The 58,773-nt window shown below is 43.4% G+C and overlaps 8 protein-coding genes across 8 annotated transcripts in view; 1 reads left to right on the forward strand and 7 right to left on the reverse strand.

Annotated features, from left to right (window-relative positions):
* Window positions 1-20,534: 20,534 nt before the first annotated feature.
* LOC310870574 (histone H3.2) lies at window positions 20,535-20,945 on the reverse strand (the record flags this gene model as incomplete). Its single annotated transcript, XM_083781815.1, has 1 exon — window positions 20,535-20,945. The coding sequence occupies one exon, from the start codon at window positions 20,943-20,945 to the stop codon at window positions 20,535-20,537; it is 411 nt and encodes a 136-aa protein (XP_083637941.1).
* A 1,117-nt stretch (window positions 20,946-22,062) lies between these two features.
* Window positions 22,063-22,446, forward strand: LOC310870579 (histone H2A-like; the record flags this gene model as incomplete). Its single annotated transcript, XM_083781824.1, has 1 exon — window positions 22,063-22,446. One exon carries the CDS (start codon window positions 22,063-22,065, stop codon window positions 22,444-22,446), a length of 384 nt encoding a protein of 127 aa, XP_083637950.1.
* Window positions 22,447-23,141: 695 nt separating this feature from the next.
* Window positions 23,142-23,519, reverse strand: LOC310870580 (histone H2B 1/2-like; the record flags this gene model as incomplete). Its single annotated transcript, XM_083781825.1, has 1 exon — window positions 23,142-23,519. One exon carries the CDS (start codon window positions 23,517-23,519, stop codon window positions 23,142-23,144), a length of 378 nt encoding a protein of 125 aa, XP_083637951.1.
* Window positions 23,520-28,292: 4,773 nt separating this feature from the next.
* On the reverse strand, window positions 28,293-28,610 carry LOC310870688 (histone H4-like; the record flags this gene model as incomplete). The annotated part of the gene is made up of 1 exon (XM_083781960.1): window positions 28,293-28,610. A coding segment is annotated over one exon (318 nt), but the record flags the coding sequence as incomplete, so codon positions are not given.
* A 6,748-nt stretch (window positions 28,611-35,358) lies between these two features.
* Window positions 35,359-35,997, reverse strand: LOC310870571 (histone H1-like; the record flags this gene model as incomplete). The annotated part of the gene is made up of 1 exon (XM_083781812.1): window positions 35,359-35,997. The coding sequence occupies one exon, from the start codon at window positions 35,995-35,997 to the stop codon at window positions 35,392-35,394; it is 606 nt and encodes a 201-aa protein (XP_083637938.1). The 3' UTR covers window positions 35,359-35,391.
* A 4,445-nt stretch (window positions 35,998-40,442) lies between these two features.
* Window positions 40,443-40,820, reverse strand: LOC310870581 (histone H2B 1/2-like; the record flags this gene model as incomplete). The annotated part of the gene is made up of 1 exon (XM_083781826.1): window positions 40,443-40,820. The coding sequence occupies one exon, from the start codon at window positions 40,818-40,820 to the stop codon at window positions 40,443-40,445; it is 378 nt and encodes a 125-aa protein (XP_083637952.1).
* Window positions 40,821-42,600: 1,780 nt separating this feature from the next.
* On the reverse strand, window positions 42,601-42,939 carry LOC310870586 (histone H4; the record flags this gene model as incomplete). The annotated part of the gene is made up of 1 exon (XM_083781831.1): window positions 42,601-42,939. One exon carries the CDS (start codon window positions 42,937-42,939, stop codon window positions 42,628-42,630), a length of 312 nt encoding a protein of 103 aa, XP_083637957.1. The 3' UTR covers window positions 42,601-42,627.
* Window positions 42,940-49,735: 6,796 nt separating this feature from the next.
* The window catches only part of LOC310870689 (protein unc-13 homolog A-like), a gene marked incomplete at its 3' end in the record, with an annotated part of 68,087 nt that continues 59,049 nt past the window's right edge, over window positions 49,736-58,773 (reverse strand). The window contains 14 exon segments of the mRNA XM_083781961.1: window positions 49,736-50,021; window positions 50,865-51,021; window positions 51,545-51,628; window positions 51,995-52,054; window positions 52,680-52,827; window positions 52,921-53,001; window positions 53,288-53,344; window positions 54,669-54,792; window positions 55,724-55,867; window positions 56,963-56,975; window positions 56,978-57,050; window positions 57,499-57,576; window positions 58,683-58,718; window positions 58,720-58,761. Coding sequence (XP_083638087.1) covers window positions 49,736-50,021; window positions 50,865-51,021; window positions 51,545-51,628; window positions 51,995-52,054; window positions 52,680-52,827; window positions 52,921-53,001; window positions 53,288-53,344; window positions 54,669-54,792; window positions 55,724-55,867; window positions 56,963-56,975; window positions 56,978-57,050; window positions 57,499-57,576; window positions 58,683-58,718; window positions 58,720-58,761 — 1,383 coding nt within the window.

Genomic DNA, 58,773 nt, shown 5'->3' on the forward strand with positions numbered 1-58,773 from the left:
ACTGTATGTGGGAGCAGTCTTCTCATAGCACAGAGAGTAGTAACTTACTGTATGTGGGAGCAGTCTTCTGCACAGAGAGTAGTAACTTACTGTATGTGGGAGCAGTCTTCTGCACAGAGAGTAGTAACTTACTGTATGTGGGAGCAGTCTTCTCATAGCACAGAGAGTAGTAACTTACTGTATGTGGGAGCAGTCTTCTCATAGCACAGAGAGTAGTAACTTACTGTATGTGGGAGCAGTCTTCTGCACAGAGAGTAGTGACTTACTGTATGTGGGAGCAGTCTTCTCATAGCACAGAGAGTAGTGACTTACTGTATGTGGGAGCAGTCTTCTCATAGCACAGAGAGTAGTAACTTACTGTATGTGGGAGCAGTCTTCTCATAGCACAGAGAGTAGTGACTTACTGTATGTGGGAGCAGTCTTCTCATAGCACAGAGAGTAGTAACTTACTGTATGTGGGAGCAGTCTTCTGCACAGAGAGTAGTAACTTACTGTATGTGGGAGCAGTCTTCTCATAGCACAGAGAGTAGTAACTTACTGTATGTGGGAGCAGTCTTCTCATAGCTTAGAGAGTAGTAACTTACTGTATGTGGGAGCAGTCTTCTCATAGCACAGAGAGTAGTGACTTACTGTATGTGGGAGCAGTCTTCTCATAGCACAGAGAGTAGTAACTTACTGTATGTGGGAGCAGTCTTCTGCACAGAGAGTAGTAACTTACTGTATGTGGGAGCAGTCTTCTCATAGCACAGAGAGTAGTAACTTACTGTATGTGGGAGCAGTCTTCTCATAGCACAGAGAGTAGTAACTTACTGTATGTGGGAGCAGTCTTCTCATAGCACAGAGAGTAGTAACTTACTGTATGTGGGAGCAGTCTTCTCATAGCACAGAGAGTAGTAACTTACTGTATGTGGGAGCAGTCTTCTGCACAGAGAGTAGTGACTTACTGTATGTGGGAGCAGTCTTCTCATAGCACAGAGAGTAGTGACTTACTGTATGTGGGAGCAGTCTTCTCATAGCTTAGAGAGTAGTAACTTACTGTATGTGGGAGCAGTCTTCTCATAGCACAGAGAGTAGTAACTTACTGTATGTGGGAGCAGTCTTCTCATAGCACAGAGAGTAGTATCTTACTGTATGTGGGAGCAGTCTTCTCATAGCACAGAGAGTAGTAACTTACTGTATGTGGGAGCAGTCTTCTGCACAGAGAGTAGTAACTTACTGTATGTGGGAGCAGTCTTCTCATAGCACAGAGAGTAGTAACTTACTGTATGTGGGAGCAGTCTTCTGCACAGAGAGTAGTAACTTACTGTATGTGGGAGCAGTCTTCTCATAGCTTAGAGAGTAGTAACTTACTGTATGTGGGAGCAGTCTTCTCATAGCACAGAGAGTAGTAACTTACTGTATGTGGGAGCAGTCTTCTGCACAGAGAGTAGTAACTTACTGTGTGTGGGAGCAGTCTTCTCATAGCACAGAGAGTAGTGACTTACTGTATGTGGGAGCAGTCTTCTCATAGCTTAGAGAGTAGTAACTTACTGTATGTGGGAGCAGTCTTCTGCACAGAGAGTAGTAACTTACTGTATGTGGGAGCAGTCTTCTCATAGCACAGAGAGTAGTAACTTACTGTATGTGGGAGCAGTCTTCTCATAGCACAGAGAGTAGTAACTTACTGTATGTGGGAGCAGTCTTCTGCACAGAGAGTAGTAACTTACTGTATGTGGGAGCAGTCTTCTCATAGCACAGAGAGTAGTAACTTACTGTATGTGGGAGCAGTCTTCTCATAGCACAGAGAGTAGTAACTTACTGTATGTGGGAGCAGTCTTCTCATAGCACAGAGAGTAGTAACTTACTGTATGTGGGAGCAGTCTTCTGCACAGAGAGTAGTAACTTACTGTATGTGGGAGCAGTCTTCTCATAGCACAGAGAGTAGTAACTTACTGTATGTGGGAGCAGTCTTCTCATAGCACAGAGAGTAGTAACTTACTGTATGTGGGAGCAGTCTTCTCATAGCACAGAGAGTAGTATCTTACTGTATGTGGGAGCAGTCTTCTCATAGCACAGAGAGTAGTAACTTACTGTATGTGGGCGCAGTCTTCTCATAGCACAGAGAGTAGTAACTTACTGTATGTGGGAGCAGTCTTCTCATAGCAGAGAGTAGTAACTTACTGTATGTGGGAGCAGTCTTCTCATAGCACAGAGAGTAGTAACTTACTGTATGTGGGAGCAGTCTTCTCATAGCACAGAGAGTAGTAACTTACTGTGTGTGGGAGCAGTCTTCTCATAGCACAGAGAGTAGTAACTTACTGTATGTGGGAGCAGTCTTCTGCACAGAGAGTAGTAACTTACTGTATGTGGGAGCAGTCTTCTGCACAGAGAGTAGTAACTTACTGTATGTGGGAGCAGTCTTCTCATAGCACAGAGAGTAGTAACTTACTGTCTGTGGGAGCAGTCTTCTCATAGCACAGAGAGTAGTAACTTACTGTATGTGGGAGCAGTCTTCTCATAGCACAGAGAGTAGTAACTTACTGTGTGTGGGAGCAGTCTTCTGCACAGAGAGTAGTAACTTACTGTATGTGGGAGCAGTCTTCTGCACAGAGAGTAGTAACTTACTGTATGTGGGAGCAGTCTTCTCATAGCACAGAGAGTAGTAACTTACTGTATGTGGGAGCAGTCTTCTCATAGCACAGAGAGTAGTCATTTAACCCTGTGACCACAGGTTCTCCATCTGCATTGCACAGCACACCACGCTATGCGTTCTCGTTGTAGTGGAGAGCGGCAAGGAGCAATCTAAGCATAGTTATAAAGGAGTGAATTAGGTCAGTGGTATAATAGATAGTATAATCTTTATACTAGATTTACTAGATGAGTAAGACCCAAACTTGCCACAATGTCCTACAGTTAAAAAAATAAAGACAGTGTTTCATAGGTGTCCATTGACATATTCATTATTCATTCGTTAGATGAATGCATTTATGACCTGACAGATGCAAGATGTTTGCTGAATCACTTCAGTATATACACACACAGTATACTGTACACTGTAGTGTATATCGTGTGACATTTCTCCAAAATTACAGAATTTGTATCGTAGCCTGAATGTGGGATTGTAGACTGTCATATTGGCATATTTTAACTACTATTTTGAATTGTTAATCTGCTCATAATCACTTGTAGAAACCTGGTGAATCAGCTCTCATGTCACCACCTAAAGCAGGGGTGAATCAGCTCTCATGTCACCACCTAAAGCAGGGGTGAATCAGCTCTCATGGCACCACCTAAAGCAGGGGTGCCCAGAAGGTAGATCGCGATCTACCAGTAGATCACAAAGGCTTTGCAGGTAGACCACATGACATGCCCCAGAATATATATCATTAAAAAAAACGACTTGAATTAAGGTGACTGATTAAGCGAGCCTGTCAGCTCATATACAAATAACTACGAATTCCATTTTCCTCTCTCTATTTCCCATTCCAGTGCTGCTGTTTTCAGCAATGGGATAATAATGTTTTGGATGAGTAGATCTTGTTGAGCTGGTCATTGTGAAAGTAGCTCTCAAGTCAAAAAAGTGTGGGCACCTCCTGACCTAAAGTGATAGGCTTTCCGGACTGCTTTGCCCTCTCAATGACCTGCTGCTGCTCCACCCTCCAATGCCAGAGTATGGCTGGCTGTAGGAAAGCCTGCTGGTGGTTGTAGAAGGTACGGGGACACGCAGCGATGACAGTACCTGGAAAACACCACACAAAAATTATTTATGCAACCATAATATATATAAAACACACACACACACACACACACACACACACACACACACACACACACACACACACACACACACACACACACACACACACACACACACACACACACACACACACACACACACACACACACACACACACACACACACACACACACACACACACACACACACACACACACACACACACACACATATATATTAACCTTGTGAATCTGAACATAACATAGCACCGTTGAAGGCCACTGTATATTCCCAATGTAGGGCTGGCTGTTCCACTGTAGTTTGTTTGTGGTGGCAGTGAGAACACACCTGTGTATAATAATTCAAAACTATATATAAACAACAGCTGATGATACATTAATATACATGTACACCTGTTGTCTGTGGTAAGTTTTCAATTACCTGTGTGATGGATACAAGTGTCCCAACAACAAAAGGTGCTTTAATATCTGGCTCGTGCGGCTGCATGTTGGGCACGTCCTGAACAACTCCATCCGGTTGACAATTGGTACACAATAGGTGAATCCCAATTGGGAGTGTTCACCCTACAAGGTGCGGTACTAGGTAGGATAGGGTAGGGCACTGCACTGGCACTACCCTGTGGAGGTGGCATAGTGCACACGCAGAGGGCATGTCTGTGGATTGGGACGGCGTTCACTGGGCTCAGCTGGGCGGAGCCGAGTGGAGCTGGGCGGAGCCAAGCCGTGCCCAGCTTTCTCGACTGGCGGCCATTGCTGTTTACACGGACTGACTGCAGTGTTGTTAAAAGTAGTTAAAACTACCTTTTTAACCCACGGAATTTACTTTCAAGTAATTTTTGGGGAGTATTTAGTTGTTTAAACTTCATGTATGTGGTCAATTTATCATAAAAGGGCCTATTTAAAAATATCCCACAACGGCGTCGGAGAATTCAGAGAACCGTAGGTCTCGCTTTGGGGGCTGTCAGCAGGGAGCTGTACCCGTTTTTACCTCTCCTTTGTCGGCGTGGGCCGGGGCGATTTCCCCCCCGTTTCTCCTGCGGGGCGACGTGGTGCCCGTGTGTGATGCGGTTCGTTTCCAGTTGTTTTGTTTCCCCGGGTGTCGGGTGCAGTGTAAATAAAAGCTATTCTATAAAATATCTATTGTTATTACTACGTCGAATCTGATTTGGCTTGAGTCCTGACTCGTTGCAAAGAGTTTCTGAAAGGAAGGATATACCAAACTGCATATAGCCTGCCATACACTTCATAATGATAAATGTTTTTACATTTGGACAGAATACAGACTATCGTCGCATCTGCTGTTTGATTTGTATTAGCAGGCACCGATCAATCACTGATCATATAGGCTAAGTTTATTGCTATAATGTCATTTAATATAGGTATACTTTTACATTTAAACAACCACATATAGGCCTATAGCCTATACCTACTGTAAAGTGAGTATAAACTGTTAATTCAACTGAGGGAAATTAATTAATCAGAATGATACTCTTAATCAGTTAATTACATTTGCATTTACATGAATGAAAAGGTTAAACCAGGCCAACTCTCAGCTCCAAATGGATAGGCTACATTTATCACAATATTATTTTACTGTGTAATCTAACACAAATCTTACAAATGCTGTCACTCAGTTATTTAATTTAGGCAGAAAATATATCACTGAATAGTGTATGCAATTAATGCATTCAAAAGAGCTGAATAAATGTTTTATGGACCCATAGTAGTGATTATTATTTAATAATAATAATAAAACTTTATTTGTATAGCACCTTTCATGACATGAAATGCAGCTCAAAGTGCTTTACAGAGCAATGGAGCATTTAAAAACAAGCAGTAATGCAATGCAATACAGTGAGGACATGAATAACAAAAAATAAAAGATCAATTAAAAGCAATGTTGTAGAAGTGGGTCTTGAGTTGTGCTTTAAAAATGTCTACAGAGGCTGCCTGACGAAGGTACAGTGGGAGCATGCCGTCGGCCCGTAGAAGCAAAAAGCTGCTTCCCCGTATTTTTTAGTTGCCATTTCTTTAGGCAAAGCGAGCAGGCCAGCAGTGGAAGACCTTAGGGGGGGCGGTTTGGGACATATTTAGGCAGGCAGTCATGTAGGTAGGAAGGTGCGAGACCATTGAGAGCTTTATACACAAGTAAAATAATTTTAAAATCAATCCTAAAAACAACCGGAAGCCAGTGCAGTGAAGCCAAAACTGGAGTAATATGTTCTCTCATCTTAGTTCTAGTTAAAACTCTGGCTGCTGCATTTTGGACAAGTTGTAATCTGTCAGTTGTTTTCTTAGGCAGTCCTGAAAAAAGTGCATTGCAGTATAAATCAAGCCGAGAAAAAACAAAGGCGTGGATTAGCGTTTTTGCATCGTCCAAAGACAAATAGGCTCTGATTCGTGCAATATTTCTAAGGTGAAAAAAGGCAATCTTGGTAACATGATTAATGTGTGAATTAAAATTCAATTCAGAATCAATAATAACCCCCAGGTTCTTTACTGTGTGTGATTAATTTAAGTTGTTTTGCCATACCCATTTATTTTGCCATAAATCAGATAGCTTTAAGGTACGGCCATGACAGCAATGGTAGGAAAAAAGATATATAATATATTAATCATATTCGGATATTCGGTTTTCGGGGGGCCAACTGTTTCCTATATTCGGTATTCACTGCAGTTTCGGCCAATAATTTCCCTTTCGGTGCATCCCTAGTTGTATGACTGTATGTATGAGTATGTAAATAGTTTAATTCAACTTTGTAAATACAACATTTATTTATTGTTATTTTGTCTTCGGTATAAAAATGAATGAACATTGAACAAGGATACCGTATCGCAGACTCAATCATGTAATAAATAACGTCAAAATCAAGTAATTCCAGTAGAAAATCAACACAAATAAATACATAAAAAGTACATTCATTGCACATTGGGCCCTGGTGTTCCTGACCCTGCTCCAGACCCCAGTGCAGCTGTACCACTATGGTCTGGTATGGCCTCGGCTAGGCCTGGTGGTGCTGTAGGCCAGCAGTCCGGCTCCGCTCCAGAGACTTCCAGACATGGCAGTCTCACGTGATGGTGCTGCTGTAGGCCCGCCGCTGCAGGCCACCTCCTCACCCGTCTTTGGATACATGCACTCCTAAGGCAGTGGAGAATGAAGGTTTCAGAACCACTGGCTTAACAGGTTATTTGTATGGCAGTAGTGCTACAACTCAGAATTCCCTTATTGTTAAAAAAAAAAGATGGCTTTTGTGCTTGGGTAATAATTATGTTCTGTTGTGGTCCAATGATGACTTTACAACAGGTTGCCATGTCAAACATTAGAACTTGAAATCAATACACCACATTAACACAATACATAATTTAACACAGATGAAACCATAAGAAGGTTAAAGTATTAAGTGCATTATATTATACATGGAATAAAGCTAAATATAATCTCAATGTAATGATGTTTTAGGCAGACCAGCTGAAGAAATCATGGCATTTCTGAGACTGTTCATGTTTCTGGAATATGCTTCTAAACTTGTATTCTATTGCTAGTTTGATCACTTTCACCTTAAAATAACATGAATTAATAAATGACTGAAAATAGCCAATCTACAAGCTCACAAGTCACAACATGTCGCACTGCAACGTGTTGTGAGCTTGTATATCTTCTATTTTTGGTGTGGACTTTTCTAGTCCTCTATAGCAGTAGTTCTCAAACATTTGACTGAGTGTACCCCAAAATAACTTTCATTCACGGCACGTCTGAATTACAATTTGTGTCTTACACACACAGCCAGACAGACAGACACACATACACACAACGCATGTTTAGTTTAAGCACAACGTCAGTGGATATTTTTTTCTTTGCAAGGAAGCGGGACTCAGGTTGAATCAGATTCGACCATAGACTCGACGTGGTAATAATAATAATAACAATAATATAGTGGCTGTTATTTGTGGTGCACTTAGTTGACATTTGGGGGGGTGGAACGGTTGGGGGCGAGTTGCATGTGGGCTGTGGGTGTCCACAGTGGATTCATGTCATGCACGTGGATCGTTTCGTTCCGTGGGAGGGACGGGGGGGAATCGCTTCGGCCTGTGCCGACCGGGGAGAGGTGGTGGCGGGTGCATCAGCATCTCCTTGCTGGCAGCCCCCGGGGCGAGACCTGTGGCTCTCTGGATTCTCCGACATCGTTGTGGGATATTTTTGAATGGGCTGTTTTGTGATTGATTGACCGCATGTATGAAGTTTAAACAACTGAATACTCCGCTAAAATAACTTTAAAGTAAGTAATTAAGTTATTTCGTTCCGTGGGAGGGACGGGGGGAATCGCTTCGGCCTGTGCCGAGCGGGGAGAGGTGGTGGCGGGTGCATCTCCTTGCTGGCAGCCCCCGGGGCGAGAACTGCGGCTCTCTGGATTCTCCGACATCGTTGTGGGATATTTTTGAATGGGCTGTTTTGTGATTGATTGACCGCATGTATGAAGTTTAAACAACTGAATACTCCGCTAAAATAACTTTAAAGTAAGTAATTAAGTTATTTAACTTACTTCCGACATCTTTCTTTTCCTCTTGTTGCTGTCCTCTGCTCTGCTGCGGGCTGGTGGGGAAGGGGTAGAAATGCCGAGAGCCTGCGCAGTACGGCTGCGCCGTGGCGATGTACACTGCACCGAGAGGGTACATCCCCACTGGCCTTTGGAAGCGAGCGCGGGCGGGGAAAAATAGTGCGTGGCCCAGTGCAGTATCAACAGGACACTTTTTGCGCTCTGTGAAATGGGATGCACTGCGGCGCGGCGCTGTGACGTCATATACCACGAAATACGCACTTCTCAGTGTCTACACTCCCAATTGGGATTCACCTATAGTACTTGGTGGAGTCGTACAGTGGTAGGCAAGCACTGTACAGGAACATGACAGTACACACACACACAGACATTAATACATGGCATTCTTTCTACAAACAAACACACACCCTACCTTTGCTGTTCCTCTGGTGTAACATCAGGCACATAATGATGAATCCTGAGGTTCTATAGTCTACCAGGGGTGGGCAACTGGCGGCCCAGGGGCCACATGCGGCCCGCACCTTCACTTAATGCGGCCCTCAGGTTAATATCAGAATACTGATGGTTCCAGCTGTTTACAATTCCACAACATGCAAACATGACCAGCTTTAATTACTTCTGTCTAAATTAGTAGCTCAATGCTTCAACACAAGTATAATTAAAGGCATTTGAAATTACATAAAAATGTTAATTTTCAGGATTCCAATTCAAAAATTGCAAAAAATAATTCAAGATTTCAATTCGAATATAGCATAAAAGAATAGCCGATATGCAAGCTCAAAACGTGTCACAGTGCGACGCGTTTTGACCTTGTAGATCGGCTATTTTTTGCTACAACAGAAATATATGGCCCAATAGGGAGTGAGTGTGGAAATATAATGGCCCTCTCCATCGTCAAAGTTGCCCCACCCCCGGTCTATACTGTGCAGCAGGATTCACCTGAGGACTCCTGGCTGCTGTCGACATCAGCATCGGTGCCCCAACACTGTCCATGGAGCAGCCAACCGGGGCAGCGCTGGCCTAAGGGTTAGAGGAGCGCCCCCTAGTTGCCGAAAGGTTGCCGGTTCGATTCCCCGGACGGGCAGGAAACATCTGGGTGGGGAAATGATTGGTCATCACTCACCCAACACCACTGAAGTGCCCCTTGAGCAAGGCACTGACTGAACCCCCAACTGCTCCCCCTGGAGCTGCTTAGTAGCCAAGACTGTGGTTGTACTGGTCAGCTCCCAGGTTTTAATGTGTGTGTGTGTGTGTGTGTGTGTGTGTGTGTGTGTGTGTGTGTGTGTGTGTGTGTGTGTGTGTGTGTGTGTGTGTGTTGCTGAAAGTGAGCACCTGTGCTCAGCTACTTCCCTGGGTAAATAAAGAATAAAAATAAAATAAAATAAACGCTACAGAGTGCCCTGCTGGTTTTACTTGAACCCCTAAGAGGACATACAAATAAAACAATCAATATCCTTAAACATATTCACCATTGGTCACCATCAAATAACTTATAATGTAACATTACCTTTACTCCGTCTTTTTACCCTCGGAGCTGGGAAAGACCCTCTTCATACATGGTGTGTGTTGGCAACCTACATCTGTGTCTTCTTTTGGCTGTTGGATAATGTAAAGTCATAAAATATCACTTTTTAATCCCCCTGGGGGGTGATTCAAGCGATCACAGCAGCATTATAGGTAAAGCATAATAGTAAAAAGAGGCCTATACAGCAATAACCATACCAATACAGCAGTAGTCATGTTAGCATTTGTTTTACTTCTTGTTAGATTATGAACATTTAACCTGTCGAGACTCATTATTGACGAGGTTTCATAACATTTACTACTCAGATCTGGAACTTTGTATTTAAAGTCGCTCTGAAACAGAGCTTGTGAGGTCTAATAAATGCCTACTGTAATTTGTTGATGTACACTCACTCACATGCATGATGCACCGCGTAAGCACACCCACGCTAGGGTTAATAAGGTAACAAGCATTATTGAATTGGCATTCGTTTCCAAAAAAATAATGTTCCAAGATTTCTAATAGCCACATTCGCCAGTTTGACACAGGTTTGAGATGACACGTAATGCACAGGTGGGGCACACTGTATTTGTATATCCACAGGCAGAAACTGGACCACAGTACTCACAGACAGACTCCGAGTCGGCGATGATGATGGCAATGGAGTTTAGTGAAGGATATTGCAGTACAGGAAATGCATACAGAAACGAAATAAAATATAGTCCTTTGCTTGCACAAACACAGAATTGTCTTTCGTTATGTTGTCTGATGAAAACAGGTTCCAAATAACAAGAGAAAATAACGGTCAAAACTGTCGAGTTCCACGCGTCAAACTAGCGTCTCCAATCCACTTTTCCTATGTTGTATAACAACGCCAATTCCCCTCCTCAGCTGCGCATCATAAACATTAAATCAAACTTTAGGGGGCGCTCTTTACCAACTGCAAAACAGTTATGTCTAAGCATGGAAAGCTGAACACCAACATTAAACATAAATGCAATAATAAGGCAATGATGAAGTACAATAAAAATATGAATTACACATTATAACCACTTTGGCTCTTACAATTATGGCATTTGTATGAATTTAAGTGTCTGCTGTCAGATGACAAGCCAACATTGGACTTTACATCATTAAAGGGACACTTCACCCTTTTTGCAAAATAATATATGTTAATGACGTTTAGAGGATTTAGAACACTTTCCTGGGGGTCTTTATGTGTGTGAGTTCCATTTAGAAAACAATGTTCTTTGAATGTGCACATAATGCAGGAGGCAGCAGGAGGTTGCTTTACTGATAACGAGTACGTTCTTCCAAACTGACAATTAGGAATTTCTTGACAGGAAGTAGCTCATAACATGTCTTGGTCTATGGTGGATTTTTATGAAACAAACATGCAGATAGAAAGAGGATAATTCAAGGTTTCCGTACAGCTGCAATGTTGGTGAGTTTGACGTTATCTATCAGATTTTCTGTTTGGATGGGCCGTCTATGGGAAGATGCACCTAAGTAGCACCTTGCTGGCAAGATGGCAGCCATGTGCATATCATCAATTGTGAGCTTGTAGATCAGCCATTTTCAATTGGCCAACATATGGCTGTAGTGGTAAATGAACAATGTAGGCTAGTATGTTTTGTAAGAATACAAATCTACAAAGTATCTAGTAGTTAAGTTTCCAAAACAAATTAAGAGTATATTTTCCACAGCAGTGTTGTTTTCATCGACTAATATGACGAAAAGTGTTTGTTGAGTACCTTTTTTCACTGACAAACTACATAAAATCGAAATAAAAACTAAGCTGATGACTAAAAATACAGTTGATTTTGTAAAAAAAAAACTAAAATGTTAGGGACTATAGTGGACAAGAGATCCACGCTAAGTCATTTACATTTTACACTTGGTTGCATGCTGGAAATAGCAGATCTACAAGCTCACAACACATCGCAGCACAACATGTTGTGAGCCTGTAGATCATCTATACTCTATATAGGCCTATTTCAGCAAGTGTAAAAACAGCCATTATGACGGCATCAAGGTCAGCCAAAATACATTTGGACTAAATAAATGTTGGGTTGGGTATGTTGGGTTTGATTGATTGAGTTTTTTATTCAGTTTGTCATTCAGAAGTCCAAACAGGCTCAGCTCCATAAAGTATTTGGATTTTGTGAGACATCCACAAACAGAAACACAATGTTTATCCACAAACAGAAACACAACGTTTATCCACAAACAGAAACATAACGTTTATACACAAACAGAAACACAACGTTTATCCACAAACAGAAACATAACGTTTATCCACAAACAGAAACACAACGTTTATCCACAAACAGAAACACAACGTTTATCCACAAACAGAAACACAACGTTTATCCACAAACAGAAACACAACGGGCGGGCAGGCAGGCATGCAGGCAGGCATGCAGGCAGGCAGGCAGGCAGGCAGGCAGGCAGACAGACAGACAGACAGACAGACAGACAGACAGACAGACAGACAGACAGACAGACAGACAGACAGACAGACAGACAGACAGACAGACAGACAGACAGCATAGGTTCTTATGGGTTAAGAACCTATGTTTCTATGTCAGTGATTCTCAAGCCATTTCATGTCAAGGACCCCCAAATGTTAATGTGCACATGTGGGTTAGAGTCAGACACATGTGGGTTAGAGTCAGACACATGTGGGTTAGAGTCAGACACATGTGGGTTAGAGTCAGACACATGTGGGTTAGAGTCATACATGTGGGTTAGAGTCAGACACATGTGGGTTAGAGTCAGACATGTGGGTTAGAGTCATACATGTGGGTTAGAGTCAGACACATGTGGGTTAGAGTCAGACATGTGGGTTAGAGTCAGACACATGTGGGTTAGAGTCAGACATGTGGGTTAGAGTCATACATGTGGGTTAGAGTCAGACACATGTGGGTTAGAGTCAGACATGTGGGTTAGAGTCAGACATGTGGGTTAGAGTCATACATGTGGGTTAGAGTCAGACACATGTGGGTTAGAGTCAGACACATGTGGGTTAGAGTCAGACACATGTGGGTTAGAGTCAGACACATGTGGGTTAGAGTCAGACACATGTGGGTTAGAGTCAGACCCATGTGGGTTAGAGTCAGACACATGTGGGTTAGAGTCAGACACATGTGGGTTAGTCAGACATGTGGGTTAGAGTCAGACACATGTGGGTTAGAGTCAGACACATGTGGGTTAGAGTCAGACATGTGGGTTAGAGTCAGACACATGTGGGTTAGAGTCAGACATGTGGGTTAGAGTCATACACATGTGGGTTAGTCAGACATGTAGGTTAGAGTCAGACACATGTGGGTTAGAGTCAGACACATGTGGGTTAGAGTCATACATGTGGGTTAGAGTCAGACACATGTGGGTTAGAGTCAGACACATGTGGGTTAGAGTCAGACATGTGGGTTAGAGTCAGACACATGTGGGTTAGAGTCAGACATGTGGGTTAGAGTCAGACAGATGTGGGTTAGAGTCAGACACATGTGGTGATGGGTATTTTATCCCATCATGATAAAAAATGACAGGGGAGGACTGTAAAAACCCTGCAACTATAAATAATGAAATTAGCTTCATTAGCAGAAGGCTAGAAGCTGCGAGTGCTCTCCGGAACAGAACCAAAATGCCCCGGAAGCCTCAAACTACTTTAGGAGTAATCCCATTACACTACAAATACTTAACTTTAGCTTTTACCAAAATACTTTAAGTAAATAGCCAATATGAACAGGAAGGATTACCCCATAACCAAAATATTACCTTATTTCCCCCCAAGGAGAGAAGTCCAGGCAGAGCTAGGTTTTTAGTCGTTTTATATCATCGTCTCAGAGAGAAATAGAACAGGATTCACAAACACAGCTTAATTTACAATCCAATAAAGAGCCAGCTCCCGTGAGGGATCTGGTAGGTTGGGTTTCTCTCTACCGTCTCCCAAAATGGAATCCGGTATATATACTTTTACAATACAAAATGGAGGATCGTACAAAGCGACGTGGCACGACACGAGGAGTATCGGACACTTGATGGAATTTTACTGGGTAAATGGAAAATTACAAAACACAGAGGTCGATCTAGGCCTCAATGGATAAATGTCTGTGGCAGTGGATAAAGTTGTCTCGGAAGGGAGGTGCCTGGCTGATAAGACAGCTATGCAGCAAGGCCAAATTCATGCAGGGAGACAGTGATTCACACTAACAGCGCGAAGTCACTACACAGGGCCAAAAGGGTCAAAAGGTCAAAGGAAATGATCAATCAAGCATAAAATATAAACAGATAGAAATTATCTATCAAACCCATCGCATTTTATGCGCGAATGATCATATGACCTTTGACAAAATCAAAACCTCAGGGGAAACTTTACTTTATACTATGGATAAAATGGAACAGAATGGCAATGAAAAATAAAAAATAAAAAACACAATGATTTCAACTTTACTAGGCATAAAATCCTTAATTAGAGGGTACTGTGGGAAAGAGAAAAAATGGCTTTTCTCTTTTGATGATGATGATGGAGATGATCTTCGGGAGTGGCAACCACCCCAGCAAACCGTTGCAGCCTACCTGGCCGGCGAGATGTGTCATTTGACCACATGAATGTTCATTTTTAGAGCAGTTCTTCTTTTGGCTCGTCATCAGTTCGTTGTCAGAACTGAATCTGCGAGAGTTCTTTTGGCTCGTTTGTCGGAGCCGATTCTTCGCCCCTTCCACCCCCCTCCTAACGACAGGTTCACAGATACAATGGTTCATTCATCATTCTCTGCAAACAGCCATGTGGGCGATACTGATATGGCGTCACATGGTTCAAAAGCTTGGAGAGGGGAAACGGGGTATTCTGATGGTGATATTATTCATGCGCTCCAGCGCGATGTCGCAACAATGTCTTTGGGAGTCCCTTAGTACCGTATACAGATCAGATATAGAATCAAGTGATTCTGGGGAGATTAATGCCTAGTCAAATCAAACTCATGATGATAAAAAACCAAAATAATAAAATGTAGAAGGAAATGTTCCTATATTGACAATTCAGGGGAAATATGAAATGACTAAAACCTTTTTATAAAATCAAATGAAATCAACAATAATGTAATTCAATTGGAGGTGATTAAACGTAGCTTGGAAAGCGTAAATTAGCAAACAAATAACAACAACCACATAAACATGAAAACAAAAAATTAATAAATTTGTCCCCAATGGGAAATCTATGGGCAACTAGTTAGACTGTTCTGGGGTTGGGCCTAACCAGTGAATTTAGACAGATCTGCACTGGGGAGTCGGGTCTGGTGTCAAACCTTGTATACAAGAATGGAATTTCGAAGTCCACAATCAACCACAAACACTTTTCCGAGACCTCCCCGCAGAGAGGACTCTCCCTTCTAGTTGTGGGCTTTGAAATTCTCCGCTTGTCTCCCGACCAAGACTCCCACACAGCAGTCAGTCCGTTTCTGTAGATAAACAGAAAAAAAACAAAGTACAAACTGGTGAATGACATGAAAAAACACATTATATATCTATTCACCTCACTCTTAACCCGCCACAATCTATATCACTGAACTTTTATGGAGGGAGAGCATCTTTAGAACAACAAGTGTTGACCTTAATATACGTATATCACAGTTTATTATCAGGCGAGTGGCAGGAGAATAATAAATGAACAAAACTGGTTCTAAACAAAAATAACATGTATCAAATAGAGATCTAGATAGAGGAGAAAAGTATGCATATTTCAGATTTTCAACTTCGACAGACATGTGGGCCACTCGTTGGGCAACATCGCACATGGTACAGAGAGTTAGAGAGAGATTGTCTTCTTGTAGTCAGAGAGAGAGAGTGATAGCTAGATCATTATTTGTCGGTAGACCCCCAAGTTTCTCCGTATCTAAGAGATCTATTTTACCCACCAAACATGTGTCTGTCTTCTACTTCGATCAAGTCTCGTGATTTCAAAAAATAGGATAAGAGAGAGAGATGGAATTAGATAGAGAGGTCTGCGACCGTTGAATCCTAAACTACACATGTTATGTTTCAAACCACTGACGCCTCGAAACATTACGATGACTCGCTATGTGCACACCGGCTTGACTACTGCCGCACACAGACAAATCACCTTTACAACAAATAGCGGCAGTCACGTCCGCTCCAGAGGTCAAAGGTCTAAATTGTTGCATATACTAGAAAAATGGCGAAGAGACACCCGAAAAGTCTCCCGACCTTCATCGGAAACACAGATTATTATGATACTATGTATGGCCAAAAAGGGGAAATGCCAGATAAAAAATATGAACTAATTTGACTATCATCTTCACTAAGAATGTTCATGATTCAAAATCTACATCTCTCTCCTCGTGTCGACTCAAGGCAGAAACGAGATTTTGACAAGGAAAGAATCGATACCCTTATGTCATCTACTAATCCACTCCAAAGAGCTGAACCCGAGTATATTTCACAAGATATCGAAAACGTCCTATTTATAAACATTCATTAGCAAAAAAACAACATGAGAAAACAGAAACACAGAACAGACGTTCACAATGGAAACCTCGTAACAGACACATGTTCCCAGACAGACAGAGAGAGATGTTACACACGGAGGAACAGAGCGCTCACGCCCCCCCCCCCCCCCCCCTCCCCACACACACACACACACAGGCTCCAAACAGGAAACTTTTTTACACAGGCAGCGAGAGTACAGGCAGGGAGAGAGAGAGATAGGAAGAAATAGCTCCATGCGTTTACAGGAACAGTCCCCCCCCACGCCTCCCCCCCCTAATGACACACACAAATCACTGAATAATTATTTTTCAAAGAAATAAGATAAACGCTATGAAGGTGGCTTGGCCTCCTAAGCTATGCGCTGTCCTACCTCTTTTAAACAATAATAACAGTTTAAACATATTTTTTTTTTTCACACAGGCAGGGAGAGGGAGAGATAGCGAGAGGCAGGCAGTACATGCATTCACCGAAACAGCCTCTCCCCACGCCTCCCCCCCCTAATGACACACACAAATCACTGAATAATTATTTTTCAAAGAAATAAGATAAACGCTGAAGCTGTCCTACTTCTTTTAAACAATAACAACAGTTTAAACACAAAAACAAATAGATTACTTAACTCAAGAATAGCGCAGGAAACCGAAGAGAGAGCCTCGAAGCCGATGTCTGGTGCAGACCTATATGGACGCGGTCCACGGGTCCAGTTCGTGAAGGCATTCACGAACCCCATAGCTGGTAGTGTCCAAAAGGATAATCCGTGTTCCTGAAGCGATAATAACGACCAAAAACAACCCCGCTCTGAAGATAAATCAGCGGAGCTCTCTCTCTTCATTGGGGGAAAAAAGGAAGAAGGAACTTTTTCCTTATCTGATTATTTTGCCTTTTCGGTAACAGCTAATTAAATAAATTAGACTTACGCACTTCAAAGGAGGCTCGAACAGGACCAAGTCCCAAGAAATTTATCTACCATATGACTAAAATGCAAGGACTGAATTAGGACTGGTTGTTTCTTTTCGGAGCAGGCTAATAAACATTAGGCTTAAAACTCGTTAAAGGAGGCAAGATAGGACCAAGTTGATGGGTATTTTATCCCATCATGATAAAAAATGACAGGGGAGGACTGTAAAAACCCCTGCAACTATAAATAATGAAATTAGCTTCATTAGCAGAAGGCTAGAAGCTGCGAGTGCTCTCCGGAACAGAACCAAAATGCCCCGGAAGCCTCAAACTACTTTAGGAGTAATCCCATTACACTACAAATACTTAACTTTAGCTTTTACCAAAATACTTTAAGTAAATAGCCAATATGAACAGGAAGGATTACCCCATAACCAAAATATTACCTTATTTCACCCCAAAAGAGACGTCCATATCAGAGCGAGGTTTTTTGTCGTTTTATATCATCGTTTCAGAGAGAAATAGAACAGGATTCACAAACACAGCTTAATTTACAATCCAATAAAGAGCCAGCTCCCGTGAGGGATCTGGTAGGTTGGGTTTCTCTCTACCGTCTCCCAAAATGGAATCCGGTATATATACTTTTACAATACAAAATGGAGGATCGTACAAAGCGACGTGGCACGACACGAGGAGTATCGGACACTTGATGGAATTTTACTGGGTAAATGGAAAATTACAAAACACAGAGGTCGATCTAGGCCTCAATGGATAAATGTCTGTGGCAGTGGATAAAGTTGTCTCGGAAGGGAGGTGCCTGGCTGATAAGACAGCTATGCAGCAAGGCCAAATTCATGCAGGGAGACAGTGATTCACACTAACAGCGCGAAGTCACTACACAGGGCCAAAAGGGTCAAAAGGTCAAAGGAAATGATCAATCAAGCATAAAATATAAACAGATAGAAATTATCTATCATGTGGGTTAGAGTCATACATGTGGGTTAGAGTCAGACACATGTGGGTTAGAGTCAGACATGTGGGTTAGAGTCATACATGTGGGTTAGAGTCATACATGTGGGTTAGAGTCATACATGTGGGTTAGAGTCAGACACATGTGGGTTAGTCATACATGTGGGTTAGAGTCAGACATGTGGGTTAGAGTCATACATGTGGGTTAGAGTCAGACACATGTGGGTTAGAGTCAGACATGTGGGTTAGAGTCAGACACATGTGGGTTAGAGTCAGACATGTGGGTTAGAGTCATACATGTGGGTTAGAGTCAGACACATGTGGGTTAGAGTCAGACATGTGGGTTAGAGTCAGACATGTGGGTTAGAGTAATACATGTGGGTTAGAGTCAGACACATGTGGGTTAGAGTCAGACACATGTGGGTTAGAGTCAGACACATGTGGGTTAGAGTCAGACACATGTGGGTTAGAGTCAGACACATGTGGGTTAGAGTCAGACATGTGGGTTAGAGTCAGACACATGTGGGTTAGTCAGACATGTGGGTTAGAGTCAGACACATGTGGGTTAGAGTCAGACATGTGGGTTAGAGTCAGACACATGTGGGTTAGAGTCAGACATGTGGGTTAGAGTCATACACATGTGGGTTAGAGTCAGACATGTAGGTTAGAGTCAGACACATGTGGGTTAGAGTCAGACACATGTGGGTTAGAGTCATACATGTGGGTTAGAGTCATACACATGTGGGTTAGAGTCATACATGTGGGTTAGAGTCATACACATGTGGGTTAGAGTCAGACACATGTGGGTTAGAGTCAGACACATGTGGGTTAGAGTCAGACATGTGGGTTAGAGTCAGACACATGTGGGTTAGAGTCAGACATGTGGGTTAGAGTCATACATGTGGGTTAGAGTCAGACACATGTGGGTTAGAGTCATACATGTGGGTTAGAGTCAGACACATGTGGGTTAGAGTCAGACATGTGGGTTAGAGTCAGACACATGTGGGTTAGAGTCAGACTGTATGTTAAAACGATATATTCATAGTAGCCTACACCAGTTGAGATATTATAATATTCATAGTAGCCTACACCTGTTGAGATATTATAATATTCATAGCAGCAGCCTACACCTGTTGATATATTATCTCCTAAACTATTATGTTAGCCAGGTCCACTACTATAACAAAATACATACATAAATGGATGCACCTGGGACGTATCCTCAGTGATGTATCCCAAGGTCATCGGGGTTTCGGGTCTCGCAACACCATACCCCTCACTCAGGTGACCCAGCCGGGAGTGATCAAGTCCCGACTTAAATCCCAGTAGCTAGCCTCGATAAGTCCCATTAGGGAAAAACCAGGGCCACACAATCCGTTCCTCCTGAACTACTCTGCCGGGACTGGGAGGTACCATTCTGGCACATGGAAGGACTAGGCTCTGTGGGTTGACACCTGTCCGGGCCGCTCCTACGTCTCACCAGGTCCACTCCTGCTCTCACCAGGTCAGGCCCTGTGCGTTGCACCAGACTCCCAGCACCAGGCACTTTATTCAGGAATGGTGGATTCTCAAGCCTCAACGGTTCCGCAGGCTCCGTTTGAGGCTTGCATGGCCCTCCTAAAGGCCTCACCGTGGGTTTGTTGGGCTTCTTCCTCACGGAAGACACAGGCTGGGGCGCTAACCCATACTGCTCCCGGGTGCCGTCTAATTTCCGGATGCCACCCGTCTCTCCGGTGGTCACCAGACTATTCCTGGAGAGCTGACTGAATGAAATCTAACATTTGGGATTGAGATCATATTGAATACTTTTCTCCATTACAAACTAGTCATGTGAATGCATTAACGTGCAAGCCAAGGGTTTCTATAAGCAGGTTTTGACCTCTAGATAGGGTAGTGACATTACATGTTATTTCTGAATCAGGGAAAAAAAAACTAGCAGGATATAATTTAAGATTACCGGTATTTATAATTTAAGATGCATACAGAGTACAAGGCAACATAACAGCAGAAATTAGACAGAATCTCCACACACAATCTGATGTTTTGATAGTGGACAAAATAAATAAAATCAAGCTTTTACTGTGAAGTCTAGCTGTGTTCCATAGCGTTACTATGGAAATCTTAAATATCTGCAAAGTGAATGCTCAAATTATTAATTCAACGTATACCTACAAAACCTGCAAGCGCATTAGTTTTACTAGATAAAAATGGTTGTATGATATTTAGTTTATATAGAATGCTCATAGTAAATTCAGGGGTTTAGTTTAGTGTATTCAGTATGCAGGATATAATTTCTCTTCAAATGACACATTTGGTGGCTCTTAAAAGAGCCGTTTTAGGGAATGTGAAAGTGACAGATGAGTTTAAGCACGTTCTCCGCGGATACGACGGGCCAGCTGGATGTCTTTGGGCATGATTGTCACCCTCTTGGCGTGGATGGCGCACAGGTTGGTGTCTTCAAACAGACCGACCAGATAAGCCTCGGCCGACTCCTGGAGAGCCATGACGGCGGAGCTCTGGAAGCGCAGGTCGGTCTTGAAGTCCTGTGCGATCTCCCTCACCAGGCGCTGGAAGGGCAGCTTGCGGATCAGCAGCTCGGTGGATTTCTGGTAACGACGGATCTCCCTCAGAGCCACTGTACCGGGACGGTAACGGTGAGGCTTCTTCACTCCGCCGGTGGCCGGCGCGCTCTTACGAGCCGCCTTGGTGGCGAGCTGCTTCCTGGGCGCTTTGCCGCCGGTGGACTTACGAGCTGTCTGCTTGGTTCTTGCCATACTATCTTCTAAAGAAGTCGAGAATAGAATAGCCTAGCAGAGCAAACTGGTGCCTTTTATTAGCGCCTCGGAGACGCCGTAGACCTTACACTGATTGGTCAGTGTTCTGGAACCTCCTTGTTTTGGGAGGTACAATGCATCACTGGCGCCGATTGGAGGGGAACTCTTACACACGTCATACTGGGACTGCTGCTAATACGTACTAGTTTCCACTCACACTCACATTGGCTGCAATTTATTTTTAAATGCATTTTCTTTAATTATCCACAGTATCTGAAACAATGTCATGTCCCATACACAATTTAAGGCACACTGAGCATCCTTACTTTACAGTCCCCATAAGGATAAAAAAGGGAAAGTGGTCGCTGTGCTTTCACATGTAAAGCTCCATCTGACTACCAAGTCCACTGAGATCAATCACTTCCTTCAACCATGTATTTAAAGAATCAATCTTCATACACTTTATTTTTGATGAATTGAACAAGGGTGGACCCTCTTGTAAACAAGTGTAATGCTTAATTGGGTCGTCCACTCACAGTTAAGAGTTTTAGTTTTATTAACTGTTAATACATAAATCAAAACTAAAATGTGCCTTGCAGCTGAATATTATCGGCAGGCACTGAAACCCATGTAACGTGACACTAAAGTATATGTACATACAATGGCGTATGCTTACTTACAAGAATAAGGTAGTCAGATTATGCAGTCAGTCCACTGAGGTTTCTTAATCTTATGTAGGTGTGGTCTGTTTGGTCCTTAACATTTCTCTTTCTGTAAAACAGTTGTAACTTGTAGGAAAAACTGCTGCATTTTATCTCACTAGCACACTAGTGAACACACACACTTTTCTGTGTTGTTGAAGATGTGTGGTCAGGAACCTCCCTCTTTGGGAGGAGTCAGAGTTTACACTGGGAGGAACCGATCACACCACTAGCAGTGATTAGTGGGAAACTCATACACACTCAGCCCGCGCTCTCATCCGTCTCTATGATTGGCGGGCGCACAACCCCACACTATACTTTACTATGCTGAACATATAAAAGGTCTCGCACGCCTCTACTGCAGCGTATTTCTTCGAGTGCTTATTATTCTAGTAATAAACCTAACCTAATACAAAATGAGTGGACGAGGAAAAACTGGAGGAAAGGTCAGGCAGAAGGCTAAGACCCGCTCATCCCGTGCCGGGCTCCAGTTCCCCGTGGGTCGTGTCCACAGGCTGCTGCGTAAAGGCAACTATGCCCAGAGAGTCGGTGCCGGCGCCCCGGTCTATCTGGCGGCTGTGCTCGAGTATCTGACCGCTGAGATCCTGGAGTTGGCTGGAAATGCTGCCCGCGACAACAAGAAGAGTCGCATCATCCCCCGTCACCTCCAGCTGGCCGTCCGCAACGACGAGGAGCTCAACAAACTGCTGGGTGGAGTGACCATCGCTCAGGGCGGTGTGCTGCCCAACATCCAGGCTGTTCTTCTGCCCAAGAAGACCGAGAAAGCCGCCAAGAAATAAACTACTTAACTCGACTGAACAAACCCCCACAAAGGCTCTTTTAAGAGCCACCCACTGTTTCTGCATAAGAGTCATTTCCAATACCGGTATTCTAAATGCTCACTTTTATAGCTTAATTTATACAGCGGGGTATTGTTTAATTTCTTCAGTTTGAATGGAAAATTAGTTAAATGAACCCACACTGCTTCGTGGTAGTTAATGCATTGTTTTCCTTCCCGCTCTATTCTACATGCAGTCCTAAATGTTTAATGTACATTTATGCTCCAAATGCTGTTCGTGTAATGCTTGCATGATGTCTATCGGCATGTAACCACAAGAAATAAACTTGCTTCATTTCGACTGAACAAACCCCCACAAAGGCTCTTTTAAGAGCCATCCACTGTTTCTATATGAGTCATTTCCACGATTGCAAAAATGAAATCTACATGACAAGCTTCTTTAAAGTTCATAAAATTGAACACCATTTATAACATTTGTTGCTTGAATTAAGGTGCAGTACCCAATTAAAAAAACATTACATGTCCAGTATCAGTTATTCAGAACAGCGTCAAAAGACTGACCTGGACTAACTGGTTTAGCCTACACTACAGGCTGTGAAAAGGCTCTATTTGCTTATAGTATTTGGATAAACCCTTTCTTAGAAAATGATGGGTGGTCCTTAAAAGGACCGTTGTGTTTAGAGCAGACAGAACAGTTTACTTGGAGCTGGTGTACTTGGTCACAGCCTTGGTGCCTTCAGACACGGCGTGCTTGGCCAGCTCACCGGGGAGCAGCAGGCGGACGGCGGTCTGAATCTCCCTGGATGAGATGGTGCGTTTCTTGTTGTAGTTAGCCAGTTTGGAGGCTTCACCGGCGATGCGCTCAAAGATGTCGTTGACGAAGGAGTTCATGATGCCCATGGCCTTGGAAGAGACACCGGTGTCAGGGTGGACCTGCTTCAGGACCTTGTATATGTAGATGGCGTAGCTCTCCTTCCTTCCCTTTCTGCGCTTCTTGCCGCCCTTCGTGGCGGTCTTGGAGACGGCACCTTTCTTGGAGCCCTTCTTGGGTGCTGGTTTCGCTACTTCAGGCATGTTTCTTTCTCAGTGGATCGAAGATAAGAAGTGATCTGTGATCGGAGTTGCACCAGTATTTATATCACGCCTATGCAAATTAAGTGTGCGACTCCCATATATGATTGGCTGATCTGATCCTCCCCCAAGAGGGTCTTGTCTTTGTTCCTGCATACTGTTTTCCCGCTCGTGCATGAGCAGATGTGTACAGATATTTTGGGTCTATCAGGTCTATCAATTCTAGATGTTCATTAAGAAGTGGTTATTTCACAAGAACACAAATCGAATCTAAAATGGAAGGGAAAGGGACAGCGGTCCTTTACAGGGCCGTTTGTTCAACCAATTGTTTATTGTTTATTGTTTATAAGGATCCCCATTAGCTTTTGCCTTAACAAAAGCTAGTCTTCCTGGGATCCGACACAGACAAACATTTAACATTTAACAAAGGCAATACTTACAATTGTTTACAAACACTAACTCAAAATAAAACATAGTAAAATAAGAAATAAAAAACAAAGAAAGACATAGCAAAAAATCACTTTCAACACATTTTACATTTGAATTATTATTTTCCCAGGGTTACTGCAGTATGGTTTACATAAGGTGTTCTTTTAACTTGATTTTAAAGATGAATTTTGTATTTGTATTGGTTATACACTTGGGTAGTGCATTCCAACCAAACAGGTCAGTGTCGTGCACAGATAATAATAGAGGGTATGCGCGTGACATCATCATCAAACCCGAAAGTTATGCAGGAAGCCCTACTGAGTGACAAATAAATAATTTCTGGCCTTGACAAACAGAAATGTCCTTTCTGGTTGCATTAAGCATCGTTAAACAATGTTAAACTCAATTTGCCATTGACTTTATGCATGTGCATACCCTCTATAGCAATGGTTCCCACATTTTGCCATGTCAAGGACCCCCAAATTGACACTAATGAGCCCACGGACCCCCATTTGAAAGATATATGCCTGGGACCTCCATAAAAGAAGATTATGACAGCTCTAGCATAGCCGCAATTTGCAACTCTAGATTTTCCTCTAGAGTTGCAATACCCTCCATTGACTCCCCACTCATCTTTTTTGGTTTGCGATCTGCTTGTCTTAAACGACGTTAAACTCACCAACATTGCAGCTGTAGTACAAGCTTGAATTATCCTCTTTCAATCTGCCGAGCTTGTTTTTCATAAAAATCCACCATAGATATGTTATGTCAAGACATCCTCTGCAAGTGATTCAAGTGTTGCAGTTTGGAAGCACTCGTTTTTATTAACGGGTCGTGCTGCTGCCTCCTGCATTATGTGCAAATTCGAAACAGGTTGAACGCAGGGCCGTTCAGTGACTTACGACGAGTGCTTCCAAACTCCAGCACGTAGAGAAATAATCACTTGGGGCCTGATTCTTCAACGCGCTTCCGCTTATATATTGACGTGACGCTAGCGGAAAGGCATTTACGTGGATTTCCCACATTAATTTGGAATTCATGGAAATGGCCGTGAACTTGACGCTGTCTTTGGTTCGTCGGAAACTCCGCTAAATCCTCCGCCACCTCTTTAGGTGGCGGAGAAATTTGCGGAAGCATACACTTGCATATAGATTTATTCAGAAGGCTTTAGTCTTCATGCTGAATCAATAAATAGTCCCCAAATCTCAGATAAAATATGTAGGCATGTGTCCCCAACATATTGGTCGATCAGCACATAAAAAAACGATATATATATATATATATATATATATATATATAAAAGCCGAGTGCACTTGTATTAAGTTTAGCCTATAGATAGAGTCCCATACAGAAACTGCCCCGCAAGCACGACACATTTCTATTTATTTATTAGGATATTTATATCATGCGCGATTGGGGCTGCAGCTCACTGGCAGCCTTCTACTCGGAAGTGCAACGGTTGTGAGCTTGTAGATCGGATCTCGCGGACTCGCACTGCATGTTAAAAAACAAATTCACAGTTATAATAAGAACATAGGCTTATCTGCATTCTGCACTGTACGAATCCAACATAGTTTAGTGTAGACAGTAATGCCTGCAGTAGGCGTGTGTGTGTGTGTGTGTGTGTGTGTGTGTGTGTGTGTGTGTGTGTGTGTGTGTGGCGGGGGGCAGACAGCAGCGTGCTGCCGATCCGATTCACATTGGAAAATGAATAGGGCTAATTAGCCCTATATAAAAAATAGAAGACCACATTTATAGCCTAATGAATGCAGCGTGTTTGAAAGTCGGCCAGTCATATCAGTTTTAAACCATGCAGCTCACCTCCACTCGTGAACATGACGGACAGACAGACAGAATTTATAATAATGTATATTGATATTGATCACATGGATGCCACACACAGAATAGTTTAACTCACTGGATAAACTCACTGGATTATAATTTCTTCAGACAAGAGGATCCCAGGCCTATAATATATTTACTTATGAATGTATGGGCTACTGTTCTTTATCGCGCAACAGTGTCGAGGGCCCATGCAGCCCCCCTCCCTCTCTCGTCTCTCTCTCTCTCTCTCTCTCTCTCTGAAAAGACGACTTTTGCATTGACATGTTTTACCTCTGCAAAGGTGTGGTGTGAGTGAGCACCCGCCTTGGTCCCGAACTTAATTAAATAAATTATAATTAGCCTATATTGCTTCAGCGGAGCACGCACTGTTGTAAGCTTGGATATAGCAGTGACCGCGGCTGTGATCTCAGACAAACTGCTGTCTGCTGAGTCATGCTTGAAGCCTTTTATGGTCGATATGGGGCGTGGATCAATGCAGATGAGGTTGTCGGTTGCTTTTCCGATCACTTTGCACCCGCTGCTTTCAGTATGACATACACCTGCGATACGCCAGCGCACCTGTGGTACACACCACTCTCTGAATAACACGTCATCTCAACGTAGCTTGATCGGACGGATAAATACGATATCTGTTTCCGTCACCGTTACACTCTGGCGCATTTCGTTTTTGAAGAATCAGGACCTTGCAGAGGATGTCTTGACAGAAAGTAGCTCATAACATCTCTACGGTGGATTTTTATGAAAAACAAGCTCGGCAGATTGAAAGAGGATAATTCAAGCTTGTACTACAGCTGCAATGTTGGTGAGTTTAACATCGTTTAAGACAAGCATGCAGATCGCAAACCAAAAAACATGAGTGGGGAGTCAATGGAGGGCATTGCAACTCTATATTCATCCCATTATAAAAAAATCTAGAGTTGCAAATTGCGGCTAGCTCTAGCAGTGATTCTCAACCAGTTTAATTTCAAGGACCCCCAGTTTGACATGCATTAGTCTACAGACCCCCATTTAATGACATTTCTATCTCTGGGACCCCTGATTTATATTGTAAAATCAATGTTGATGTAACTCTGAGAGTGTACGAATGGAACCAACGGGTCCATTTGGTACCATTCAGAGTTACAGAACCATAAGGGTCCATTTGGTACCATTCAGAGTTACAGAACCATAAGGGTCCATTTGGTTCTAAACTATCATTTAGCTGGGAACCACTGCTCTATAGCATGCACCCATAAGCACCCAACAGTTGAATAATATACAGATTACATTATCAGGTATGCCAAATCTATAATGTAATGCACAACTGTCACAATTCAATATAGCATTTAATATATAAACACAATATAAAGCACACGTCAGTGAAATAATTATATATATATATATATATATATATATATATATATATTAATTTAGTTTAGAAGATTTTAGAACACTTTGCTGGGGACTACAGATAGTACTGGGGAAGCCACGCCCCAAACATATCTTCAGAGAACTGTATCCGAGTACAGCGCACTGCAACAAGTGTGGTGTAGACCTGACAATATGAAAATACTCTCATTTTAGATCATACAAAACCCATGACAATCCATAGATACATATAGCCTACAAAAAGAACATATAGGCCAGGGATGTCAAACTCAAATACACAGTGGGCCAAAATAAAGAAAATTGGTACAAGTCGAGGGCCGGACTGTGTTTCAACACACTGTAGCTGAAAGTTGATCACAAGTGACATACTTTCACTGCTGATCAATAGTGAAGAGAAGACGCATGCTTGCGCCCTCAATACATGACAATGCACTCGCAGTGTATTGTGGGACTTGTAGTATTATGGTGGTCCGTGCTATATACCAGAGGGCCAGTTCTAATACTAATTAAATATCATCCCGCGGGCCAAAGATAATTCATTCACGGGCCTGATTTGGCCCCCGGGCCTTGAGTTTGACATATGATATAGGCAGAGGCTTACCAAATGACCAAGTGAGCAGCCGAGCATACCTCTCTCACCGCGTTAACGTTATGGGGTTGTGAGGACCCACAACTGACGTCCTGTCGGCTGCCTGTTCAGAACACCCTTAATAAACGTCTCACTCAGGACTCACCTATTGTATTATTAATAGACCTTTTTAACTTGTGATCATATGTGTTCATTTTACATTATTGCTAATGTAGTGTAGATAATGTAATATTATTAATCTACATTTTGACAAGCTTCTCTAAAATAGTTTAATACAAATGTTGAACCACATTAAAAGCAATATTTGTTTATGAATTAATGCACAGTAGTTCAGTACAGTCTTGGTGCCTTCAGACATGGCGTGCTAGACCTCACGGGGCAGTTCCTTTAGTAATATAGCTACAAGTTACATTAATTTATAAATACTGTAGTTGCTATATGGTATTATCTAATAGAAAAGTGTCTGAATAAACTCTTTAAAGAAGGTGTGGGTGGCTCTTAAAAGAGCCTTTGGGTTGTTGGTAGATTAGATCAAGTCGGCATTATTAACCTCCGAATCCGTACAGAGTGCGTCCCTGTCTCTTCAGAGCATAGACAACATCCATGGCGGTCACGGTCTTTCTCTTGGCGTGCTCGGTGTAGGTGACGGCGTCACGGATCACGTTCTCCAGGAACACCTTGAGGACACCGCGGGTCTCCTCGTAGATCAGACCGGAGATACGCTTCACTCCGCCACGGCGAGCCAGACGGCGGATAGCGGGCTTGGTGATTCCCTGGATGTTATCACGAAGAACCTTGCGATGACGCTTGGCGCCTCCTTTTCCAAGACCTTTTCCTCCCTTGCTTTTTATATATACTTTATTGAAAATTATTCAGGGTTTACAGTTTATGCAAAATTACAAATACACATAAGTTACAAAAAAAAAATATATAAATCAATGCATTTCAATACAAAAGTTATTTTTTTTTTTCTTCTTTTTTTTTTTTTTTTTTACAATGTTAGTAGGTGCCATGGTGTCAGTTTCTTTTTTCGTGTGTCAAGAGTTCTTTGTCTTTTTAGTTCAGTTTGGATTTGTTTGAAGACCACCTCTCCCGAGATGGTCTCCTGGTGAATTACCATGGCACACCTGGTTTTCCACAGTTTGTTTACAACAGTGCAAATTACATACCAGTAAAAATCTTGTTCCACAGCAGACATTCTTTCCTCGAAAACCCCATACATGGCAGCATTATAGTTGATCTTAAGTTTAAAACCAATTTGTGGCATTTTCCCCCATACAAAGCTAGACCTTTGGCAGTCCACTAGCAGATGCTCAACTGTCTCGTCTGCACCACAATTTAAAATTGGGCATTTAATGGTTCTAACGAAGCAGCTCCATTTAACAACTGCTCGTACAGCTAGTCTTCTCACGGAGACCAGCCACATGACGTCTCTGTTCTTTTCAGAGATATTTTTACTACTAGAATTTTTAATACACACCCGCTTTTGATTTTCATCCAGATATTTGTAGGGAAAAATGCCACCATATAAGTCATCACATATCTTACCATATATACATTTACTAGTCATAGCAGTCCAGTCAATATTTAAATGTGCAGAGTTTGACATCAAATCACCATACATGACTTTAAAATACGGAAAGGAGCTTCTTGCCCGACCCTTCTTTTTGGTCCAGCTCAGAGCCTCCCCTATCCACATAGCCCTCCTTTTAAAGCCAGCTGCTACATTTTTACAAAAAGAAATTTTCAGTTTAAGTCCTAAGTCCACAGCCCCAAGGCCTCCATTATTTCTACTCTTATATAGTAAGTTTCTCTTTGTAACTTCCCTAGTGGTTCCCCATAAGAAATTGACTAGTGTTTTATTTATGTATTTCAGTGTCTGGTCCTTGGGAGGAAATATAGTCGCCAAAAAAAGCAGTCTTGCCAAGACATATGTCTTAATAATTATAATCTTTGTTCTATAACAGCAAGATTTGTTTTCCCATTTTTCTAAGTCCTCCTTTATTTCTTTATTTTTATTATCCCAGTTCTGTTCATAACTGCCATTATTACTAAACTTTACCCCGAGGACTGTCATTGTTTCCGTGTCCTTTATATTTAGATTTGGCTTTGCCTCACCCCTCCCGAACCAGACACCTTCAGTTTTATCATGGTTTAACCTGGAACCCGAGATCTCTTCGTAAAGTGCCAAGTGCTCATGTACAAAGTCTAATTCATTCTTGTTTTTAATTATGATGGTGATATCGTCAGCATAGGCCAAAACAACGACCCTCTCTCCACCACTAGTTTTTATACCTGTGAGTCTTTTATCATTCTTGATCTTGTTTAATAACGGATTAATAGCTAAAATATAAAGTGCAGCGGACAGGGGGCACCCTTGTTTTACGCCCCTCTTAATTTCAAATGTCTCTGTTAGAACACCATTTACATTAACTTGCACTGTGGACTTGGCGTACAACAATTTGATCAAATTAATAAAATCATGATGAAAACCGTATACCTTTAAGACCTCCCACAAATACTCTCTGGATATAAAATCAAAAGCCTTTTTTTGATCTAAGCTTATAATAAAGAAACCCTCATTTGTATACCCACTTGTTATATCCCTTAAAATACCTAAGTTATCCCACATCAACCTTCCCTTAATAGCACATGTCTGTTCTTTTTCAACAAGTTTTTCCAAGTCTGTATTTAATCGATTAACTATTATTTTTGCAAGTATTTTATAGTCAACATTCATTAACGTAACATGTCTCCAATTATCTAAGTTATATGAAGACCCTTTTTTATATATAAGCGATATAACACCATGGTAGAAGGATGAATGCATTTTGCCTTCCTTGATCCCATCATTATATACAGAGGTTAGCATATGTACTAGTTCGTTTGTGCAGGAGAGATATAACTCATTAGGCAGGCCATCGGGGCCTGGGGATTTACCCTTACTCAACTGGACAATTGCGTCCCTCACCTCCTGATTGGTGATTTCCCCACCCGTAGAGTTACGGCCAACCTCCCTCAAATCAACGGAATCAAGGAAAGCATGCAATTTATATTCATCAATCGTAGTTTTCTGGTACATTTTTTCACAAAGCTTCCTAACAGTTTCTCTTTTCATCTTCTCATCCTCTACCATATCACCATTTTCATTTAAAATCGCACTGACATGTTTACTTTGGAGTTTCTTTTTATGCATATTAATAAGCCAAAGTGCATTGCTGGACGCATTTGTGTCACCCATGCCTGCCTGTAGGCGGAGGCCCTGGGAGACATCATTTAATTTGGCCAATTCAGATTCCATTTCAGTTAGTTTATCATTATCCTCATCCGTTCTATTTGCCTTAGTTTTTAGATTTATATAATCAGCCATTAATATACTGTATATTTCGTTTAGCTCTTGATTCAATCTTTTACATTTGTATTTAAAGTAGTATCTTAGTCTATCTTTAGTGATTTCCCATAAATCAACATATGAGTTAGTCAAGACATTTAAGCTTTTGGCAATAACCACTTCTTTTTTTAACTCTGTAAGCACATCATTATTATTTAAACAGTTCACGTTTAATTTCCAAAACCCCTTCTTTTCTGTCTTGCCAAACCTCAAGAGAACTACTACTGCTAGGTGATCTGAATTGACCAAGACACGTGTCTTATAGTATATAGGGATAATATCATCATTTACATATATACGGTCTATCCTCGTCTTGACATTAGTGTCAAAGCGAGTATAGCCGACCTCAGTTGGATGCAACATCCTAAAAACGTCACTCACTCCACAAGATTCGCTCATTGCTTTAAGAGCAATACCTTCCCTATTGCGAGCCCGGGCATTCAAGTGTTGAGCCGAAATCCTGTCATTATCATCGGTGTATGCATTAAAATCTCCACATAGTATGGTAAAAAAACCAACTGTTAATAACTCATATAATTTCTTAAACATTCGTACTTTCGTTGCTGCATCCGGAGGAGTATACACATTTATAATTCTCATTTTTAAGTTTTGATAAAAACAATCTACTAATAAGATTCTCCCTGGAATAATTTCTCTTGCTCTTATAATTTCAGCTTTACTCTTAAAAAATATGCCTATACCATCAGCCTTATCTGTGCCAATAGATATAATTGAAGTGCCCTTTTCCCACTTTAACGTTACGTCTGCAATGTCCTCCTGAGCAGTTAGCCGCAGCTCTTGTGCGCATATAATATCATATGTAGTGTTGTGTAATATGTCCATTTTCATCTTTCTATTTTCCGTCGACTTGATACCTCTCACGTTACAAGTAACGATAGAGAGTGTAGACATTATAATATTAAGCTAAGTAAAGGCATTCATTTCCTTTTGTATCTTTTGTCAAGATCATTCGCCAGAGGCGACGTGAGTCGCTTCTGTTTGGCACTCACTTGTTGTGAAGCTCTCGGTGTTTCTTCCTCTGTAGCAGCGAGGGTGAGCTCCCCTCCACTAAACGCCATCTCGCTGCTTCTTGAGTTGCCACTACTCAGCTCGTCGCTTGCCGAGTCATACTCGGACTCATCGCCTCGCTCCTCCTGCTGTTGCTCACCGATCCCCCCCTCATCCCCCACGCCTGAGGAATCAGACCAGGCCGGAAGCAGCTCGTTGACAGCCCTCTCTAGTTGTCTGACAGCCTCCTCCGTCTCCTCCGCTGCTGCGATCTCTGGAAGACAGGGAGCAGTAGCCTCTCTGGCTCTTTCTGCCACCGCTCTCATGTTGGCTGCGGCGAAACTGCCGTTCCCACGTCCTCTTCCTCTTCCTCTCATAGGCTCGGCTTGTTGTTGGAATGCACACGCTGCCATCTCACCAGTCACCTGCCGCTGGATCGCCGTTATCTCCTCCTCCGCACAGACCGGACCTGCCTCCTCCCCCGGTACCTCGTCTCCCGGGATCACCAGTAGTGCAGGCTCGGTGCGTCTCTGCCCACTGTCAGCCGACAGTGGGGTGCTGGCGTCAGCCGGTGGCGGCGGTCTGGTGCGCCTCAGTAGACCGATGACTCGGTTCTGCTGCTCCTCGGCTCGCTCTTTCCTCTCTGCTCGTGCCTTGTTGCTGTAGGACTGAGGGCACTGGAAGAAAGAGTGCCCCCTCTCTCCACACAGGCTGCATTCAGCGTCATTGGAACATTCTTTGGCTTTGTGGCCCAAAGTCCCACATCTCCAGCACTTCACCTGCGTGCATTCTCGGACCTGGTGCTCCGTGCTGTTGCACACAAAACACCGCGTCTGCTGCCCAGGGTAATAAATCCGCCCGTTGTATGGGCCCAGGGAAATAGAGCTTGGCAGTGACAAACGTTGATTTTTTTCGTCACGTTTGAGTTCAACCTTGTACTTCCGTACACCATACCAGATCCCGAACTCGTCGACTGGCTTGTATGGCTGCTCTTTGATATAACAGTACCGTTTTAGGTACAGATCCACATCATGGTCTGAGACCCGGCCGGTCCAGAACTTCACCACAACGTTCACTGTCCCTATATTGACTGAGGATTCAATGGACCAGCCTTTCCATGCATCCCGCAGTTTGTCAGTCTCATACTGCTCCAGGAAGCGACGGAGTGTCGACTCCTGGTAGAAACATAGCTCAAACTCCCGTCGGTTTGGCAAAGCAATAAATGAATAGATGTCCTTGGCACAGACTAAGTTCGATTTGAACAAAAGTTCTTTGCCGACAAACTCCCTTGTCGGGAGCTCCGCCTCACCAGTGAACTTAAGCCTTGCCCAATTATTAACGAACTGGGAGGCAAAAGACGCCATAGCTAGGGCATAGCTAGGGCTCGCTTTTTGCGCGAGCAGCGCGACCAAACATTTTCCTACCTTGCCTTAACCTGACATTTTCAGTAGTAAAGAAGTAAATAGTAAGTAGTAAAGTAGTAAATAATTAATAATTAAAGACAGAAAATTCCTCCCTTGCCTCGACCTGACATTTTGAGCAGTAATGTAGTTGAAGATAGAAAAGTGTATATGTCCCTGACCCAGAATCAGGTCGTTTACGAGTCATTTGGCGCCAAGTTGTTCACAAACATGAAGTGCGCGCCCGGAGGGGGGCCGCCATCTTTCGGCGACCCCCCGGCCCAGTCACGAACGGCCCTCCGCACCCGGCGGTCGCCCGCCGGGCTACGCGAGGCCAGCCGAGAGTCCTCGGCGCCCAGATATCGTTCCGTCTAGGCGGGATTCTGACTTAGAGGCGTTCAGTCATAAGCCCGCAGATGGTAGCGTCGCCCCATTGGCTCCTCAGCCAAGCACATGCACCAAATGTCTGAACCTGCGGTTCCTCTCGTACTGAGCGGGATTACTATTTCCTCCCTTGCCTCGACCTGACATTTTGAGCAGTAATGTAGTTGAAGATAGAAAAGTGAATGATTTGAGAGCTCAGAGCCTTGCCTTTTTATGTGTGTTCTGAGGACGTAAGGGAGGACAGGCAGAGTGAGCGCTGCGTGTTGCCAATGTGCACCCTCCCCCCACCCACACACACACACACTCCTCCCCCTTGGTCACGTCACCCATTTGTTTTTACTGTAATATTGCTATTCAACTCTATAATCATATAATTGCTGTTATTTTTTGTCAATCTTTTTGCCACTCCAATATTGCTTTCCCTGTTTTTATTGGTTTTATTCCTTGGCATTAATCTTCTTTAACTCCCTAATAAAGTAGATTTTACATGTTGCTTCTTCTTGCCCCTCATGTGTAAAGTGTATTTGGGTGAGTACCCAAATACACTTTACACATGAGGGGCAAGATAAGAATCAGAGAAAAGCACTACATAAGTTTGAGATATTATTATTAAATATCAAATATTATTATCATGCAAGAGACAATAAGACAATAAAGACAAAAATGTATATGTAAAACATTTGTAAAAACCCTTGGAAAGCATAAATAATAACATTACATGACTTATTTGCCTATGCTTATACTCTCGATAATTCTAAATACTACAGCATCCAGAGGAGAAGTCATAACAGAACCATCTAAACACTACAGCATCCAGAGGAGAAGTCATAACAGAACCATCTAAATACTACAGCATGCAGAGGAGAAGTCATAACAGAACCATCTAAATACTACAACATGCAGAGGAGAAGTCATAACAGAACCATCTAAATACTACAACATGCAGAGGAGAAGTCATAACAGAACCATCTAAACACTACAGCATCCAGAGGAGAAGTCATAACAGAACCATCTAAATACTACAACATGCAGAGGAGAAGTCATAACAGAACCATCTAAATACTACAGCATGCAGAGGAGAAGTCATAACAGAACCATCTAAATACTACAGCATGCAGAGGAGAAGTCATAACAGAACCATCTATCAGGGTTCCCCAATTTAATGCCATTTATAGCTGTCCCCCAAAAAATATTTAAATTTAAAAAAACATTTTTTGGGAGGGGGGATTCTTCCGCAGGCCACAAGGGGGCGCTGCGCAGATGGCCCGCTAATTGGGGAACCCTAATCCTTTATTTTATTATAATAATTGCGTGGTGTTTGACTTCTAACACACAAGTATAAAGTGCTTAGTGCCTGCTGCTCACATGAACACCATTATAGTGAGGATAGGATACTCTTATAAAACAATGTGGTTGGCTCTTAAAAGAGCCTTTTGTGGGTATAAATATGGAGCAGACGGTTTACTTCTTTTTGGGAGCTGCCTTCTTTGCTGCCTTGGGCTTGGCAACCTTCTTGGCTGGAGCCTTCTTGGCTGCTGCGGGCTTCTTAGCCACTTTCTTGGGGCTCTTGGTGACCTTCTTCGGGCTTTTAGCTACTACTTTCTTTGCGGCAGGCTTCTTGGCTTTCTTGGGTGATTTCTTGGCGGCTGCGGGCTTCTTTGCTACCGCCTTCTTGGGTGATTTCTTAGCCGCTGCGGGTTTCTTGGCCGCTGCAGGCTTCTTTGCTTTGACTGCTTTCTTAACTGCAGGCTTCTTTACCTTCACCGCTTCTGCCTTGTTAATCTTGAAAGAACCAGACGCGCCGGTGCCTTTGAGCTGGACCAGGGTCCCTTTAGTGACCAGGCTCTTGACGGCGGTCTTTACGCGGACCTTGTTCTTCTCCACATCGTAGCCGCCGGCAGCCAGAGCCTTCTTGACCGCAGCGAGAGACACACCGCTCCGCTCCTTGGAGGCGGACACGGCCTCGACGACCAGCTCAGCGACGCTGGGGCCGGTCTTCTTGGGTCGGGGAGCTGCCTTCTTCTTAGCGGCCTTGGCCGGAGCTGGTGCTGGAGCGACTTCTGCCATTATTCTCTCGGATAGTAGGTTGCTGTTCCTCCTGTAAAGTAAACTCTCAGAGTGATGCCGAACGCTCTGAAGGGGCTGGACTTAAACACCACATGAGAACCATCTAGACTCAACACACACAGCAGCTCTTCTGCAGTATCTTAATGTGACACTTTTGTGTTTTCTCCTCGATTAAAACATCATATAACTATCTACTGGGTATATTATTTAATGCAACAAAGAGCTGATCAGTTAAAACACATGCTCCTTTCTTACATCAATACATCTGATATGAAAACGGCACTCTAGTTTTTAAGTGATGTGCTAAAAACATCACCCTTCCACAGTCTGACACCAGTGTTTCCTCTGTCATTTGTCTTATAAAACATTTTAAACTACGATAAATTAACAATGATACTCAAACTCGTCTCAGCAGACATTCATGGCGATGCAATAACATAAACTATACTTTTGCTTTGTCTTCCGTTCTTCTATAAACAGAAGGTTTTCTGACACAAGTAAACACACTCCAGTTGACAACAGCTTGGTGGAGTTGATACCAACTTCCAATGACAGAGGTTGTAACACTTGGTCCATTTGTGGTCAAAAACGTATTGTGATCAAAATACAGAAAACGACACAGGTACATTATATATTTGGTTATGGTTATGGCACACATACACTTTCACTGTTACACTCCATCCATTAACACTGACAATAATGTGATGATGTAAGCAGACACATGTGACACATATTGGCATGAATTATTTTACTTAAACGGGTGTGTACAGTAGAGTATACTTTTGTATTAATACAAAAGTATTTGTTGTAATGTCACATTATGGACAACATGGAGAGATGCATTTTATGGACACTACCTCATATGTATTATTTTCAGAGCCACCCACACTTTCTTTGAATATTTATTCAGCTAAGTTTCATGATCAATGAGGCCAATAATTAACTACTTATAAGTAATCCGTTCTCAACAGTGATATCAAAGTACATTATAGTAGTAATGGATGGATTCATGACAGAGGTGGCAGTGCATATTTAGGTGAGGTGACTCTGAGACAAGCTTGGTTAAGGCCTATTCATAGTCGGAATTTCGGTGGTTCAGGTTCAGTATACATACAATGAGTATACATACAATGAAATTTATTTTGCTCAGAGCACTCAAGGCTCATACATAGTCTGGATTTTCGGTGGTGAGGTGACCACCGCTCCAGTGGTGAGCTGACCACCTGAGCTGAACTAACGTTGAGCGGTGGTGAGTAAAAACAGAGAGAAGGGCTGGAGCGGTGGCAGTGGTTTGCTCTTCACCGCGTCTCGTGACGTCATGTTGTAGTTCGGTGGTCACCCCACCACCGTAAATCCAGACTATGTATGAGCCTTAAGTGTTTTTGCTCTAGTCTAAATGGATTGTTTTGGATGACATGTATGTATTTGATGTGATGTATTTATATGATGACAAGCAGCATATTTTTGTATGGAATGCCAAGCTTTGATATATGTACTGTGATGACTTGTAAGTTGTAACTTGTGGAAATTTAATAAAAATAAAGTGACCACCGGAGCTGAAATAACGTTGAGCGGTGGTGAGTAAAAAACAGAGAGAAGGAAGGGCTGGAGCGGTGGTTTGCTCTTCACCGCGGCTCGTGACGTCATGTTGTAGTTCGGTGGTCACCTAACCACCGAAGATCCAGACTATGAATAGGCCTTTATGGTTATGGAGCCTCACACAGCTGGACTCAAGTTAACATTAAGGAATGCAGTGATGTGCAGATCAAACTGTTTTCATTCTCCAGTATTGCATGTGTCAGTTCAACATAAGAGTAAATCTAAGTGATGCTGATTAATAGCAGAATAGCAGATCACACACAGTCACAGACAGACTTGCAGTATTGTTATTATTTGTGGGGCACAAGCCCCATCTATGTCGAGCCTTTAGTCAAGTCAAGTCAAGTCACCTTTATTTATATAGCACATTTAAAAACAACAGAAGTTGACCCAAAGTGCTTTCCATATAAAAATTACATCATAAAATACACCATTAAAATAAACGTTTAGCAATACTTCATATAAGAAAAATACAATATTACAACATTTAAAGAGCATGAAACAACAAAAAAGCCTACTGATTACAAAAAGGTTTAAAACATTTACAGGACTAGGAGCTGAAGGCAATTAGTGTGCACGTAAACAGTGTGTCCTAAACACAAACATGAAATGCCATTGACAATGAATGGCCAGTTCTGAGTGTTTGTGTTAACACAAACATTGAAGACGAGGACATACATTGTGATTGGCCAGAATGAGATGTATGATGACGTATAAGAGCGCCCCTCACTTCACACGGGTGTGATTTGTTTGCATTGTATTCAGTATTCTAATGTCATTTCACAAATATGTTTCCTTTGCTTGGTGTTCTGTGTAAAGCACATTGAATTGCCTTGTTGAAATAAAATTAGCTTTGCCTTTCATAGTAACCCCAAAGTGATTATTACTTACAAATTAATGCTAAAGTAATGATAATGCTAAACTAATTGTGACCAGATGGACACTGATAATACTTTGGGATAAATCAATGTGACTACGCCACTCTCTTTAAGGGGAGAGACCCTGAACCAACTATACATTTACTGTTACTGTGGTGACCAAACTCAGGTTAAAAAGACAGACAGAGGCTTTTGTGTGTACAACCATTGAACACTTTATTTAAATATATCAGCATAAGGTTTATCAAGAGTACTGCATGGTTGTGTACCAACACATCCAATGACCGGGGACAATAAGACTTTAATAATAATGATAACACTGCACACTGATAAAACTAGAACACTACAAAAGGTTAGAATCACTGCGACTTAATATGCGCACAAAGCACTGAAATTACACTTTGTTAAAACACTTCACACTTAAAACAAGGGGAGAAGGGAACAGTACGGTCATCATTGTGAGGTTACCTTGATCTGACTCTGTATATACACTGGACCTAAGGTGAGGCACTTGAGTAGCAACTATGAACTATCACTAAAATGAACAGGAGGAAAAGAGCAGCGGCTGCCTGCTGACCACGATCCCGTGCGTCACCAGTGTCAGCCTACAATATACAAAAATAGAATTACTCCTTGAGCACCATCATCATTACACACAATACATACAATATACTGGCAACTTGGCAAGCCCATCTTCCTACCTATAGGCCCGAGGTATGTACACCCAAACGGCAGGAGCATGGGCTGACCAGGGTCTGTCTGGCACTACAATATAATACAGAAAATACACATCTCCAGACAAGTCATAAAACACCATGCTGGGTGAATGCAATAAACTCTAGTATATACATGAACCTCTGGTTGCTATTAAACAACATATAAGTTAACTCCTACCTCAGACTCTTGTTACAGTGCATAAACAGTACTTTGCTGGTTCCCAGCCGTCCTACTGCACAGCACCTGCACCAGAAACTGTGGAGTGCAGTGACAGTAATAAGTACATATAAAACTACTCATAAAAACAAACAAAATAAAGCATAACCCGCATTGTAACATACCTCTTTTAGTAAAGTTTGGGCGCACGGTGCTGGCCACCGGTGAATGACGCCAACCCAGGACTGAACCACACCCTGACAGACGAGAACAAACGTGACTCTCTCTGCTCTCACGAGAGCTTCTCTTACTATATAAAGGCTGTTGCTGCTGCCTGCTCTGAGCTCCCAGGTCCTAAAGTCCCACCCCTCACATAATGATAATAATTTCATGTGAATGGGTGTCTGAGATAATTAATAGTAAGGAGCACGCACAGGTAGCAGTTTTAATGACTTATTATAGCCGTCACACAATGCAACTCCAATGATACAGTATTTGTATTGTTTTATTGTGCAATGGCATTGATGAATAAACACTGAGAATTTTAATGTGCACATGTGAGTTAGTCAAATTTCTCAGCATAGGCCTACATGTTGAACACCATTTACAGCAATAATTGTTGATTAATTAATGGGAGTATTCCTTAATAAGTTAGGTATTTTATTGAATTTCCACAAGTTACAAGGCATCACAGTACATATATATTAAGGCTTGGAATTACCTACACAGCCTCGCACTGAATGAGAAGAGCAGCCGGGCGATTCCCCGTCATTTGGATTTTGAACGGATCGTTCACGGAAGTGACCGGATCGGTTTCGTTCACCAAAAAGAACTAGTTCTTTTGATTCGTTCGTTCATGACCGACTCATCGCTGCACGCACACTAACGCCCAAATGCCCACAACGACTGTGCTGTTTTGAAGGTGCCGCAAGTTACATGCCTTGTTTTAGCAGTTATTCAGATCGGCGTCAGATGACTGAACTAGATTAGCAGACAGTCTGTAAAGGCCATTTGCTTATAGTATTTGGATGAACTCTTTCTTGGAAAAGATGGGTGGTCCTTAAAAGGACCGTTGTTTAGAGCAGACAGAACAGTTTACTTGGAGCTGGTGTACTTGGTCACAGCCTTGGTGCCTTCAGACACGGCGTGCTTGGCCAGCTCACCGGGGAGCAGCAGGCGGACGGCGGTCTGAATCTCCCTGGATGAGATGGTGCGGCGCTTGTTGTAGTTAGCCAGTTTGGAGGCTTCACCGGCGATGCGCTCAAAGATGTCGTTGACGAAGGAGTTCATGATGCCCATGGCCTTGGAAGAGACACCGGTGTCGGGATGGACCTGCTTCAGGACCTTGTATATGTATATGGCGTAGCTCTCCTTCCTTCCCTTTCTGCGCTTCTTGCCACCCTTCGTGGCGGTCTTGGTCACGGCGCCCTTCTTGGAGCCCTTCTTGGGCGCTGGTTTTGCTACTTCAGGCATCGTGGTTGTATTCAATAGAATAGTTCAGTTGCAGTGAAGAATGTGTATGAGGGCGCTCTCGTACCACTATTTATACAGAGCCAATCCAAATGAAGCGTGGGACTCCTAGCATCTGATTGGCTGATCCTGCCACAAAGAGTCTTTGTTTTCTGTATATGTTTTCCCGCTCGTGTGCTCTATTGTCCCTGTAACATTGTGAGGGGCTAAATATAATAGCCCCTTTATGCATTATTAATATGTATGGTAAATGTATAATTTAAAGCCCCTTTTTTTTTTTGCCACAACTTAAGCTAACTTTACCTAACTATACAGGGGTACACTGTATTCTGAATATTGCAACGTAAGATAATGATAAACTGAGTGGGTCTCATGTCCACTTTGTCCAGGCCTCAGGTCCCACCTGACAGAAACCGGCCTGCTGAAACCAGGAACCGGATTAACTACTACAGTAATTAGCATGTTCTTTATTGGCACCAAATTTCATTCATCCAGACAGAGTACAGGCTTTACCAGAAGTAATAGAAACTGTTGTGTTGTTTTGATAGTTGTTTTTATCCCTTCCTATAATGTTTGTTTTAAAAACGCCATGTATTGACAATGAAGGGATAATTCATGTGTGTTTTTAGGTCAATGTTTTAAAAACGACAAATGACAAAGATGTTTTGTTTGTTTTTTATACAGAGCGGTCCTCTTGTTTGGAATTGTAAGAAACATCCAAATTCAGTTATGCAATGATGTTTACCAATACACTTTAACATTTGATTGGGACATTTAGTCAGCAGCTACTGTCTTCTTAACCTCTATATTTGGAAGGTTGAACTATGTACTTGTTCTCCTCCACCCTGTCTGCTCTTAATGTCCTGTAGGCCTACATTGATTGATTGATTGAAATATTTATTAACAGTTTGTAAAATTTACAGTACATTTTAAGCACAAACTCAATACAAAGACTGTCAACTGTGAGTGGACGACCCAATTAAGCATTACACTTGTTTACAACAGGGTCCACATTGTTCAATTCATCAAAACATTTAAAGACATACAACATTTAGAGACATACAAATAGACATGTCTATGTAGCTAAAGAACAGAACAGGAATTCATCATATGGGAAGCAAAAAAGGGAAAAGATACAATATACAGTGAGGGAAAATGGGGGGGGTGAGGGGGATTCAGATTTTACAGAGGCCAGTCAGCCATCCGTAGGTGCCCTTTGAGAGCGGTTTTGAAGGAGTCAAGGGATTCACATGTCTTAATGACTGTTGGTAGGGCGTTCCACATTTTGGTGGCCTAGGAGCGAAAATAATTTAGTCCCTTGTTTGTGCCGAATCTGGGTTGCACATGGTTTGTTGCACTCCCTCTGGTGTTGTGGGTGTGGACTTCGTTTCAAGGTGTTCACATCTGTTTCAATGTGTTGCACTGTCAGCTTGTAGGTCTGCTATTATTTTTTCTGTTATGATATGTTTTCTATCCCAACTATTGTATTCGTTACACCCACAGGGGCAATTTGTGTGTGTGTGTGTGTGTGTGTGTGTGTGTGTGTGTGTGTGTGTGTGTGTGTGTTTTAACACCACACAAAGTAAGTTTAAATTTTAAATTATTCCAAAATCGTTGTTCAACAAGTCTTTTGTGGTCGAGGCTCCACAACAAAGTCTAACCACTGGATCCTGCGCTAACAAATAATTGAACAGTAATCAATACACTAAGTTAACGGAAGTCTAAAATTGGGTAATACTCTTTAAAGAAGGTGTGGGTGGCTCTTAAAAGAGCCTTTGGGTTGTTGGTAGATTAGATCAAGTCAGCGTTATTAACCTCCGAATCCGTACAGAGTGCGTCCCTGTCTCTTCAGAGCATAGACAACATCCATGGCGGTCACGGTCTTTCGCTTGGCGTGCTCGGTGTAGGTGACGGCGTCACGGATGACGTTCTCCAGGAACACCTTGAGGACACCGCGGGTCTCCTCGTAGATCAGACCGGAGATACGCTTCACTCCGCCACGGCGAGCCAGACGGCGGATAGCGGGCTTGGTGATTCCCTGGATGTTATCACGAAGAACCTTGCGATGGCGCTTGGCGCCTCCTTTTCCAAGACCTTTTCCTCCCTTGCCTCTTCCAGACATCGTTGCTTTAGCAGTAGTTGAAGAAGTGAATGATTTGAGAGTTCAGAGCCTTGCCTTTTTATGTGTGTTCTGAGGACGTAAGGGAGGACTGTCAGCCACAAAGAGATCTGCGTGGGCGTTGCCAATTCCCCCACCCCCATACTTGCCCCCGACACTCACACACTCCTGCCCCTTTTTCACGTCATGATCCATCTGTTGAGTGTTACAGTAATAATTGCTAGTCAAATCTATGGAGTTAGTTGGTTTTGGTCACGTCACACCACACTAGTTTACACTGTACAGTAATGTTGCTGGTCAACTGCTCTATATCATATAATTGCTGTTCATTTTTAACAATATTCAACTGTTTTTTTTTATCCCATTTATCAAAGAAACCAACACCATTTGACACCAATGCATGTATAACTCGCTTATTTGAGATGTAGAGATGAACATGGATACTATTCATAATACTGTGTATGATTTGGAACTGTGTCTATTGGCACAGTTGACTCGGCCTCATTTAGATCCACCATAGTCCATCAAAATACTTGTGCTGTCCAGTGTCAAGCTGCCTCCAATCTGAGAACCCATCGGCAAAATAAAGGAAAGACAGCTCCCTCTTTTCCTTGAAATTTGACGTGAGTTTTATTGTTTGTTATTTTTATGTAAACAATATACTGTCCGTTTTAAGATGCTTGCAGCCCTGTGTTTGCAGTTTAGATTGTTGTTAAATTATGACTAGATTTAGTCATAGTCTCTTGAATAGTTTTCATTTACTTTTTGTCACATTTTAGTCACCTGGGATGTTTTAGTCAACTAAATGTCATAAGACGTTAGTCGACTAAATCGACAGTTGATTTAGTCGACCAAAATGTATTTTGGCGGGCCTTGATGCTGTCGTCAAGACGGTTTTCTTTCACTTGCTGCCGATGTACAAGCCCACAACACGTCGCAGCGTGGCGCGTTGTGGGCTTGTAGATCGGATATTTTCAGCATGCAACTAATTGTAAAATGACTTAGGATATCTTGTCCATAAAAGCACAAATGGCTATAGAACAAATGGCTATAGCACAAATGGCTATAGTGCCTTCCTAACATTTTAGTCTAGTTTTTATTTGTTGACAAAAATGTCAGTATATTTAGTCTTAGTCGCCAGTTTTCATTTAGTTTTCGTCAGTGAAAAAAGGTATGTCGAAGAACATTTTTCGTCTTAGTTTTAGTCGTCGAAAAAACACTGCTGAACAGCCCTGCGTACCATCTGTTTTGAATTTGCATAATGCAGGAGGCAGCAGGATGTTGCTTTACTAAAAAACAAGTGCTTCCAAACTCCAATACAAGTCTACATACAGTGGATTTTTATGAAACAAAGACATTGCAGATTGAAAGAGGATATAATTCAAGCTCTTCGTACAACTGCAATGTTGGTGAGTTTGACGTTGTTACTTGTTTAATGCAACCAGATAGGACTTTTCTGTCCATGGACACACACACACACACACACACACACACACACACACACACAGAGAGGTAGAGAGTTTAGTGACACAAATGTCCCTTTTTTATTAATAGGAAGCAGATCAACCATGCAGCCTGCTGTCAGGCTGCGTTCCATTCCCGTTCCACTGCACCCTCGTACAGGTGAAGGAGTCATGGCTGAAGGGACCGTCCGCACATCATGTTAAGAAAAGCCATCGTCGGTACAAAATTAAATCTCTCATGCGTTATTATTATTCTGTGTGCACACGCTGTATACATTCATAATTATACTTACACGTGATGTGGTCACAAGCCTTTTCAAAAAATAAAAATTTACATTATTTTATTTTTTATCAATACATTGGAGTTAAAAAAAACAAGAAAAAAAAAAAACATTGGCAAGTTAACATCGAAGAGACGCGTGCTGGCACATTATTATTATTATTATTATATATTTATTATTCTCCCAGCATGCATTTCTATTCACAAGGTGTGGGGGAGGGGGAGGGTGTTCCCTGATGGGGTTGTCCCACCACCGCCCCCACATTGGTGTGTGTGCGTGTGCACGTGTGTGTGTCAGTCAGCGTGCATTCATGCGTGCGTGTCATTTTTAAACATGTTGTGCCCTTTTTGTGCTTGAGTATTATAGTGTTACGATTGATCAAGGGTGTGTGTGTGTGTGTGAGAGAGAGTGTGTGTGCAATGTTGTACGGAATGTGTGTGCGTACATAAAAGCGCGGGGGGGGGCAACAAGGTGAGCAGTCTTTTTTTTCTTTTTTTTTCCACTCACCTGGACATTTTTTTGTAACAAAAAAGGTGTAGAACAAAAAGCCAGTGTTAACAAATACGTTAATTTTTAAGGTTCACTGGTTCCCAAACACTGGTGCGGCACCCCTTTGTGGGTCGCGGACACATTTCATGGGTCCCTTCATTTTATTTTATATTTTTTCCCCAAAACACAGCATTCCCCAAAAGCTAAATTGTTCAATTAAAGTATTTATTATTTTTCTCCCGCAGAAGAAATTCCATAAATTATAGAAAACGTAATGTTTGTGAGAAATAGGCCTATAGTGAAAATGGCTGATCTACAAGCACGCAACGTGGCGGGAAGCACCACGCTGTGAGCTTGTAGATCTGCCGAAAAAAAGGGGAAAAAAAGCTCTTGAATCCCAGAGGGGTTCCAGGTGGTCCCCGGCTAAATGATGGGAGAGTATGTAACCAAATGAACCCTTAATAGATATTTAACTCTTGAACACTGTCAAATGAGTTAAACATATTGTATGTATCTTGGCGGTGACGTCAATGGCTTGGAGTCGGACACAACAAAAAGAGCCCTGATGTCCTCATATCCGAGGTTTCTGGTCCTTTTTTTTTATACGAAGAGCGACAATCCCTATTTTTTTTTTATATACGCACAGGTCAAAGTACGTTTCTGTTTCCAGGATTCCCCCCCAAAAAATATGTCCCATTCCTCTGAGAAACCAAACCATAGTACATACAGTGCACACACACATGCACACACACACGGTATAGTATATTGCTTTCAACGACGACATGTGTAGAATTCCAGACAACGTGTTGCCAGTATATGACTGTGAGATTACAGACAGACACACAGGAAGAGAGAGTGGTCCATTAAATGGACAAACGGAAATTAAATCACATCGTTGGTGGCAGTTAATAGTCTTCGCTGCACTTTTTTGCCATTGTTTATATCACACGACTGACACTTTGGTTCTCAGTTCAGGGGGAGGGTGGGGGGGGGGGGGGGGGGGGGTACGAGCCCAACAGAAGCATAATGAGAGTGTTTAAGATGTCCGATCCAGTGTCCCATTCAATGGTCCGCTCAATGTCCGATTCAATGTCCCCACATTCCACCGATTCCATGTCCGATTCAATGTCCCCACATTCCACCGGTAGCCCTTTAGGAAGAAGTGTGTGTAGCATCTCTACTCGGGTGTGCAAACTAGATATAGGTTATCGTCCACTGTCTGTCGCTGGGTGCAAACCTTGTATGCCCCCCCCCCCCCCAAAAAAAACAAAAACAAAAAAACAATTGTTACTTTTCTTCAGGAAATATAAAAAACGTGTTGCAAAGGATCCAATGTAAGTATGTATTATTTTGTAGTTGTTAATACGTCGCATCGGTTCCGTGTTTATTTAAAAATAAAAAAAACCCACACACAGACAGACTTAACCCACTCTCAACAAGGGAATGTTTGTTTGTTTTCAACTCTAATCTATAGCGGGAGAGCCAGCCAAGCGGGTACAGGCTTTAGTTTCGACATACTATTGGTCCGACTGTCATTAGAACGACAACGTATGGTATACCTCAAACCCTATACCTAAACATAACCGCAAGCACGGGAGCAGCGCATGTCCGACTGCTGTTTCCGCACGTTCGGTCCGTTGGTGTGTCAAATATGCGTGTGCGTCCCCAAGCCAAGCTACTGTGTGTGAGTGACGGCCTCACGTGATCAAAAAATAAATATATAAAACAGGGGTGTTCGTATAAAAACGCAACAGAAGCTCTGATCTTGAGCAAGCGAGAAAGTGAATGTGACGCCCATTTTGCACAAAGTTATGCAAACATAAATCAAGAGTAATCCAAGCATATATAGCTTGCTGCTTAGCAGCAATGGAAATTAAAACAAACAAACAAACGAAATGTGAAGACATTTTAAAATATATCTCTGTGGACAGAAATGACAAACAGGTATGCCATCTTCCGTGTCCGTATTTTGGGAGGTGTAGTTCCAGACTCTATATAGCATTCAGGAGCTGAAGTTCCAGACTCTATATAGCATTCAGGAGCTGTAGTTCCAGACTCTATATAGCATTCAGGAGCTGTAGTTCCAGACTCTATATAGCATTCAGGAGTTGTAGTTCCAGACTCTATAGGCTATAGCATTCAGAGATTGCCTACATGGCTACGCAAGACTAGGACAGACATAAGAGAGATGCTTTTGCATTATTTATAAACAGTGTGTGTGTGTGTGTGTGTGTGTGTGTGTGTGTGTGTGTGTGTGTGTGTGTGTGTGTGTGTGAAGGGGTGGGGGGGGGCATGGGACAAACACACCCAAAGTGTCTAGTATGTACAATATGTTCATAATCATCATTCACCACCCATATTTATTCATGTATCACAAAAACAAACGACGCACTTTGCTCAGGCGACGGCGCCCTGCGCGCTCCAAGCGGGAACGGCTAGCCGAGCTCGCAGATCCATCGGGGCTTATTGTTGGCGCGCGAACTCCGTCGCGCGACAAAGTATAACTCTGGCAGGAAACGCACTACGGTCCGTGTTTTTCTTTTTAATACATATCTTTTGCGCCACGGCATTGAATAAATCGGCAGAACTTATATGTGGATCCTCAGCCATATACGCACCGCGCGCACACGCACGGATGCACACACACGCACGGGCATGCACACACAAACGTGCACGCACACACACACGTGCGCGCACGTGTAAGGTGTCTCTTTGTAGCCTGGTTTTGGCCAGAAACATAACGTGAACGGTTGACACTAAAGTCTCAGAGGGAAGCGCAGGTCAACTTCTACTTGCCCAAAGGTCAAAGGTCAGAGGTCACTTGCCCGAAAAGTATCGCGGCGGCGGTATGACTTTGCATAATGTTGTGTAGTATATAAAGAACATAGACGTGTGTGTGTGTGCGTGGTGCATGTGCGTGTGCTCGCGTACGTGCATGTTTTCGTCGTTCTGACCGTGTCCTCACAGACGATGGAACGCTATACCGTCGGTCCGTTCTGGGCGTGTCCTTCTAGGCGATGGAACGCTACCGTGGGTCTGTTCTGGCCGTGTCCTCACAGACGATGGAACGCTACCGTCCGTCCGTTCTGGGTGTGTCCTCCTAGGCGATGGAAAGCTACCGTCCGTCCGTTTTGGGCCTGTCCTCACAGACGATGGAACGCTACCGTTCTGTTCTGGCCATGTCCTCACAGACGATGGAACACGCAGCGAAAATAGAAGATCGGCGCTTCCAGCGACGCAACCTCGAGCTGCTGTTTTAGCTGTCACCGTACGACGGCGCATACCAGGGATTACGAGGTTAATTTACAGGTTTTAAACACTCTCTCGGAGAGTTTTAAACAGACAAACAAACGGCGAAGACTTTTACCGTGTACGAAAGTGCATAATGATAACTATCAGATCATGGTCACAGGCGCGTGGAGTTTTCTTGTGCATGTGTGTGTGTGTGTGTGTGTGTGTGTGTGTGTGTGTGTGTGTGCATGCACGCTTGCATGTGTGTGTGCGTCATTGGGGGCACCAGGGGATGGCAATTGTTCACATTTAACCTATGCATATCGTCCCCGAATCTGAATCGTTTTTTAGCAGATTAATCTGATTTCATGGCAGTCGATGCCCGTCCATCTAGATGCGACTGCAGGTGTTTTAGATCGTTTCATGCAACCGTTAATTTATTAACCACTTTCAACGTGACAATCCCTAGTTTGGGATTAATGTCATTATGTTCAAACATGTTATCTTTTCGCCCCCGCAAACAAAGTGAAAATAGTTGATGTAGTCACTATTTTAGAAGCGGGACCTAAGTGGTAGTAAAGTGTTTTTTTCCCCAACCGCCCGCATTTCTTTCTGAAATGACGCCTCTGTGGTCCCTATTCCACCAAAAACAAATCATGGTTGTAGTACCGGTTCCTTTTTCCACCAAAAAATGTATCTTTGGTTCCGTTCTCGGTTCTTGGAACCTTGTCGGTGCTTCACGGAACCGACGGCCATGTTTGGGGGAGGTTCCAGTTCCAGAACCAACTGTTAGGGTTCTGAAACAAGTCCTTTTCAGGGTAAACACTTTAAACTGGTTAAATATAAGGAGGGGGAAAAAATAAGGAAACAAAAGAAAAAACTGAACCGGTTCCACGCCCCTGTGGAAAAGGGACCTCACGTGTGTGTGCGTTATTAGGCGTGTGCCAATATATCGATATTATATTGCGATACTTCCTCCCGTGATATTGATTTGCTGCCCATTGTTGTGGACAAGTTGCAAAGTTGCAGTCAGTGGGAGGATGCAGGATTCACATATACTTGTTGGCCAGTTTGTGACACAAAAAAAACGTGTACGATTTTGGAATAACTACATATAATTCCAGTTTTTTTTTTTTTTTAATCACTCACAATATACCGGAATATCGCAATATATCGAATATGGTGACGCCATCATTATCGAGGGCCTAATATCGCCACAGATATCGTGTCGTTGAGGTACCCATAATCGTCCCACTCCCCCCCTACTCTGAGCGTGTTCGTGTGTGTCCGTGAGTGTGTGTGTGTGCTCTCTCTGGCGCCCCCTATAGCTCCCTCTCAGCTGCCCTCGTCGGCCGAGCGCAGGTCGGACTTGAGCTTGACGAACTCCTTGGCGACGTCGTCGCTGTGGCGCTGTGACAGGATGCGCAGCACCGTGAGACCCGTCTCGTCCATGTGCACGCGGCGGCCCAGCGGGATCCAGCAGGCGGCGCTGCCGCGCCCCACCATGTCCTTCACCTGCAGCACGGCCATGCCCACCGAGCGGTCGTCCCGTGCGAAGCAGTAGTCCTTCACGCACACGTGCAGCTCGTAGCTCTCGGGGCCCACCTCCGTGCCCAGGGAGCTGGGGGGAGGAGGGGGGGGGGGGATTAGTTTTTAGTCATTCATTCACTAACCTGGTCGTAAATGTCGTGTAGAACCTGGTCGTGCGATGTGTATAGTGCGATTCATCCACAACACAAGAGGCAATCTTTTAGTGTTTTAGTCGTCAGGTCTTAAAGGAGAATTTTGGCCTAGAAGGCTTTCTAACCTTTATTTGTAATTGTTACGTCCCCACCAAAGAGGTCCAGGTGTTATTTGTAGTTGGTTGTTACGTCTCCCCCAAAGAGATCCAGGTGTTTTTTGTAATTGTTATGTCCCCACCAAAGAGGTCCAGGTGTTTTTTGTAATTGTTATGTCCCCACCAAAGAGGTCCAGGTGTTTTTTGTAATTGTTATGTCCCCACCAAAGAGGTCCAGGTGTTTTTTGTAATTGTTACGTCCCCACCAAAGAGGTCCAGCTGTTTTTTGTAATTGTTACGTCCCCACCAAAGAGGTCCAGGTGTTTTTTGTAATTGTCACGTCCCCACCAAAGAGGTCCAGGGGTTTTTTGTAATTGTTACGTCCCCACCAAAGAGGTGCAGGTGTTTTTTGTAATTGTTACGAAATTCTCCTTTAATGCAGTGTTAAGTTTGAGAAAAACGATTCCGTCTTACGGTACTGTCAAACTTCACGGACAAAAAAAGATTGATGAATCACACTCTCATCGTGGGAAGTTGCATATGTATTATTATGTACTAATGTATTACATTAGTACAACATATGTGCTGACCACAGCTTATATAGCTTAGTGACTTTTGAATAAAGTTCCATTTAGATTTAGTCACATTTTTAAGGCCCTGGATAAAAAAAAAAAAAGGACAACTCACTACTGGACGCTCTCGCCGAACTTGGGCGACCAGGTGTTGTTCTTGGACTTGGTGGCGAACTTCCTTTTCTTGTCGCTGAGGTGCGGTCCCACGATGTAGACCTCCACGAAGGGACGGAAGCCCTGAGCCTTCCACTTCAGGTCATTGGCCGCGACCACTGTGAGATAGGGGAAGGAGTTATGTTAATTAGCCTTGTCACTCACTGGTCTGTACCGTTTAGCTTGCTTGAGATGTGATTGCTTTCATTAAGGCCGTTTCAAACAGGAAGTGATTTAACGCACCTATATAGTTCAAGGAGACCTGCAGTTATTTGTTTGTGTCCAATGTAGTTATGTTAACAGTTCATAAAGTTAACATAACTATAACTAAAATGCATTTGAAATCCAATAAAAAGGTTACTTTTCAGGATTCCAATTCAAAAATAGAAAAAGATTATTCAGGTTACCAAAACACGTCACATTGTGACGCGTTTTGAGCTTGTAGATCGGATATTTTTGCTACGACAGTAATACAGTGTGCACTGTGGGCCCCTCTGGAGTGAGTGTGGAAAGATTGTGGCCCTCTGCATCGTCAAAGTTGCCCACCCCTGCTTTAGAATGTGGCAAGGTTTTTTGTCTTACTTTCTTTAATCGTCTGTAGTCTTTATTAAAGTAAAAGGTTTATTTTGTATCGTCTCCTACCTTTAACGGTTATCTTGTGCTCTCCGTTGGGCTGAGGCTGGATGTCCACGTGCATGACCACCTCCCCCACCGCATCCACAGACGCTGTGCACGCACACACACACACACACACACACACACACACACACACACACACACACACACACACACACACACACACACACACACACACACACACACACACACACACACACACACACACACACACACACACACACACACACACACAGTTTCGTGTTAACCTGTGCATGACCATCTCTCCCACTGCCTCCACAGATGCTGTGAAGTGTGAACACGCACACAGGCTTAACGTTGCGTTTGTCCGCCACGTACATGCTATGTGCTATATGCTACGTGCTACATGCTACATATTACATGCTACATGCTACATGTTATGTGCTATATTCTACGTGCTAAATGCTACATGCTACTTGCAGGACAGTACTGTACCTCTGTTCTCTGGCTGCGTGTCTTCATTGGCAGTGTACCTGATGCTTTTACCTCCGAACACTAAGACAGACAGACAGACAGACAGACAGACAGACAGACAGACAGACAGACAGACAGACAGACAGACAGACAGACAGACAGGAAGATTATACATTATAATTTTTAGCAGACACTCTTAATCCAGAGTGATTTACAGTAAGCAAGAACAACACATGGTAATACATCAAATACATAGAAACAGTCATCTAGTAAATGTTTATAAACGTATTTGATAAGAAAAAAAGTTTAAATAGATAGAGGATAAATTGAAATATTTTGAATATGTTTTCAACACTAACACACATTTTCAGATGGATGTCCGTACTCGCGCATGTGTGTGTGTGTGTGTGTGTGTGTGTGTGTGTGTGTGTGTGTGTGTGTGTGTGTGTGTGTGTGTGCATGCCGTGCGTGTGTGGTTACCCTGTTTGCTCTGGGACAGGACAAACTTCCGTATCAGTTTGTCCGTGGCCTGGTTGTAGAGGGACAGTGTGTGTGTGTGTGTGTGTGTGTGTGTGTGTGTGTGTGTGTGTGTGTGTGTGTGTGGCTACCCTGTTTGTTCTGGGACAGGACAAACTTCTGTATCAGTTTGTCCGTAGCCTGGGTGTAGAGGGACAGTGTGTGTGTGTGTGTGTGTGTGTGTGGTTACCCTGTTTGCTCTGGGACAGGACAAACTTCCGTATCAGTTTGTCGGTAGCCTGGGTGTAGAGGGACAGCGCGTAGCGCAGCGACTGGAGGTCGGGGCTCTTCTCCAGGAAGGCCTTCTTCAGACCCACTCCGCCGGCGTGGAAGTATTGCTGCGGAAAGGACAAAGGCACGGTTTATAGTGCCTTACGCATGGCGCGCGTGTGTGATCGTGTGTGTGTGTGCGTGTGCATGTGTGCGTGTACCTTAATAGTGTCCAGTGCCAGCTCTATGACAGCACACTGTTTCGGGGTCAGAGCCTTGGCCTCCTCTCGACCCATGTGCTCCTGGAAGACAGACAGACAGACAGACAGACAGACAGACAGACAGACAGACAGACAGACAGACAGACAGACAGACAGACAGACAGACTCTGTTAGGTTTTTTTTCAAAGACAATTTAATTTCTCCCACAGATATTTTTCCTTATAGGAGGCCAGGCGGCTGGCCTAGCGGTATAAGAACAACTCTTTAGATTTATAAGACCAACTCTTCAGATTTATACGACCAACTCTTCAGATTTATATGACCAACTCTTCAGATTTATAAGACCAACTCTTTAAGGTTTTATTACCTTGAGTTTGGAGAGCTGGCCCAGGTCCTTAGCAGCGTTGAAGATCATCTGGGTGCCCTGCGGACGAGAGACCACACAGCAGAGTGAGAGAGAGGGAGAGAGAGAGGGTGGGGCGGTGGGGGTTGTGACCCTCAAAGCTGGACATAGGAGGGGTAGAATCACTACACTAAACACAGGCCTAAACACACTAAATGGCCTACTAGTGTGCAAGCAGAGCATGCAAGTGCTCTAGAGGGGCGGAGAACAGTGACGTCACCAAATTTGGAGTGACGCCCCTCTGCACTGTTATTGGTTAGCGACGTACAAGATGTCTCCCACTTCCTTATTACCAGATCTTCCAAAGGGCTTCCAAGGCTACATCAAAATAAAAGCCATGGGTAGCGAGGCTTCATCAAAATAAAAGCCTGGGTAGCGAGGCTACATCAACATAAAAGCCGGGGTATCGAGGCTACATCAAAATAAAAGCTGGGTACCGAGGCTGACTGACTGAGACACTGGTTCCACCCCTAGTGTGTGGAGTGACCCTGGTTGCTGGTTGGGGTCACCTGACAGGGTGGCCTGGACAGGGGTATGCGGGGGGGGGGGGGGGGGGGGGGGTGGTCGAGCGGGGAGGGTGGGGTTCATTGCATTTTCAGGACATTTCCAGGCAGTGGGGGGCAGAGAGACATGACAGACAAGACAAGAGTCAAGACATGACAGACAAGACAAGACAAGACAAGACAAGACAAGACAAGACATGACAGACAAGACAAGAGTCAAGACATGACAGACAAGACAAGACAAGACAAGACAAGACAAGACAAGACAGACAGACAGACAGACAGACAGGTGGGAGGGGGTCTGTTTGATTACTGTTGGAGCCTCAGGGGGGACGAAATGTTGTTGCTCCAAACGACATTTTGTTCATGCTCGTACACACACACACACACACACACACACACACACACACACACACACACACACACACACACACACACACACACACACACACACACACACACACACACACACACACACACAAAATATACTTACAATGACCTAATGAGGAGAAGAGAGAGAGAGAGAGAGAATGGGATAATGACAGATGAGTCAGTGTAAAAAAAGAATACTACGGATGTTTGAGGTGCAATTTATAACATTTTGTGTGTGTGTGTGTGTGTGTGTGTGTGTGTGTGTGTGTGTGTGTGTGTGTGTGTGTGTGTGTGTGTGTGTGTGTGTGCAACCATGGGTTGTATTTTAGCCTGGAAAGTGGAAACCAGACCAAACTGGCCACAAGGGGGAGACAAAAACAACCCCATATCAGTGTGGCCATAACTGGCTAGTTGTATGATCTGGGTCTATTTGCTGTTCTATACTGAGACACCAGAGGGTGCTGACGTACCGTGGTGTCAGTGAAGGTAGGTAGGACCACCATCTTCTCCATAGTGTTCATCACCAGCTTCCAGAGCTCCTTCAGGACTCGCTTCAACACCGTCTTCTCACAGATCTTTGCGAACAGAGACAGCCTGGAACGCACGCACGGACACACACACATACACACACACACACACACACACACGCACGCACGCACGCACGCACACACACACACACACGGACACACACACACGCAAGACACACACACACACACGCACGGACACACACACACACACACACACACACACACACACACGCACACACACACACACACATGCACGGACACACACACACACACACACACACACACACACACACACACACACACACACACACACACACACACACACGCACACGCACACGCACACGCACACACACACACACACGGACACACACACACACACACACGCGCACGCATGTGCGCATGCACACAGACACACACATACAGTACATCAGCGGTACTCTACTGTAGGCTACATATTAGAGTTGAAATGTCTTCACGGAAAGAACGATCTGAAAAAGTGTCAGACGATGTGCATATGTCTCTTTCATATATTCACGGGGAAACGTCAATGTCAAAAGGACGTGAAGATAAATTATACAGCAGCTAACACGAAGCAATCCGATTGGTTGAAATAGCCATCTACTGTGACCTCTTCACTCTGATCTCACTACTGTGACCTCATCACTGTGGTGTTGATGACCTCATCAGTGTGACCTCATCACTGTGGCGTTCCAATAATCAACGTAAACCACACCCTCTCGTGTGACATTGCTCATACATAACGTTGTTAGGTGTGGTTGATCTTGTGATGAACTCACGAGTCAAACAGCAGTTTAAATTAATGCCAATTAAACGCACAAAATAAACCATCCGGTACAGCATGTGAAGGGTTTGTGTGCATGTGTGCGTGCGTGTATGTGTGTGTGTGTGTGTGTGTGTGTGTGTGTGTGTGTGTGTGTGTGTGTGTGTGTGTGTGTGTGTGTGTGTGCGCGTGTGCATGTGCGGTGCGCAATTCTCACTTGACATCCAGGAAGTCCATGATTGGTCCCAGGACGTTGTCTGCCTCCTGAACCACGCTGCCATTGGCCGGCACCGTTTGACCTTTGACCTGAGCCAGGATGTCCCCCATCTGCCTCACGTTTTCCTCGATCTCACCCTGGAAGCTACACACACACGCACGCACACACGCACACACGCACACACACACACACGCTCATCAATAATATTTTAGCTTCTTGTCTTTAGTAGTGCCGCATTTAATATGCGAACATGGATTTGAACGAGGCGGCTATACTGTATTTGCAGCTTTTATGAGTTCTTTGCAGCGGGACATTATCTGGTCCATTTAAAAAAATATTATATATATATCTTTTTATCCACAATTCTGTAACCATTTTTCACCCCTGTGTCAATCATCTATGTGATCCTGGGCTCTACACACCCTCATACACACCCTCTTGTCCCCCATATATGGGGGACAAGGAGAGAGCAACGGACTTGAACTCATGCTTCCTTCATGCCTAAGAGTGTCCAAGTTGCTCCTTTACACCTGACAGCGGGGAGTTTCCCTGGTTGGACGTAGCGCGTGGAAGGAACACGTTATTCCAACCAGTTCCTTTCCCCTCCATCAGGCACCCCGGCTGGCCAGGGGGAGGCAGTTTAGTGACCAGGATTACTGCATGTTTTTTGTGAGGGTACCTACCCTAGGGGACACGGGGAGAACATGCAAACTCCACACAGAAAGGCCCTTTCGCCAACCCCGCCTTCGGGTATGGGCACTGATGACGCGGAGGAGGAAACAAGCCACATCTGGTCCATTTAGGCTGAGGAAACACCCCAGCGTATGTACGGACCGGGGCGTTCATTTGGACCAGGCGTTTAATACCAAATAGTCTCTCAAGAGTTAAATTATAGATACAAATTGGCCTTACTTAATTTACAAGAAGTCTACACAAGTACGGTACAACATGGAAGTGTGAAGAAAATCGACATGTCATCAAATGGTGGTCCGTGGCTCAAATGCTGAATAAAATAAAAGCGGTTTAAAACCACTGGTATAACTCCAAAGCTCACCTGACAAATAGGTGAGGTGTTTTATTCTGAAGTTAACTCACCTGGCAGCGAATATCCTGCTGAGGTGTTATATTGTGAAGTTAACTCACCTGACAGCGAATATCCTGCTGAGGTGTTTTATTGTGAAGTTAACTCACCTGACAGCGAATATCCTGCTGAGGTGTTTTATTGTGAAGTTAACTCACCTGACAGCGAATATCTGCTGAGGTCGTCCATGACCACGTTGAGTTTATTCTGAAGTTCCTTCAGGAAGTCACTGGCCTCCAAGTTGAGCTGCAACACACGACGCCATTGGCTGATGAGTCTACAGGCCACGCCCCGTACACACACACACACACACACACACTCCAGCTGTTGCCAGACCCACCAGACAGGCACCGCCATGTTCTGCTGTCTGCCGTCGTCTTTTCTGGGTTTATAGACAGCTGGTGGACGGAAATTAAGCTCCACCCCCGCGGCTGACTGCCGCGGGGGCAAAGCGTTTCCGTCACGGCATTCTGCCACGTGGGTGGAGCTTAATGTCCGTCCACCAGCTGTCTAAAAACCTGGAAAAGATGCTGGCCGACAGCAGAACACCTGTCTGCTCAGGTCTGGAAACACTGACACACGCACGCACACACGCACGCACAAACGCACGCACGCACGTGTGCACACACGCACGCACACACGCACCGCACACCCCCTGATGAGGTCATAAGGTAGTGATGTCACAGGGACTTACTCCTTTTCCTCCCATGGCCTCAAACATCTTCTCCAGCTGAACTCTGAGCTGCTGGATGTTATTGATGATAATGCACGGCTGGAAGACACAGAGAGAGAGGACATGTTATTGATGATAATGCACGGCTGGAAGACACAGAGAGAGAGGACATGTTATTGATGATAATGCACGGCTGTAAAAGACACATCAGGAGCAATCAGGGCTCAGAGTCTTGCTCAAGGGCACTTCGACACTAACTCCGGGTTGAGCCCACAGGTTCGAACTGGGAACCGGCCGGTCTACCGCTGAGCACTGCTGGCCATCCAAACTAACAGAATAATGATTGCATTCATGATTTAGGAGCTTCGAGGTGAAAGACTGAATCTGAGTGCTGTACAGTAAACGGTCATGCAGCTGTTTTCTTAAACACGTATACATTTGGTCCACTTAGGGCATTCGTTTCTAGTCATTTTACTAGTTGACCAGTTGACTAGTTTATTAGTTTAATTGCCTAGACTAATTAATTAAACATTGTACATTTAAAAACTGTGTACATTGGTGACTATAACTATAATCTACCTGATCTTGAGGCCTACAAAATAAAAAAAAGCTTTATTATTTTTTCTTATCAACTAGTCAACTAGTACGAAGACGGTCGCCTAGTGGATTTACTAGTCGACTAGTTGCTTAATGCCCCACCTACCACTTTCTCCTGGCTAAACAGTAAACCTTCTATCAGCTGTTGACTGTTATATAACACAATTTGGTCCACCTACTGAACAGTAAACATCTATATCAGCTGTTGACTGGTATATGAACATTAATTTGGTCCACCTACTGAACAGTAAACATCTATATCAGCTGTGACTGGTATATGAGCATTAATTTGGCCACCTACTGAACAGTAAACATCTATATCAGCTGTTGACTGGTATATGAGCATTAATTTGGTCCACCTACTGAACAGTAAACATCTATATCAGCTGTTGACTGGTATATGAACATTAATTTGGTCCACCTACTGAACAGTAAACATCTATATCAGCTGTTGACTGGTATATGAGCATAATTTGGTCCACCTACTGACAGTAAACATCTATATCAGCTGTTGACTGATATATGAGCATTAATTTGGTCCACCTACTGAACAGTAAACATCTATATCAGCTGTTGACTGGTATATGAACATTCATTTGTCCACCTACCACTTTCTCCTTGTTGACGTGGTTGTGGAAGTCCTTTGGATATGATGTCTGCGTATGACAGGAGGACGTTACCGATGGTCTAGGAGGAGAC

Source organism: Protomyctophum parallelum, assembly GCF_964188405.1.
Source record: "Protomyctophum parallelum genome assembly, chromosome: 14".
Classification (NCBI taxonomy): Eukaryota; Metazoa; Chordata; class Actinopteri; order Myctophiformes; family Myctophidae; genus Protomyctophum; species Protomyctophum parallelum.